The sequence below is a fragment of the Venturia canescens genome, chromosome 3 (genome assembly GCF_019457755.1).
Source record: "Venturia canescens isolate UGA chromosome 3, ASM1945775v1, whole genome shotgun sequence".
NCBI lineage: Eukaryota > Metazoa > Arthropoda > Insecta > Hymenoptera > Ichneumonidae > Venturia > Venturia canescens.
This window is the reverse complement of record NC_057423.1, coordinates 17,120,314-17,192,402: the sequence shown is the minus strand read 5'-3', so window position 1 is coordinate 17,192,402 and position 72,089 is coordinate 17,120,314. Positions and strand designations below refer to the sequence as shown.

Genomic DNA, 72,089 nt, shown 5'->3' with positions numbered 1-72,089 from the left:
GAAAATTCTGTGTATTAACATATGCGTCAGATATTATCGCTTCGCATTTTTGATTATGGAATATGAACATAAATAAATAATAAAAATTACAGAAGAAATATAAAATATGGATATATATAAATAATAAGTAAATAAACATAATAAAAAAATAATCATAAATGTTACAAAAAGTCAGCGGTGGCTCATTTAAGAATGGCATAACATTTTATGGTTTCAGAATGCCATGCATACATAAAAAAATAAGCAATTCTGTTGGTCTAGACACACTATATTGTTTCTTGCTCCTATTGAAACTCGGTGGGTACATGCAGAATTTGAAAATTTTGTGCATCGACATGTGTGCATTCACTTTGCATCTCTGGCTATAGTGATATGAATAAAAGTGAATTCATCAAAAAGTCATTAGAAAGCTCATTTTAAATGCAATAAAAATTTCTATCTTCAGAATGCAATATATATAATATCTCAAAACTGCCAATTCTGTTGGATTTTTTTTGAATTTTAGCTATCTCTCACTTGAATTTTGGAGAAAAAGGATCGAAAAAATCTGTTCTATGAAAGAAGTCTTCACATCCCTTCATTCCTGGTATGAAGACTTGGGAAAAATCGCCAAAGTCTAGGGATAGATCTGTGCCGATAATTTTTTACATCAAATTTTACGAAAAATAAGCCCTTTTTCATGGAAACCAAAGTGACAAACCGAAAATAATATCTCGGCCTCCAATGCGCATTCCTCGGTGCTCTTGGATTCCCAATGAGCATAACATATTATAGTACAAGGGAAAAAATCACCAAAGTCCAAGGACAAATATGTAACAAAATATTTTCAGTACATCTTTGACAAAAAGTTGGTCTTTGTTCGTGGAAACCAAAGTTACAAGCTGAAAATCATATCTCGGCCTCCAACGCGCATTCCTCCGTGCTCTTGGGCTCCTAATAAGCATAACATATTTGAGTAAAAGGGAAAAATCGACAAAGTCCAAGAACAGACCTGTGATAAAATATTTTTAGTTCAATTGTGACGAAAAGATTGTCTTTTTTCGCGGAAACCAAAGTTACAAGACGAAAATCATATCTCGGCCTCCAACGCGCATTCCTCCGTGCTCTTGGGTTCCCAGTGGGCATAACATATTATAGTACAAGGAAAAAAATCGCCTAAGTCCAAGGACAGACTTAAGACGATATTTTTTCTGTACAATTTTGACGAAAATTTGGTCTTTTTTCGTGGAAAACAAAATTTTTAACCGAAAATCATACCTCGGCACCCATCCCGGATTTCTCCATGCTCTTGGGTTTCTAATGGCCATAATATATTAGAGTAAAGGGAAAAAATCGCTAAAGGCCAAGGACAGACCTGTGACGAAATATTTTCAATACAATTTTGACGAAAAATCGGTCATTTTTCTCGGAATCCGACGTTAAGAGCCGAAAATCATATTCCTGCCACCAACATGAACTTCCTCATGTTCTTGGGTTCCTAATGGACATAACGTGACGTAAAAAAAAACGCGCCTGGAACTCTACCCCTACGGTGGTGCGGAAAAGAGATCACAGTATCATATCATCATCGTGCGTGTTTAAAATCTTTGAAAATGCACTAACGAAATAATATTCTTAAAAAACATACTAACAAAATAACACATGAAAACTGAAATTTAAATTCTATAGCCATCAAAATGAAATCGAGAAAAAAAACGTGATATCAAACCCCAAAATTCCCCTAGGGAAAAAAGGTTGGGACAAGTATATTGATGGTCCCTTGTTTCAGGATGACATAGAAAAAATATTCAAAACCAGGAAAAAAATTCTATAGATGTAAAAAAAGAAAAATTTAAAAGTTCAAAAAAATTCAACAGAAATAAGAAACAATTGAAAAAAATTCTATAAAGGAAAATGAAAAATTTTCAAAAAAATTCGTAAATATTGAGCAAATTGAAAAAATCCAAGTTTCATGCAGTATAAAAATGTATTATATCAATTGGAGGCCAAGTTTTTATTGATAATTTGGAATATTTATCGAACAAATTGGAAACTTTCATTGAAAAATTGACGTTTTATGCATAGGAGCTACTAATCATTCATAATAATTATTTTCAAGAATAAAGAAGTGCGTGAAAAAAAAAGTCATAACGGAAGTTACGTGCAGTACTAAAATTGATTATATCTATTCGAGGCCAAGTATTTATCAATAATTTGAAATATAATCTCCGGCGACAAATGATTGTTGAGAATCCTCGTCGGGCTCAGAAAGTTTCATCGAAATTACTAAAAAATTAATGGAAATAAAAAATCGTAGAACCTTTCTTTCGAATAATAAGAACGATATCAACCCATTTTTTTTAACCTGAACATATAAAAATCGTTAAAAATTCACATGAAAGTCATTCGTTACTTCAAGAAGGTACAGACTTTAAAAAATCGATTCCCCTGCGATTTTCAGGATCCCCCGGTATTATTCACAACATTCAACTTCGATTGGATCGGTACAAATTATGTTCAAATACGTCTTAAACGTACTTGTCCGGCCCATCACTTTTTATTCAAATGCCGGTTTTATGACGTCACAGAATTTTCAAACGGCTCTCACAAACCATTTCATGAAAAAACCTGAAAATTGGTAACGATTTTTTTCCGATTTTTCCCTTTTCATTGGGCTTTGTTGCAAGTAAATCCGTACAGTCGATCCTGAGATATGTTAGGTTAGTGATTTAAAATTCATCGTTTCGAGAACTTTAATTTCTTAGAGACAGACGGGCGTAAGTTCAGCATGTTTACATTTGGTCTTACGTCCTTTGCGGGACTGGTATACATTTCTCGGCTCTCTTTTTACGCACGACGGTGAACGCGGCTACCCCCCCCTTCTTGTGCGTCACCGAGCGAGAGAGACAGAGAGTATGCGCACAGCGAGGGCAATACCAGCTCCTGGTTTACGCATAACATATGTATATATTGTAACGGTACGGTTTAGATTAGAGCACGCCGTTACGCGTGAGTTCGAGCTTTTTATATGAATAAAGAGCGGGCATGAAAGAAAAACAAAAGTAAAATAAAATTAAATTGAAGTGACAAATGTTTTATTCAATTTTGAATGTTTTTCTTGATCAAATTACAAAAATAAATGAATTTTGTTTTGAAATCGTGGTTTATTTGATTTTATTTCGCGTGCATAATTTTATTTCCGGTATTTTTTTTCGTATTGGAATTTTGCAATAATTTACGGAATTGTAATAACTATTATCTCGCAAGACGGAATTTGATTTTAATGTCGAATTTCTGATATTTCTCGCAATTATAACAATAATAATTTCGCAATAATTTATTTTTTTTTTTAAGTAATGACTATTATCTCGCCAACGCTTGTTTGATCGATTTTCGATCTTTAATAATTGTTTCTATTGAGTTTGATTTTTATGAACTCACTTTTTGGCTCGATATAATAAAAAATAATTTGACCAGTAAATTTTATTAACTTTTTCACTCTCAAAGGCTCGATACAATCCAAATAAATTGTTTTCAGTGAGTAAATTCGCTTTTTATAAATTCTTATTAGCTCAAATTGAAGAATAATAATTCGAGAATAAATGAAAAATGATATGCGAAATTGTCTCGTCTTGAGAATAAAGAAACTTGCGTAGTTTTAATAATTTTTAATGATTTTGATCACCACTCAGAAAACAATAACTTAATGATGGAACAGAATCCACCCAGAGATCTTGAGACAGAACGAACCCGAACTGTCCCGGCCCTTCTGACGTGGAAAGGTAGGAGTCCTACCCAAGAATGTTGTGGCCGAACGAAATCGAACAGCCACGGCTCTCATGGATAGAAAAAAAAGGATTGAAAATCTACCAGGAATCTTGAGACAGAACGAAATCGGCCCTCCTGGATAGATCGGAAACTCACCTAAGAATCTTGAGTTCAAACGAAATCGAATGAAACCGGCCCTCTTAGCGTGAGGAGGAAATGTGTTATTTTATTTGAATTCTGAGTGGGATTATAGCGATGTTATTTTGCTCTTTGTTTTTAGAGCTGTTCTGAAATGAGCCAAAATTTTTATGTTTCTTTATTCTCGCTTCTATTGGCGAGTTTACGTGGCAAAATCCTGAGGCAAGACTGGCGTTCGATATTTGCGAACGCGAGTCAAGCTCTCCAAGATTCGAGACGAAACTGGCTCTTTGTTTGCTCAGAGAGCGTTATTTCTTGAACGAGTCTAGCGTGGCGAGATTCGAGACGAGACTGGCTTCCGGTGCTTCTGCGCTCGGGTTTTTATACTCTCTCGAAAAAAGGAAACAATAATAATAATTCTTTTAGACTTTGTCCCTCTGCGTGATTCGCTGCGCGACTTAATCTCGAACCGGCGACTCCCACTCTAAATTCTCTTATTGGTGCGCTACACCTCCGCGTGGGTCCTGATTGGCCGAGTCGAGCTGCAGTCACAGTGCGTATGTGCAAGAATTTAATGAAATTTAATAAACCCAATTTTTATTGCTTTTATGCATAATTCGTATCTTTTTTAAATATTTTGTTTTATTTTCCATTCATTTTCTTAATAATAATACTTTAACTTTATTTTATTCAATTGTTTGCTCAAGACTGCGTTCCTCGCACGTGCTTGTGGAAAGTAGCTCATCGCGCATGCGCACTGTGCACGCTCGATCTTTTATAGAAAAGTTTTCTTAAATTTTTAAATGATTTTACTCTTTTGTTCGAAACACGTTTTTCTAACAGTCCGCATCATCATTTTTAATAAGAAAGAGTTTATTTAATTGGAATTTAATCAAAACAAGAATTTTGAGAATCTAGGGAATTTTGGTGAAGCGAAATTGAGTTGGCTGCACTGAAGTGAGGCCATGTCGTCGAAATAAAGTGTTTGAGAGTGTGTTTCGCTTCAATATTTATATAACATATATTTTATTTATTAATATTAATTAATAACAAAACATTATGAATATTATAATAATAGTAGTAGGTGGCAAACTATGGCGACCCCCACTCCTATCCCCACTCCTTTCCCCCACTAGGCCGAGTGGCCGGCGTTGTGGGCGAGAGGTTTGCGGGTGTGCAGAGGGGGGTGAGCGTGTCGTCATAGTGTGCCACCTTTTTTTTTTCTCCGTATATATATATTTCAGCTCTTATTAATTTTTACAATGTTGGTTATAATATGGTACATAATTCACAATACATATAGTAGTAGGGGGGGGGGGGGGGTATTTTTTTGTGGATATTTTTTGGTGGATATTTTTGGTTTTTCCGGTCGTTTTCACGACGGCGTCGATGACCATGGTGTGGTGGTTTACGAGGTGTGTTGCTTAGATGGTCAGACGATGCTGTAACTGGGGCGATAGAGATACCGTAATGTGAGAGAGGCTCGTGTACATTTGGGAGTGTGCAGATGGTTGATAAATGAGTTTTTACCCCATACCTGTTTATGATCATTCTTCAGCAGGTTTGAACTCCAGTCTGTTGAGTTTCGTGCCGTGGTACAGCATGATTAATTTTTTGTTTGAGGCTACTTCGCACATCTGCTGGAATAAACCGCTCGCATCTTCGAAAACTTTGACGAATCTCGACGGTAGGAAGCATGTAAATGTGCTGTCCACGTCCATGGCAATTCGCTTGCCCCATTTTGTTTCGACGATTCGAATACAGGTGATGCGGTAATCTTTGCCGAGTTCAAGCTCGGCCAGTTTTTTGACGGGGCGGATGGACTCTAAAAGGCCTGTTTGATTGACAAGCGTGAAATCCATTGTTCAGATCGAGTTTTTTTATGGCCACTGTTAAAGCGCGGAGTTCTGATATGTCGCGTATTCTTGCTTTAAACGTTGCAATATCGTGCAAAAAGATATCTAAGCGTACTTTCAATTCACGTCGTTTACTTATGCGGCGGCTTGGGAGCACTGTCTGATCATTAGAGAGCTCAAATGATTTAAACCTCCTGTTTGGTAGATCCATATCCCTACCTCGAATGCAGAAAAGAACTGACAACAATCTTTTGACGCAGCATCTCCCACCATTGCCACAGGGTGGCAATGGTGGGAGAAATCCGCTAATACCTTGGCGGAGGTATTAGTTTACCATGACCCCGACCGTCGCTAGCATAAGTCAGCATTTATAAGATAACGAAATGTGAGGATGAGATCAGCGGCAATGCGCGTCTTTACGAGGATGATTTTTTGATACCGGCTGCTTTTCCCTCTTCCCGTTGCTCCACCGTTAATAAACCAGCCGTCCAGGACGTGGTGGTTCTGTTCTCCCACAAGGCGCTGGAACGATCGTTATGAGAAAGCCATTTTTTTAATCTCACAGCGCTATTGAGAGCACAATTGAACGAGGTATTTTTGTGTAGTAAGCCGTGAAATATGCAAAAAGTACTGCTCTCGGGGAGGTTACGAGACGGTGGTTCTTCGTCCTCCTCTAGATTTATAACGAAGCAGTCTGTTGGCTGTGTCAAATATGCGGCTGCATTAGACCCTCTTGTAAACAGGCGATCGGATTGTACCGCGATTTGCTTTAAAGTAGCTTCGACCGCATGTAAAGGTGTTTCACCCTCGGACCAGTCTATACCGTGATGATTGCACTTTAGCCACGTGTTTTGTCGTTTCACACTAGGAGGCAGTATGCTATAAGCTTGAGGCGGTGATATGACCCAGTGTGCTAAGTAAGATGTTTTCACAGAGACCACGGCAATTTCTTTAGGCACGAAGCTATTATATTTATCCTTCAGGCCTTGTATATCAACGTTGATGTTCATGATGCCTCCCGACCGATGTAAAGTCTCAAGCCTTGAGCGCCGACTGACGATGAGGGTTGAACGCTCTACAGCTGCATTAGAGACAACAGCGCTGATCGTCAGCGAAATCTGATATCCGGCCCCCGTCACCACTCGTACAACTTTCGCCGAAAGAAACGGGATAGGAGACAGACACAGGATTTTAAAACGGCGCGTGTGATTCTTGTTGAAAGCAACGAGACAGTTGTTAGAAGTAGCATTTAAAATTTTATTACCATGTAATTACCGAGAACGAGAGCAACAGTGCTGTATACAATGTAAATGCTTAATCCTATAACCCCTGCCGATACAGTCATCTGTATCGGAAACCACACCCTTAGATTTACCACCCTTGCTGCTATACGCATTATAATACTCATGAATTATTTTATCGTTTCGCTGCAAATCATGCGAAAAAACATCTCTAAATCGTTGAATACCGAGACCAGTAGCCATATAATGAAGAAACATAACACAATACTGTTCACAACACTGCGAATTAGGGCCTTGGAGCTGAACCGTGTTGCAACGGAAGAGTCGACAGTTTCTTCGGAGACGCGCGAGATGCTGTGGGATGATTGGAGGTAGGCCGTAACTGTCGAAGAACCATCCGTGTCCATTTCGATCGACGTACATGGCGACCCAGTGGGCCCCTGGGCGTTTGTATCCATCGGTGTTAACCACGAATGCCGTCGGTTTCGTCCACACCTTCGGGATACGATCGGCCGGGTAGACGTCTATAGCATGCTCCTTTATGTTTTTGAGAGATTGTAAGATCTGAAGACTGTTCATGATTCGAGGGTTCTTTTTCCTCTTCGGTCCTGGCCTCAGACATACCAATGCTCCACGAAGTGGTAGTCCTATACTCCGATAAGGAGGTAATCCGTTCGCTTTGACAGAGCCAGGCTTTGATTCTCATAGCGTTGTTCAGGGCGCATCTGTAGGCCTGTCTGTGATTTGCGACGCGGTGGTGCATACAGCATGCGTCACTTCGAGGTAGCTGACGTAATGAAGGAGCCTCTTCATCATCTTCTAAATTTATAATAAAATAGCCCATGAGCTGCGCCAGATACGATGATTTGTCAGAGCCACGCGTGAAAATCCGTGTCGCCTGACCCGCAATCCTTTTCAGATTTGTCTCCAACGCTTGTAGCGATGTATAGCCTTTAGACCATTCTATACCATGGACATTATCGCGTAGCCACATATTTTGACGCTTTACAAAGACTGGTAAGTTATCGTCCGTATAGGGCGGCTTTACAATCCAGTGACCATAGTCTTCAGTTTTTACCGATACGACGGCTACTTCTTTAGGTATAAATTGGTTATCTCTACCTCTCACGCCCTGCACATCAATAACAATATACATGATGAAGTCTTTTTATTTGACCGTCACTCTTTGAATGCTCAGTGAAAACTGAGGGTGCTTCTCTCTCTCGCTCATCAACCGCTGAAATCTACGATGACCTGTCTGGATGAGTCAATTTCAAGCACATTATCATATTCAGCGTACACAATACAGTTAATCGTTGTAGGTAAAGACCCCGCGAAGCGTACTTCTATCCTCACGCTGCCATGCCTCACCAGATTCCAGTGAGTGCTGCTATTAGCAGAGAGATCGGGTGTCAGATCAAACGCGAAAAGGCAATGGCCGTATGGGTAGTTCAAATGCGAAATACAATTGCCGTCGTTGAGAAAGTGAATACCCGAGCCAGAAAATAACGTGTGATATGCATCCACATACATATTACTATCTGTGAAGTCTGTCTGCAGAGGTTTTGACGGTATCTGTTGGCCGTCTACATATACAGAAAGATAATTGATCGAGTAGTGGTGAAAATTGAACGGATTTTTGCCATAATCACCGTTGAAAGCCTTATTATCGACAAAACCAATTATTATACGTTTTGGTAGTTGGCCCAGTATGACGTTATCAAGAGTATCGCCGTGTATTCCGGCGTTCATTGATATAGCTTTAACCTCGACACGCGTCAGCGGATATTTTGCTGTAGATTTAGACAGAGCTATCGCATGAGACAGGAGTATACCGGGCGCTATCTTAACGCGTCGCACGATTAGCGATGCTTCTGTAATGCGGATTTTACAGTTTTTCAAATCAGTCATGAGACAGACAGCGCTATTGTTCTGCACAAGTCGCAAACGCATCTCAACACCGTTCAGCAAAAACCTTTCCTGATTGAAAATATCGCAATGCAGATGTCCAAGAAGATCGAACGTTCTATCCTTGCCTAATGCATCCCGTCTCTCTACAAGTCCTTTGTTACCATCGCCCTTATCATCCATTGCTCCCTCTGTATCGCTATACCATAAAGCGCTCGTAAGATGCGAGGTCTTCGCGGCGTACGCGTAGTTCAATAGAGTTTCAATATAAGCTCTATAAGCATAAGCATTGTTAGGAGGAGACACAAGTTTTTGATTAAAAAATACATCGATCTGGCTGAACATTGAGTGTAGGAGATTATTGACAGGTCCTACATCGGGTGATACGCCCTCTAACCCCCCTGTAATTTTATAATCTGGAGCATCTATCTTAACGCGTATACTTAGCATTGTATGCGCGAGATCAATGTACTCATCCCCCTGGCCTGGGACGACAAATTCTATCGGTGAATCATCCGTCAGCGATGAGATTGGTTTGTAGTATACAGAGTGTGTCCCCTCGATCGTTGTCTGGGTTGGCGGTAATGAAAATAATTCAAGCTCCGACTTAAGACACTCGCACGAGTGCGCGTGTAGGAACGCCATTTTTCAGAGCGCAGTTTAAGCAAAAATATCCGTCACTGTTCTTGGCTTCTTGTTACGTCTCGTGACGCGTGGTTTAGCCGATGATCTTCTACCTCTCACAGCCTTCTTCCTCTTCTTAAAGCACTTCGTTCTCGCGCCACCGCCGCTTGAACGTTTTTGCGATTTCACTGCCTTTCTTTTCACAGAGTTGCGCCGTGATACGCTCCCCGCAGCAGAATGCACCAGTTTATTAATTTTGCTGCCTTTATAGCCGGAGCCCTTCATGAGCGATGTAATTTTTTCCTCAGCTTTACGCCTCAGGTTTTGTTCTGATTCGCGCAGGCGCGTTTGAAACGTTTCTCTCGGTTGTATGCCGGAGTTAACGACATCAGAGGCCATGTTAATCCCCGAGCGAAGCGCCTCTCTACCAACAGTCCGAGCCCCCTGTTTCAAGAGAGGTATGATACGTCGAAAGAGACCCCCTAAAAAACTTCCAATACCATGACCTCGCTGGTTTGGTGAGCCGATATACACATGGCTGATACCGCCATAGCCTGTTCGAGCTCCACTCCCCGTTTGCATGTCGAAGTACTCATCATAGTAATCCATTGTAGATACACCCAGGTCAGTCTATACGTCTGAACTGTAGCGTCACCGTCAGCGTCCCGTGCTCGAATGGTATTGGCTCGCCAAACTCATCCCTTATATCAATGGTTATTGTTTGAAAACTAGTATGTAGTAAGGGAATATAACGCGGTGGCGAGAAGCTTCTTATCCTCACAGATCCGTAATTATGGGCATCGGCGATAGCAACAGGCACAACACGTAGCAATGGTGTGCGAACATCACCGGTAATATAGGGCTCACAGATATCGGTATAAACGTACATCATGTTGGGGGTCCCGTTGGCTAAATTGGCAGGCCTCTGAGCAGTGTATCCTCCACGGGATACTACTACGCCTCCTGTTTCGGTGAACCCTAAAACCTTGCTCAGTACGTCGGAGAAAAAAAAGGTATGCTCCAGGTTTTTACAGGATTCGCAGACGCGCTTCACCGTCACATACCCGTTGCGGGCGGACTTGAATTTCAAATGGCCCGTGACATAAGGTATTTCGTTAATAGCCTCGAGCAATGTCCCTATGCTATGGTATACACCGGGTGGCACACAGGCGTTATCTTCCTTAAAAGCAAACGCCGTTGAAACACCGGTCGCCAACTCGCGCTCGATAGGCACGTACTTCACCGGGGTACCAGCCGGCTGCCTCGTTGTCACACTCAGGAGGTTTCGCGCGCCATCGGTAGGCACGTGTAAAATGGTTGCGGGTATATGGATCTCAGCTAATGAAACAGCCCAACTACCATGAAGAGACATACGCTGCGGTAGATGTGTGGTATACCGTGTTGTTACATTATCGGGATAATAATCCATACTACTATTGCTAGGCAAAACCATGTAAAACTCGTCTTTCATTTTAACGCCCGCTGTTTAGCCTGCTTTGTTTGCACTCTCGATAGCTCGGGCTCATAAAATATACCATCAATATCTTCGTCGTGGAGATCGTGCAGGAAGTATACCGCAGGGCAAATACCGAACTACACACGGTGAATCTTGAATAGCTCGCTACTCCAGCCACCTTTGTAACCTTTTGCAAAGGCCGCCTTCGCGCTACTGATACGCACAATGTCACCCACCTTATATTTAGGGAGACAATGCTCTGGTCTTTTGTATCGCTGTATCAGGTTATTCCGAGCCTTAGCGGCTGTAGCAAACGTCTCTGAGACGGGCTTCATTTTTATAGCGCTATGCGTAGAGTTGTTGTATGCTGAAACGATGCTCTGTAGAACGTCGAGGTAGCGTTTTTGCCGGGAATACGTGAAATAGCGCCACATTCTCTCCTTCAGCGTTCTATTGAATCTCTCGACAATAGCCGCTTTGATATCGGGGTTTCTCGCAATGCGAAACTGTATGTCTTTTTTCTTTAAGAAATCCTGAAACGCAGCACCTACGAATTCTTTACCTCTATCCGTCTGCAGATAAACGGGTGATCGACCGGTGCTATTTTTCTTAGACAAGAGATGAGATTAAACGCTTTAGCCATAGATGCGGCAGATTTGTCGCGTAGAGGTTGAACCCATGCGAATTTACTGAGAGTGTCTATCACAACGAGTAGATAAACATAACCATCGTTATAATCTTTAATTGAGCGAAGATCTACCAGATCAGCTTCCCAAAAGTCATCAATGTTCCGTACGTTATAAAAACGTCGCGGAAAGTGCTGTCGCACGGGTCTGTGTTTCATGTAAGCATCCTGTCCCTCAAGCCACTGCAGAGTCTTCGTTCTGGATACTTTTTTCTGACGTGCCAAACGTAGCAGTTTAGTAGAACCTGAAAACGATGCTTCATGGGATGGATTAAAATACACTTCTTCCAACGTTTTCGTATATATAATTTGAGGTTAGCCCGGGTTACATGTCTTTTCTTATGATATTTATTAGGATAACCGTTGCCGCTCTGCCCTGCGTTATCTGATTTGCTATCGCGGCCGCTGAAGAACGGTGACTGACTCGTCGCACCTGTACTGTCGCTGTTTGTACTGCTGTTGCTGCTCTCCTCGATCTGCGACGGTCGTAGCGTTGAATTGGCCCTTGTCTCTTGTCACAACGCGTCATTGCCGATGAACTCCCGCGGTGTCTGTATTGCTCTCAAAAATTTAGCGAAAGCACCACGCCCCGCCGGTTTAGATATTTTTCTAGCTCTCATGGCGTCGTTCACAAGATCAACAATATTCGAGCCCTGAATCGGGCTACCCCCAATCGATACGACTCCTCCGGAATCTCAAGAAAAATTGCTGCGTGGCGTGTCATGTGAACGGCGGAGCAGCAACTTCGCGTTAGTGCGATATTTGACTGGTATGCTTTCAATTATGACAGAATCGTTCATGCCGTTACGGGTTTCTACTTTTTCACTTTTATCATAATTAGACGTCGTTGTATGGTCGTTCTCCATAAGATCGCTGTGTTGTCGAGCTCTCGCGTCATCAGAAAAATGGAGATAACGCTGTAGCACAACCAGGTATGCTGTCCATTTTTCCCTCTCATTCTTGTAGGTATTAGAGTTCAAAATTTCATTCATCTCCGCGTCCAGTGTGGATTACGGTATCAGGCCGTTGGCTGTCACTGATTTTGCATGCCCAGCTGTGCCACATGCTCTTCAGGGATAAGAACCATTTTTCTCGTGTGCTCCATCATCCCCGTCCGCCAATCAGGCTCGAAAGAACAGTGCCTAGTATCGGTGCTAGTAGGAGCGGTAGAAACCCGCCACTCTGGATAACAAAGCGTTTTTTACTTTTCCAGCAGCCTTTTTTCGCGGCTAAACGACGGAGAGCGGGAGCGCGTCGTCGTAGCTTTTTTCGCTGATCAGCCTTCAAAGGAACGTTACCGCAAAGAACGTTCAAGGCACACTCGCAGATACAACGGACGATGCTTGGGTCCGCTTTACGCAGGACAGCCTCGCGTTGCTCTTTATTGAGATACTGAAGAGCCCGTAGTATCGCCACGTGCTTTTTACAGAGCGGTGCACCGTTTCGCGCCATTACGCGTGTCAAACTGTCTAATCTCTCGACGTATCGCCCCTTTTAGCCGATTTTTTCGACCTATATGGATGGGGAGTAGCGGTGCCTTTATGAATTATACCACGCGCATAGACCAATATAATAATAAGGGTGGGAGGTGTTTCCACAGGTGCTGGGTCCTTGCGTTATCTTGTTAGCTCGCTGAAGAGCGCTCAAAACGATTATGCATTTATCACAGTACGATAACCCTTTGGGCGCCATTACATGCGCTGAACTGGTAATTCACCAGCACTGCATCCGCTTTTAAACTTTTTCCGCGGTCCCTAGACAAAATGATGGGGGTCGTCGGGAAAAATACAGGCACGGAATCTACAGTTGTTAGGCGTCGATTGTTTCAGGTCGAGTAGCAAATAACCGTGCGGCTTGGATGTTGCGTCGTGGTACGCCTCTTGTAGAAAACGCGGGTTTTCAGGATACACCTGCCGCGCGAGATGCTGAATTTGAGCACGATCACGGGGATTTTTGAAAATCACTATATAGTTGGCATTCAGCGAGATATCTCGCTGGCCGTGTCCTTGATGGAATAAGTTCTGGGTAATAAAAATAACGCTCAGATTTTTATGATGACTGCCTTTGGTGAAAAGGTCTACAACATTGTTGTTAAATGCCTCGTGCATCAAATCATCGATTATGAGAAGTTTTGCGCGAGGGTCGTTAGCATAATCAGTACTCTGAGGTAGACCCTCATGGAACTCTACTGATTCACCATACTCCGTGTACGCTGACTGCCACTCGGAGTAATAGAAAATGACTCTCTCAAATGGCTCACTGTTCATCCGTGAAATAAACTTTAAAAACTTTTTTACAAAGTACGTTTTACCGCAGCCTGTGGGACCACAGATCATTGAGGTCCAGGGATGCTTCCACCGTGCATCCATCTGCACGAATGACCACGTTTTCTGCGGGGCTGTATAATATAAAGAATTCGAGCAGTTGAAACATGTATAGAGATTTTATTTTCCTGTAACAGTATAAATATTTTACAGCAATAACATAGGTATTTTAAAACGCTGCTTAACAATGTTTAAAGCGAGAGTTTCTATAAACTGTTATCTGTAGCCGTAAGGGAGCGAACCGTATTCGCCATCACGTCTTCGCTTGACGCTCAGAGGCATGCACGATTTCGTTTCGGGTCGTGTAACAACCTGGTGGAACGGCGTACGACGTATTGAATCAAACTGTAGTATAACAGGATTTTCTCTCTCACCTATTATAAATGACCGTATTGATTCGTATTTTATCAGCGAGCTGTTTGCGTAATTTAGCGTTATGCCTTTAACCTTACAAACCTCGCTTTTCACACCGCTCGGTGTATTAACTATGAAAGAATAAAATTTAGGACCGCCTGAGATGAAAGACTTAATGTAACTGCCCTCGCCGTAAGAGCTTAGCTCGTCGGTTGAATCTCCTAGCAATTGACCCGTTGGGGGTTCATACTCTCCAGGCTCTTTTCTCGTGACATAAATAACGGAATCGGTGTCGCAGTACAGAGCACGCTCACCTAGCGGTTCGAGATAGGTGTAAAGTTTTAAACGGGCTTGAGCTGTGGTGTATGCAGCTATGACAGTATTTGCTGTATTAGACGGTATTACAGCATCATCGGTTTTCGTATAATTAACATACAGCACTTGGTTGTTAACAGGTAGCATACCAGTGATCTCGTGCTCGGGGCTGCTTAGCAACTCCATAAGTTTTTCGCGTGTCGACACTATTTCGGTTTGAGGTAAATTTTCATGTTGTCCAAATTTACCCCAAAAGGAGTTAAGACAAAGTTTGGCTACCGAGCGCAGCCTGGGGCTTTTCGCTAGCGCACTACGTTCCAGCTGAACCCCTTCGGCTGTCTTAAAAGAAGTTATATAACGGTCTTGGGCAGCCTCATCACCTGTATAACCCTCGGGCCAACCGCTAGTCTCTTGTTTGATTTTAAGAAAAGTGTTTATGTACCCGGTGAAACGCCCCCCCCCCCCCCCCCTCCTGTGTATCACGGTTGTACTGCGTTTTCTCATACTGCCAAATCTCGCTCACGGTTAATATTTTATACCCGCACGCAATAGCTTTTCGCAATTCATCCACCACCCAAGTACCGCTAAATACACGCTCCGCGGGGTCTTCATGAGGACACGCGTCCTGGTTCATTGTTTCGCAGCAGCTACGACATAACAAGGCCCTTGACGCGGGAAAGACTGATATTATTTTCGGGACCTGTCAACGCCCTGCATTCGTCACCGACGTATACCGTTGGATGTCCCACCGGATATTTACCGTACTTGCAAATGTATGGATACAACGAGCAAACGTCAACATATCGTATCTGCTCCCCGTCTTTTACATCATACAGAGTGACCATGTTTTCCGTGCGACCACCGAAAAAAGTATCGCGCGGATTGAGAGGTTCCGCTCGAACTAGAGCGTGATCACTCACAAAAGCGCTCATCTCTAAATCTGCTTTTACCATCCGGTCATACGCGCACTCCCAAATCTCGGTTAACGTGTAGCCGCTTGAGCGGGTTCTCTGCGATATAGCGTTTGTTCTCTCGAGACGCTCGTTCAATGTATCACCGTCGCTTTGTTTACGGTCTCTGTTTACAGTGACAAGCACCCGTGCCAATAGCAACCGTGAAACTGTAACACGTGGGTTGAATCAGGTGTTTCGTAGTAGCCGTCTACTAATAAATTTTGAGGCAGTTTAAACTCGCGCGAGCGTCCTGCGTGAATGATACGACGATTTAAAGAATGCTCCATCCACACGAGCCAAGAGATCGCTTTTTTTGACTGATTGTGAGCCCATCTGTAACCACCCGTAGGTATAATACCGATCGTGTTAGGTTTTAAAAAATTTTTTCGAAAGATTTGAAAGCAGGCGGACGCGATTGTTGTGTTTTCGCTAAACGGGCAAACGCGTACGCTGTCCATGAGCATTGTCCGGAAAACCACACAGGCTTGTCTCAATATCGTAACATCGTTTTTACAATAGGTTATGAGCTCGTTTGAAAAGTTAAATACATAAGAGGCATTCTTTAACGCGTTATACCATGCAAAAAAACGCTCGCGTTCCTCCGGGCGCATAGTGTCGGGAGAATAATTGACTGCGGGCGGCATCGGCCTAATATAATTTTGATTCTCTGGTCTATTGAACAGATGCGGAAAAGATCCTTTGGCGAGAGCAGTTTTTAGACCGAAAGATTTATTCAGTGCGCTCAGAGGCATGTGAAAGTAGTACAAGCTGTCGAGAAACACGAGTTTGCCAACGCGCATTGTGATGATTTTAGTGCCGTTCATTATTAAAGACGGGAGCTGTGTTTTTTTCTCCTCGATGAAGTGGCGCAGGATAAACTGGGCGTCGAAGCCACCGGCGTTATGGGCTATTAAAAATATGCGTAAGAAGCCCGGGATACTCTGCATGGCTAACTCCACAAGTTGACACACAGGGTTCGTCCTAAATTTAAACTCGTGATCCCCGCAATGCTCGCACGGCTCGTCTATAGAAACGTTATCGCAGCACCTGGTGCAGACACGTTGAGCTACGCAAAGATTCGGTTCGTGAACACGCGTTGCAGGATCACCTTTTATAGGCGTACACTGCTGCGTTTCAAAATCATAGAATATGAATATGTTCTCTTTTGACTTCTCATCGACGCGAATAGGCCTCATATAGCACAGGTGATTATAGGGCTGCTGCGATTTACACGTTTTACAAAAACCCACCCCGCACACACGCTTCTTTTTCTCTAAAGGTCTTATCGAGCGAAAGCAGTTACGGCACCGTTGAAGAGACTCGCAAACAGTGTTTACCCTGCGTTTACGACGGATGGTAATAGAACTGTGATTTTCTAAACATTGTTCCCCGAAAAAATCGCGGTTACATGTCTCGCATCTGATCGCGGCAGTTGCGCCCAGCGCGCAGGGCGGTGCTTGAAGGCAGCGAGGGCATTTCTTTTTCAAACATCTATGCTCCCGACGAGAACGGGTGTTACAGATAGCGCAGAAGTTTAAGCTGCCTACAACGCCACGCAGATTCAAGATAGGTTGGAAATGATGCGACCGCTCATAATACAGAATGTATAACGTGTGCCGGACTGAGCCTACTGTATCCATAACCGTCTGTGTACCGTCAAACACCGGTCTTTCGCGTCGCCCCAAAGTCAAAAACTCGAAAACCACGATAGCTAACCCCTCGCGAGCCAAATAATTCTGGTATATGAAGAGACTCGGTAGAGTCTCGGGACAAGTACATTGACAGCCCTGTCGTCTGCTGGCCCGAGGCTCTCGCCGAGTATACTTTCTCTGAATAAAACGATTCGCCGTGGTGGGGGTAAAATTGGCAAGTGATTTTTTTGAATTACCGAAGTTATGAATCATCTGAGGCTTTGAAAATTGAACTTTCAGCTAATTAAGAAATTCTCTTTCGATTGCGCCCAAAATCGACACGATCGGTGGCGTAATTGCTGAGAAAAAACTTTGCACGGACTCAAGATTATGCAAAAGTTACTGACACATCACGAGTTCGACGTATACGTATACGCGTTTTGACGTAATTAGTGATAGTAGAGTTGTTGCCTCTACGCATTCTGATTGGCTCAACGATGTCGGCTCCTCCAGCTGCTAGGCCGACCGCGGGTGAGGCTCAAGTGTTAGAAGGCCTAAAATAGCAAACAGGCATTCTGTATATCTATATCAAGAGACGCGGTAGCGGCTCGACGCCAAGTATTAAAAGGAAAAACTGCAGCGCAAAAGAAAAGCCAGCGCGAGCCCTGCCGCTACTCTTATATACGTGAATATGCCGGTTTTATGACGTCACAGAATTTTCAAATGGCTCTCACAAATAAACGATTTCATAAAAGAACTTGAAAATTTGTGACGATTTTTTGTCGATTTTTCTCGTTCCATTGGTCTTTGTTGCAAGTAAATCCGTCCAGTAGATCCTGAGATATGTAACGTTAGTGATTTAAAATCCATCATTTTGGGATTTTCATTTTCTTAGAGACAGAGGGGCGAAAGTTACGCTTGTTTACATTTGGACTTACGTCCTTTGCACGATTTCTTACTTTTGTCACACTCTACGTCACGCACTACGCTGAACGCGGCTACCCCCTCTCCTTCTGCGTCGCCGAGCGAGAGAGACAGAGAATGGGCGCACAGCGGGGGCAATACCAGCTCCTGGTTTGCGCATAAAATATGTATATAATTATATAATATATATTTTATTTATTAATATTAATTAATAATAAAATATTATTATAATAAATATTTTATTATAATTAATATATAATATAATATATATATTATATTATACAATATATAATATAAAATGATAATAATATAATAAAATAAAAAAATGGAATAATACGAATAACATTAAATAATAAATAATAAAAATAAAAAAATATAAAATTCTGGTCGACGCCGCTGGATTTTTCGAGGATGTCTAGGGCGATAGCTCATGGGTTTTGGAGGACTAGGTTTAGGTATATTCTATCGCGATTTTCGATTTCTAGGTGGACGACCCCATAATTTTTTATGTCCAGATATATTCCTCCATGGCTTTCGTCGTCTAGGTATGTTTTTTCATGGTTTTCGTGGTCTAGGATAATTTCTCCATGGGTTTTGATGTCTAGGTATATTCCTTCATGGTTTTCAATGTCTAGACGTGTTCCTTCATGGTTTTCGTGGTCTAGGATAATTCCTCCATGGGTTTTGATGTCTAGGTATATTCCTTCATGGTTTTCGTGGTCTAGGATAATTCCTCCATGGGTTTTGATGTCTAGGTATATTCCTTCATGGTTTTCGATGTCTGGGTATGTGTCTACATATTTTTCAATGTCTAGGTATATTCCTCCATGGTTTTGGATGTCCAGGTATATTTCTTCATAGTTTTAAATGTCTACGTATGTTCCTTCATGGTTTTCGTGGTCCAGGTATATTCCGTCATGGCTTTTGATGCTAGGTCAACAATTCCATTGTTTTCGATGTTTGGTTATGGTTCTTCATGGTTTTCATGGTCTAGGTCGACGGTTCTATTGTTTTCGATGTCTACGTCGACAGCTCCATGGTTTTCGATGGCTAGGTATATTTCTCCATGGCTTTCGTCGTCCTGGTATGTTTTTTCAAGCTTTTCGAGGTCTAGATCAACGGCTCCGTAGTTTTCAATGTCCAGGTATGTTTTCTCATTGTTTTCGTGGACTAGGTTGAAGACTTCATAGTTTTCACTATCCCGGTCGATAGCTCCATAGTTTCCGATGTTAACGTGAATTTGTCCATGGTTCCCGATATGAAAGTCAACGGCTCCATAGTTTCCGATAGTGTGGTGAGTTTTTCTAAGGTTTTCGATATCTAGGTCGTCGGCTCTATAGTTTTCGATGTCTAGTTTGGCGACTATAAGGTTTTCGATGTCTAGGTGGATGCCTTCGTATTTTTCAATATATATTCGACAATTTTATATTTCCCGATATTTAGGTAAACGGTGCAATGGTTTACGATATATTTCCTCATAGTTATCGATATCTAGATCTGCGATTTAATAGTTTACATTGACGAGACAGGTTCAGACGTTACAGAAGACCATGAAAAAATATCACTGGACACCAATAACCATAAAGCCGTGGTCTTAGACATTGAATACCATGGAAACATCTCCTTGGACATTGCAAACCATTGACAGTATCCATGTCAACATGGAATCCATGAATGAGAAGAAGATAGTTTCAAAAATCATTTTTCCAAGTAAACAAGTGGAGCTTTTCAAAAAAAGGAATAGAAAATGAAAATATCATCCCATTGCATAGGAATTTCCCAATCTTTCATTGGAAAATTCGATTTGCTGAATGGATAATCAAAATCGTCACCATTATAGCTTGTAAAAGGTTTCAACTCACATGAACATAACCACACAGTTTTCGTCCGTCTACATAGAAAAATTGGCTGTGTCGATTGCTTTTGGCACATAGAGAAAAGCACTCAACTTGAAACAAATCGTTTTAAAAATTTTCGTCGAAGACGATGAATGTATTTTTTTTCTTAAGTAAATATTGTCACGCCTCTAAAAAATAAGCTAAATTAGAAAAAAAATAATTGTCAAAGTAAAAAAAGAACGCCAGTTATTAAAAGGTCGCGACCGTAGTTTCCAATAATTTTCTATATTTGCATTATATATAAAAAACTTCAAAATATAAAAAAAAAATGAGATCGTTTTCTGAAGTTGACAAATATAGTGAATGAAATACGATTCCTATATAGTTGTCACGTCTCGCAAAAAGAAGTGAAATCAGTAAATATTAAAACTTCAAAAAGTAAAAAAGGCACGCTTTTTGGTAAAAAAAAAGAGTGTACGGACAAACGAGTGAAAGTGACGCGTGGATAAATTAAAATGCGTATGGGCATGAAAGAATGGCCGTATCTATCCGTACAAGATAAAGGCATATAAAGGGATTGATTGATTTCATTTCTTTATCCGTTCGTTTAATTGTTCTATTTTATCCACAAATTTCACCCATCTGTATTGTTTACCAAATCATTATATAACAGGGCCCCTGTTATTTTATTGGGGGATCGGTTTTTTTCACACTCGTTCATACAATTCTAATTAATTATTGTTTTCATAGTAAATTTGAACAATTGTCTCTTCCCGAGCTTCCGATTGAAAACCATGCACGCCAAGCTTGTGTGTAATGTTGAAAATGAATTTGTGCAGTTCATCGTATAGATACAATGCATGCACTTGTACGCGTAAACTGTTTTAAGTTTATAACCCGAGCTAGCATAAAAACAGATGATAATTTCTTAATAATTGCAGAATCATTCGAGAAACCTTTGTTGCTCTGTGACGTTTGCTGGAAAATTTTTCTGAATAAGTGAGGGATTAGGGCTAAAAGTGTACATGAATGAATTCCACAAGAACCTTAATTCATTCACTGTACTTGGCTACGTTAGAAAATGATCTCATTTTTTTTTATTTCCAAAATTCAGAATTCTTACAGGAAACGTAATTCATTCACTGTATATGTTACAATAGATGTCATATTTTTTCACAGTTAAACATTTTTTTAAATTTTATGCGTTATACAGAATGCCTGTTCGCCATTTTAGGCCTTCTAACTTTTGAGTCGTACCCCGACCGCGCTCAGACTCCATGGATATTATATTATATATATAAAGATATGAAAATTCGCTTGGTGCATGTCTTTGCGAGTTGGCTGCCGACACACAAAAATGATGATAAAAATTGAAAAAATCATTTGCCGCGGTTGAAATTTTAGGTGTGACCTTGTTTTAACCTCTTTTTCATGTGTGCAAAAGTTGGCTGTTCAAATCGAAGTGTCCCTTTCGGAACTATATCCGAGGGATGTTATGCCCGTACATCGCACTCCTAAAATAAAGAGTATATAAATTAAGCGTTCTCAGCATAAATGCATCGACGGCGAAATATCGACGTTCCCGAACGAGCGCATCGACCCTCGATGTCATCACCGAAACTTCGAGAAAGAATATCACGCCATATTGTCGCGAGAGGGGGAAAAACCCCCAAGTCTATAAATTTACCAACTAACCAAAATTCGACAGTCTTTGACGAGAATTGTAACGATCGGTCTCGAGGCAATAAAACCTCGAATTTGTAACTTCTTAAATAAACTTATTGTTAACTTGTTGTTAACAATAAGTTAACAATGCGACGCGGCGCGATGTTTTGACCGAGCGCGTACAACGACCGGGGAGCCGCGTCACTGCTGGCCGGCGGCGGCCGTACTGGAGGGCAATACAAAGGCCCGATACAAGCGGCGGAGCGCGACACTAGCGGCGCCGCGTATTAAAAACTTGAACTATTATATTTTTTTGTTTTGTTAATTAAAATTCAACGCGATTTCATAAAATATTGTAACTAGACTCAAATGAAGCGGAAAATTATAACGGATCGAAGGAAAATAATAAAAAGATAATTTCTTTTAAAAAATTGGTATCAATTCAAATAAAACAAGACGCGTGTTTATGACGCATGCGCGGGTGGAGCGTTGATGGGCTATAGGACGCGTACGTGACTTTTAGCAATTGTAATTATTCGAATCATATTAAAACAACTAACAATGTTAAAAAATGAAGAAAATTAAATAATAACGGATCAAATTGAAGTTTTTGTTGTTGAAAATCGCAATAAGCTGAAATTCATAAAAAGCGGTAGTCCGCGCATCGTATGTTAGCCCGCTCGACCAACGGGCGAGCGTGAATCATGGCAACGGGCCAATCAGAGAAGGCGTTAGAAATGGATGCGCAGAACCGATCCGAAAACCGAAAATTCGGCGTTTGATAATTTTATGGTGGGGACACGGGTATAAGAAGCGCTGCGCGACTCATTCGGGGGGCAGTCCTTCCTCAAAATTCTGACTCGGAACAAAAAGGCTGACCTCAAACATTCTGATTTTGGCAAGCAACCTAACCTATTATCCTAAATTTTTCCTGGATGCCTGGAATCTCGGAGCGATTCGGCGACGTTTCAATCCCAGAGCCCGTGGACGGTAAATAACCTAACCTTGCAGATGCTCAGGATCTCGGAGCGATTCGGTGACGTTTCAATCCCAGAGCCTGGGGTTTGTTCCTTAACTTAACCAATTTTTATTTCTTTTTGCTTGCTATAATCAGGGATGATTTTTCTTGTAAATTTGTAAATTCTGTAAAATTCTCTTTTTAAATTCAAGGTTGAAATAAATCGAGTCCGAGTCAAACAAACCCGAAATTTCTGTAAAGTTTGTAAATCTTGTAATTTTTAAATAATTAAAAAGGCCGCGGTACGAATTAGAGGTTATATCGCGTCAAACCTATCAAGAGACTCGGTAGAGTCTCGGGACAAGTACATTGACAGCCCTGTCGTCTGCTGGCCCGAGGCTCTCGCCGAGACTATACTTTCTCTGAATAAAACGATTCGCGGTGGTGGGGGTAAAATTGGCATGTGATTTTCTTTAATAGCCAAGCTCATGAGTTATGTACGGCTTTGAAAATTGAACTTTAAGCTAATTAAGAAGTTCTCTGTCGAACGAGCCCAAAATCAGCATTCTCGGTGGCGTATTTGCTGAGAAAAAACTTTGCACGGGCTCAAGATTATGCAAAAAGTACCAACACATTTACGCAGCTGATGTATCCGTATATGGGTTCAGACCGATACATACAAGGGCTTCTTGATGCCCATCATAACCAATCACCGGTGAGAATCTATCCGTCTCGACCAATCGCCGATGAGAAAGTTTCTGATAGTCCTCAATGTTTTCTTGTATACCGTCTGTTATCGTCTGTTATGTTATTATAAAGTGATTGGGATCGTAGCCCCGTCGATCAACGGTGCAAGATTTACAAATTTCGTTTAAATAAATAAACCATTATTGGAAATAGCAGTGGATATAATCAATTTTATTTTTTTCATAAAAGAAGTTTCAATAAGTTTCGAGCCCAATTCACGACAATAATATCTATAATAAATAAAACCTCAAAAGTGGTTTAATTGATCTCATACAGTGTACTGAGAGTGAGTAAAATGTTGAGAAGTGAAAACGTGAATAATGTGTGTCGTGAAAATTAAGAATTATCTGTTCTACTTCGATACATAGATAGCAAATTTGCGAGATTTCGCGTCATGTTGACGTTTGAGGTTATGACCGCCGGAGTGCTGTAGCGTGCAGAGTGTAGAAAAATAAAAGTGTTTATTGAAAAGTGGAAGGAATCGATATTATTAATGACGTGACTAATTAGTGTTGAATAATAATAATAATAACAATGAGAAAAAAAACGTTCGTTCATTATAACCTCTAAAGCGTTCTTTCCAAACAGAAATTCTATGTTGTGTAATTACATTAAAGAAAGAGGTGGATGGTTGTGTGTAAACGAATTCAAATAAATTTTAAAAAACTTTGGTCAAGTAATTCAATGTATTGTTGTCATAATTTCTTTCATTTAGTTTGGCTGTGTTCACCGGTCCCTTTTTTCCACCTCCTTAGCTTACAGTGTATTGTCATACCAATTTCTATTTGTTCTCCAGACAATACGAGAGATATTCATATTTCTATTTTTTTTATATTAATTTCAACAAGATAATTTGAAATATTTATAACAAAAAGCCTTCATAATTGCTTGTTCATACACCCAAGTTTTGAAAAATCTTTGAGCCATGTAATAATGTATAGATATATTCACTTGAGTTGTTACATGATAAATTTGGAAATTTATTTCAATAAGTCATTGGGTGCTTAATTTTCATGTTATCAAAATTTGTATCTTCGAAATGCAATGAACACCTCTAAAGTTCGACAAAGTGATGAAGCGACATGTATATTGAATATTTCCAGACCATGTTTGCGATTGGCATTGTGGGTTGAAAAATTCATGTCTGTAAGTCTACACCTGATCATTTTTGGATGTGATCAAATATTTTGTCTGCGGATAACCATGGAGACATACAAAATTACAGCATTTTACTTGCTTCAACATGCATCGTATCTGTCACTTTTTTTTTGAATGTGTCATAATAAGTTTCAAAAATGTGGTTCATGTAATTTTGAAGTGTTTTTCCCTATAGCACCAAAGTCTGTATAATAGAGTGTCTCAAAAAAATCGAAGGTTTTTTTTTTTTTAAAGAACATTGAAAAATCGTCAAAGTACCTCTAGAAAAAGAGCCTCTGTAAATATGAGCCCTTAATATTAATATTTAGAGGTGGCGCTTTGTAATTTTCTATTTCCCATTTAAATAACATGGGAAAACTTTTTTTCAAACTTTGGAATTTTGTAACCTGATAACGAGCTACTTTATAAGTAAGACAAAATCAGTCCTTATAGGAAATCGAATGCTCTACAAAAAAGGTCTAATTGACATTTTTCGTAAGTCAAGCCGTTTCAACGATATCGAGCCTCAAACTTCACATTGTATAAATTTATGCTTTGTTTTTTACTTAAACACAAAAAAAGTCAATTTTTATGTATTAAAAGCCCAATATTATTAACTTGACAGTAAAAATGTGCATATATTTGATAAAATGCAGATCCAAAATTCTTAATAATTTGACAAATGATCATTTTTATAGATTTTTAGCAAAAAATATTTACTTACCTAAAAAATATGACAGAGATTTATTAGAAATTTATCCATATTATGTATCAATAACGCATTTTAATTAATAATAATAGATTTATTGCCTTTTTAATAGATTAAATAATAATAACAATACAAAATAAAAATACAAGATCTGTTGAAACATTTTTGGTTAACTTCTTCGCAGTACGATTTACAATAAATTTTTTTTCTTACAGTTTGGATAATCTTGTCGATGTTTTTTCACAGTTTGTAACAAACTTTGGAACTGTTCCTCATCTTTAGTAAAACGTTGGTTGTATTGGGAAATTAACGCAATATTTCTTTCAGCAACGTCATTTACAACTTTTAATGAATTGAAAAATTGAAGATTATTTTGAAAGCTTTCGTGAGTAGGCCATGAAGTTATTTCTACATCAAGAAAATCGGTACACAAACCAAACCTTTCAAATAAAACCAAAGATTTTTTAGATACAAAGTTGCTTAAATCTTTTTTTAATAATGTTTTTAAGTTTTTGTCTTGTATTTGAAAACGCTTTTTATTCATAATTATGCCTTCATTAGATTTTAAAGCTGTAACCATTTTTTTTTTAATTGCTGGCGAGACACTCGTGTCAAATAATGACAGAGCAGCTAATTCCTCTGAGAGGTACCACAAATGCTTAGCCATTTTGACAGATGCATTTTTTGAAACTACTGGGTTTTTTTTATTATAGGAAAGCAAATCTTGTATCAGCGTTAAATCATTGTTTGGTGCTGCGATCGCCGATGTTGCCGAAAACCATACTTTTAAATAAAATTTTATCACAAAAACGCAGACCTGACGCACTCCTCTTATTTCGGTATTCGAAAGTTTAAATTGATTTCTGAATAGAAATATCTTTAAACTATAGATCGCCTTTGCCATCCACCTTGCGTGATGTACCGCTCCAGGTTGTTTAAACATTATTCCGTTAGGTGGTATAGCTCCCAAAAAAATAAAAGCCAATTCCAAGAGCTCTTTGTAATCACCTCTTGGTTGTGATATCTATTTAACATGAATTATTATTATTATCATTATTATTATTAAATTGCAATCGACGTTAGTTATGAAATCTATTTATTTTTACTTGTGAATAATTCGTAAGAAGAATCAGTATTTGTTCTTTGGTATCATCTATGACTCCAAATACTCCCTGGTCTGAAATTCCCGTAACAAACTTTTGTTGATCTATTTTGCTCCAATTGTCTTTGAATCTGATGAAAATTGGGACATTAGGTCCGGATGACATAGGCCAATACGACTCAAATACAGATCTTAAAACCAGTTCAAGAATGTGGTGACGACACGGTAAATAAATAAGCTCTCTTTCTAATGCTCGTTCTATTAAAACGCATGCACCGTTGTGTACTCCTATTAAATAATGAATTTTAAATTAATTTTTATAATAATTTTATAAATATCGCAAATTGAACAATCAAAACATGGTTATCAGAAATCGAAGACATCTCAAAAAGTAGGAACAACCCTTAAAATAAATTTTTTTTAAAGAACTGGCATAAATTAAGTAAATAATACCTGTATTTGTCGCTGTAGTATCAAAGCATAAGGCTTTAACATTGTCAGTGACAGACCAATCCCGCATTTTTGAAACAATTACTGAAGCCTGATATCCACCAGTTCCAGAAGCGATTTTGGGAGCTCCCAGAAATGTTTCTTCTCCCGAAGCTGTTAACGCAATTGCCACTCTATCGACATTTCCAGGTTCTTCATTGTCAAGCATTTTTTTTCCATCCCAGTGTAGAACGCAGTTATCAATTGTCAGATTGTCTCGTAAATTCTTCACTACATTTTCCCTCATGGATTCACGCTTTCGATGAACCGTCATATGACTTATATTGTAGTTGTTTATGTCAAGTCCTGCACTAATCAAAGTAGCAGCTATGATGTAAGTAGCATTTCTGTCAGTTACATTGGCACGATCAAGTGCACTAGCAAGTAGAGGTGTCATTATGTCCTTTTTTTTTGGCTGTTGCGATAACTTAACATTTTCTTCATAATCAGAAATTGAGTATGAAGTTCGACTAAGACTGGAATCCGTTTTTTGACTTAAGAAGCCGGTATCGTTGAAAGTAGACTGATTTTTTTCTGTAAAATATTTAAAATTTCAATTCAATTCTCAAAATAATCCGAAATTTTAAGCGCGAAAGAAAATAAAAACTAAAACTTTATAAATGATATATAAAAACTTGGCTTTGATATTTCAAGATTCGTTAAAACATTTTAGCAATTTTTTGGACACAAATTAAAAATGTTAATGAACTTAAACTTTTATATTCTTTGTTAATCTTCAAGGGTACTAAAAAACTTTTGAAATAGCTAGAATCACAAATGAATAAGAAAAGTCTATTTATAAAGAGAAAATTCAAAAAAATCATTTCTTATTATCTTAGAAATAATGAAGTTAAATATTTTGAAGTTTTTGAGAAATGAAGAAAATGCATGATTTAAAAGTGAACGATTTTCTATATAATTTGTATGTAAAAGTTACCCAAGATTGCGAAAAAGAATAACAACACTTACCAGTTTCATTTGGTTGATTTACATCACTATCTGATATCACATCAACTTCCATATCATTTTGAGGATTAACATTAATAAAACCTCGTCGATTCGATTGCCGTTGGCCTTGTAAAAATAACTTTTTATCTTCATCAATAAGTTTCGTTGCATTACGATGGGCAACGTCAAACAACTTTTCAATTATTACACGAAAATGTGTTTTTTTGCGAGACTGCTTCTTATTTTTATTTTTTACCAAACATTTCCACAAAGTATGATAGCGAATAAGCTTTCTTATCGCAGAACTTTTGGTGTACGTCGGAATTCCAGCTTGAGCCCATAACTCAAAAACTTTTTCGATCGTCAATAATGCACTTTTGTTAATTGGCAATCTCTGAGAGCTATGATAATGGAAAAAAAGAGACATAACCTCTTTTAAACACGGTAGGTTATGTCCCACAAATTTTGTTATTTGGCAGCCAATTAAATAAATTTCTTTTTCCATATTTAATACTTGATTAATAAACTTAATTCTTTGAAAATTAATAAATAATCAGTTAACTGAAACAATTATCGAAATAAAACGTAATCAGCAACGTAATGATACGAGAAGAAACGTATTGGGAACTCAAGAACGGAGCCATGACATCTGGTGGGGAAATTTGATATCAACGGACTAATACTCGTGCGATGTCAGCACTTGAGTTCACAAAATAGTACAAAGGCTTGGAAGGAACTCATGTGCAATAACAGGTAGAGGGCGCAAATAACAATTGTATGATCAATCCTACAGAAATTGGAACTACCGATTCACTTAAATCAGTAGATAACAGAAAAAATTGATATACAGTGAAATGGACTATTAACACAATAGTATACCAGGAAAAAAATTCTATACAAATAATAAACGAAAAATTGAAAACTTCAAAAAAATTCAACAAAAATAAAAAACAATCGAAAAAATTCTGTAAAGAAAAATAAAAAATTTTCAAAAAAATTCATAAATATTGGACAAATTGAAAAATAAACTATCCAAGTTACATGCAGTATAAAAATGTATGATATCAATTGTTGGCCAAGTTTTTATTGATAATTTGAAATATTTATCGAACAAATCGGAAACTTTAATTGAAATTCATGATAATTATTTTCAAGAAAAAAGTTAATGAAAAAAAGCCATAACGGAAGTTACGTGCAGTACTGAAATGAATTATATCAATTCGAGGTCAAGTATTTATCAGTTATTTGAAATATAATCTCCGGCGACAAATAAGCGTTGAGAATCCTTGTCGGGCTCACAACGTTTTATCAAAATTACTAAAAAATTAATGGAAATAAAATCATTAAAAATTCACATGAAAGTCATTCGTTACTTCAACAAGGTACACACTTTAAAGAATCGATTCCCCTCCGACTTTCAGGATCCCCTGGTATTATTCACAACATTCAACTTCGATTGGATCGGTACAAATTATGTTCAAATACGTCTTAAACGTACTTGTCCGGCCCATCACTTTTTATTCAAATTGCTCATTCGAATACAAATCAAAAACAAAGTTAATGCATGTGTTAATATTAAGGAACAGTAATTCCCGAGAAAATAATTTTCCTTCGAATCGCTCTTGTCAAAATGAAACGAAAATGAAAGATGAAGTTGATTAATCTATTTATATTATATGGAGTCATAATTCACAACAAAATCATTTTTCTTCAAATTCCAGGAATCCACGTGTCGTACTCGACTAGTGATATTTATCAAAATGTGTACGTGACTATAGAAAAAAAAACATTGCATGGCTGAGTAGGTTCAAAAATTTCTAGTAATGCGCCTGATTATTTCTCATTTTCATTGGTTCTTACCGAATGGTATGTGTTCACTGAAGAAAATGAGAAGTGGATATTGCTATACGAACTTGCGAACAATCAAGTTCAAATTACTTGGAGATATTATTTTTATTTCTATCCATTTTATTATATTTGTCATTAAAGAACAGCCCTGATTTGTTTTCGAATGAGCAATTTGAATAAAAAGTGATGGGCCGGACAAGTACGTTTAAGACGTATTTGAACATAATTTGTACCGATCCAATCGAAGTTGAATGTTGTGAATAATACCAGGGGATCCTGAAAGTCGGAGGGGAATCGATTCTTTAAAGTGTGTACCTTGTTGAAGTAACGAATGACTTTCATGTGAATTTTTAATGATTTTATTTCCATTAATTTTTTAGTAATTTTGATAAAACGTTGTGAGCCCGACAAGGATTCTCAACGCTTATTTGTCGCCGGAGATTATATTTCAAATAACTGATAAATACTTGACCTCGAATTGATATAATTCATTTCAGTACTGCACGTAACTTCCGTTATGGCTTTTTTTCATTAACTTTTTTCTTGAAAATAATTATCATGAATTTCAATTAAAGTTTCCGATTTGTTCGATAAATATTTCAAATTATCAATAAAAACTTGGCCAACAATTGATATCATACATTTTTATACTGCATGTAACTTGGATAGTTTATTTTTCAATTTGTCCAATATTTATGAATTTTTTTGAAAATTTTTTATTTTTCTTTACAGAATTTTTTCGATTGTTTTTTATTTTTGTTGAATTTTTTTGAAGTTTTCAATTTTTCGTTTATTATTTGTATAGAATTTTTTTCCTGGTTTTGAATCTTTTTTCTATGTAATAATTTCTTTTATTGTATAAAATCAAAACACTTTTGAATTTTCGAAACTTTCTTCTTTTTTATAAGCGAAAATTGCGTAAATTAAAAATTGTTCAAATTCGAAACGGCGAGTGAAACAAAATTTCTCCCAATCAGCGAGCGCGATCGCGAATATTTGACGACAACAAATCAAAAACGAATTTATCCTGTGAAATCAATCAAAATTGAATAAATCGGAATTGTTAAATTTTTCAAAATCAAAATTCCGCGTTCTCACGTTTCTTTCATACCTGCTCCTTTTAAAATTAAGGTAGCTCGAACCGACGCGTGGCGGCGTTCAGGCCAGGTCGGCAAGAGCGTTACGTTACAATATATGAAGTAAAAAATTGATTATAAAAGTCTTCAGTTGCTCATTTATGGATAGATTTGAAATTGCTGTCTTCCAAACTCATTGCACAGATACATTGAATCGCAGCAGATACCTGCGAACTTTGAAATTTCTGTGGATAAATATGTGCTAAGTATCACTCCCTATCTTTGATTATGGTAATATGTAATGGAACTTGGTTGAGCAAGTTTTAAAGTGTTTCTTTTCAAATAGTATTGAAGTTTGTATTACTGCGGTATGGAGCGAATACCTTCAAACTTTCATATTTTTGTGTCGCAGCATTTGTGCCAAACATTCAAATTATTTACTCCAATCGTAGCATGTAATCTGGAAAATTCATCACAAAGGTCTTCAATTTTTCTGAATTTCTTAATTTTCATTTTTCTATTCTATTCTGAATTTTTACATTTCTGAATTCAATTCTAAATTCTCCTGAAATTGTTTTTCTCCAAAACCAATGAAGGTACCTTAAACGTTTTTGAATTCTGTTGCTCTGTTGAATTAAGTACGCTCAATTTTTTTTGCTTCTGACATAATAAATGTTTCCGGGTGCCTTTTTTCAGCCACTGGCATACTTTGGAAATATATTTCATCGGGGGCACATTTTGGATGACACGAAAATATCTAGATTCAGAATGCAAAAGCGACATTTAAAAATGGACAATTCTGTTGGATGTGTTGTGTCTTGAATTTGATCAATCTTTCCTCTTTTCCTTTCTTTTTTCTAACTTTCTAACGTTATAAGCCGAAAATCATATCTCAGCCCGCAACACGTATTTCGGCATGCTCTTGGGTTGCCAATAAGCATAACATATTAAAGTATAAGGAAAGAAATCGCCAAAGTCCCAGGATAGACCTGTGACGAAATATTTCCAGTACAATTTTGACGAAAAATAGGTCTTTTTTCGTGAAAACCAACGGTATAAGCCGAAAATCATAAATAATTTATAGAAATTGAAACCAAAATCCTATAGTCATCTGAACATAAATAAGGAACTTTCGAGAAAAAAGACGTGATATCAAACCATAAACTTCCCCTAGGAAAAAAAAGGTTGGGACAAGTACATTGAAGGTCCCTCGTTTGCTGATAATTCCATGAATAAAAAAAACTTGAAAAAAAAAACATTTTTTTTAATTGTAAAAAAAATTATTTTACAAAAAAAAATACAGAACAATTCGAAAAAAAATTTTTAAATCTTGAAAAAACATTATCTTTGAAAATTACCAATCTATATTGAAGCGAAACACTGACTCGAGAACTTTATTTTATTTTTATTTGACGCCATGGTACGCACGAGTGTTTACACCGGCGGCCATGTTGAAAAACTGTCACTTCACAAAGCGGCGCTCGGGAAGTGAGGCGCTCAGCGCTGCCAACTCAATTTCATTTTACCAAAACTCCCTAGATTCTCAAAGTTCTTGATTTTATTCAATTTCAATTAAATAAACTCTTTCTTATTGAAAATAATGATGCGGATTGTTAAAGAAACGTATTGTGGACAATTTGGTGAAAATTTCAGATTAAAATTATTTAAAAACTTAAGAAAACTTTTCTTTTATAGATCGAGCGTGCACAGTGCGCATGCGCGATGACCTACTTTCAGCAGGCACGTACAAGAACGTGGCTTTCGGCAAATTAATGAATAAAATCAAATAAAAATAATCTTGTGAACAGAATCAATAGAAAACAAAATCGAATAATAGAAGAAGACTTAAAAGGGATAAAAATCGATCCAAAATTCATTTTATTGAATTCTTGCACATGCGCAGTGTGACTGCAGCTGGACTCGGCCAATTGGGACCCACGCGGGGGAGTTAGCGCACCAATCAGAGAATTTAGAGTGGGAGTCCCTGGTTCAAGATTAAGTCGCGCAGCGAATTGGAGTGAGGGACAAAGTCCAAGCGCATTATTATTATTATTTCCTTTGTTCGGGAGAGTATAAAAACCCGAGCGCAGAAGCTCCAGGAGGGCTAGTCTCATATCGAATCTCGCCACGCTAGGAGCTTGTCTCGTCTCGAATCTCGCCACACTAGGAGCCAGTCACGTCTCGAATCCCTGAGAGCTGGACTCGCATGCCGATAACTAAAAGCCAGTCTTGCCTCCGGATTTCGCCGCGTGTACTCGCCAATAAAACGAGAATAAAGAAACATCAAATTTTTCACTCATTTTAAAAATCGCTCTAAAATCAAAGAGCAAAATAACATCGCTATTATCCCACTCAGAATTCAAACAGAATAACACCTTTCCTCCTCACGCTAGGAGGGCCGGGTTCATTCGATTTCGTTTGAATTCAAGATTCCTAGGTGAGTTTCCGATCTATCCAGGAGGGCCGGGACAGTTCGATTCCGTTCTGTCTCAAGAATCCTGGTAGATTTCCAATCCTTTTTCTATCCAAGAGGGCCGTGGCCGTTCGATTTCGTTCGGTCACAAGATTCTTGGGTAGGACTCCTACCTTTCCACGCCAGAGGGGCCGGGACAGTTCGGTTTCGTTCTGTCTCAAGATCTCTGGGTGGATTCTTTTCCATCTACAAACCATTGCTTTCTGAGTGGCGATTAAATTCATTAAAAATTATTAAAACCAAGCAAGTTTCTTTATTCTCAAGCGGGACAGTTTCAAATCAGCTATTATTTTTCAAATTGAACTAACAAAATTATTCAAAACGAAACAATTTCGAGTCATTTATTATTCTGAGCTAATTAAATCATTCCAAAAGCGAAATCTCTCACTAAAAAAATCATAATTTGAATTATATCGAGTCAAAAGAGTGAGATCAACCACAAAAATCCACTCGAACAATTAATTTGTATTGTATAGAGTCAAAAAGTGAGAATTAGAGCTCAATTATCAAAATATCAAATAAGTTAATTGAAAATTTATCAAGCAAGCGTTGGCGAGAGAATGATTGTTACATTGAAAAATTATAATTGCAAGCGAAACTATTAATTGTTATTATTCTAATAAAAGCGAGCGTAAATTCATGCGAAGTTTATGATAATTAATTCTGCGAAAATTATTCTTTTTACAAAGAAAAATACCGGAAATAAAGTTTTTCATGCAATTAAAATAAAGCGGAAAAACTCGATTTCAAATAAGAAGCCTTTATTTTTGTAATTTGGTTTAAAACAATTAAAAATTGAATAAAACATTTGTCATTTCAATCTAATTTCATTTTACTTTTGTTTTTCCTTCATGCCCGCTCTTCTTTATTATTGAATTGCTCGAATCCTGGCGTGACGGTGTGCACAAGCGCAAACGAACCGTTACAATATCTATTATTTAAAGTGTCAAAAGAATCAAATAACAAGTAAAAAATAAAAAACCAAAAAATCATGCTTGAAATCATTTTGGAAACCGATGCCTCATTCTTCGTATTTGATTCGAACAACTAAATCAATTGAAAAAATTCCATCTAATTTACGTGCAGCATTAAAATTTATGATATCAATCGGTGGACAAGTATTTTATTAGTAACTCCAAATTTTGACATTATTAAATTGTTCTAAGAAGCTTTTAAATCCAAAAAAAATCACATGAAAGCTAGTCATTTGTTACTCTATGGTGGCAGAGACTTATAAGAAAATCGATTCTTTTCAGACTTTCAGGATCCTCTGGTATTATTCACAAAATTCGACGTCGATTGGATCGATACAAATTATGTTTAAATATGTGTTAAAAGTACTTGTCCGGTCCATCACTTTCCGTTTAAATTGTATATCCAAATAAAAATCAGGGCTTGTCTAGAACTGATGGATCAGAAGTATTCATGCAGAGGGAATTGAGAGAATTATCTTCAAGTAATTTTTACTTAATTGCACTAATTTAATAAAAAACGGAAACAAATTGTTCCGCAATATACAAGGGATATTATTGTGCATCGATAAATAAAAAAAATTATACATAATATATATGTTCAAGCTTCCAAAATAACTCTATAGTTTATATTCAATGATGGCAAATTTTACTTCCCACTTATTCTTCCAGCGAACGAATTCCATTCGGAATAAGAACTAACCTATACTATAATTAAGAACATTAAACTAATAATGAATCGCATTTCAACAAATTTTGGACCAGATTCTGCCGTACAATTTCGTTTTTTATGATTGATTTTTTATTGAATGAGTAGCGATGGGCTGGATAAGTACTTTTAACACATATTTAAACATAATTGGTATCGATCCAATCGACGTTGAATTTTGTGAGTAATACCAAAGGATCCTGAAAGTCTGAGAAAAATCGATTTTCTTATAAGTCTCTGCCACCATAGAGTAACAAATGACTAGCTTTCATGTCATTTTTTTCGATTTAAAAGCTTCTTAGAACAATTTAATAATGTCAAAATTTGGAGTTACTAATAAAATACTTGTCCACCGATTGATATCATAAATTTTAATGCTGCACGTAAATTAGATGGAATTTTTTCAATTGATTTAGTTGTTCGAATCAAATAAGAAGAATGAGGCATCGGTTTCCAAAATGATTTCAAGCATGATTTTTCGGTTTTTTATTTTTTACTTGTTATTTGATTCTTTTGACACTTTAAATAATAGATATAGATTAGTTATTTTCAAAGATAATGTTTTTTCAAGATTTGAAAATTTTTTTTCGAATTGTTCTGTATTTTTTTTTGTAAAATAATTTTTTTTACAATTAAAAAAAAATTTTTTTTCAAGTTTTTTTTATGGTTGTATTAATAATATTGAAACTTTTTGTCACGGTCATCGTGACAATCGGAAAATTGATTTTCAATTTTTTTCTTTACATACAAAAATGGGTTTTGCAATAAAATTAATTCAGAAAAGTTGTTGCAAATTGACTGAAAATAACGTACTCCGAATTCGAGATCATTTAAGGTCATACGTACTTGCTGTATAATTACGAAAAAAAATGTTTTCTTAATATTTTTGTTGAAAAAAGTAGAGAAAGCTGCTTTGATGTTACAAAAAAATCTTAAGGAAACGATAGAACTTTTGTAGTATTTTCTGTCATTTTTTACCTTATACATTCTGCGATATGGATACTGGTATGGACCACCTGTCCCTTTGAGGATCAATGAAAACCTCCGTCTCAACATCGTCGATCTCTAAGCTGACCATCTCATCGTCCCTCGCTTGAATGAAAGTTGTCACTGCCCAAATCACAGTATCTTTTATTGTAGCTTCATCGTATACCCTCAGCCAGTGTCTGGGTTAGCCAGCACGGATCAATGACAGGAAATTTTCCATTTTTCAAATCTGAAAATAAAAAAGACTGTTAAATAAAATGCTACAATTTATACATTTGGTAATTGCAAAAATACACAAATATTTTTTTCATTCACAATACATGCCTCTTTCGAAGGTCCAGCTTGTTGGTCGTCGTGACAAATTTTGAGCGAGTTCTGTTGGAGCCAGCTTTTATAAGGTTTCATTTGTTTATATTTGTGCGCAGAGTGAGAAAAGAATAAATTTTCAAATGCGCACATCATATACAAAGGAAGATCGGTGAAAAAAATATGATTAATGCGTACCGCTCCATAGCATCTACCGAGATCGCGTTACCGAAATCGAAATAATTCTAACGTCGTCCACATATGATACAGCATTAATGGCTTTATTTTGATCCATACGATAGAGACGAACATATAAATGCTCACACGCATCGATGGGACATTCGGGGATATTACGATATCTGTGGCCCCAAGTTTTAGCCATGTAGTCTTCATATTTGGCCCGAAATAAGACTTTTTTCAAGAGTAAAAAAAATCGAAATTCGGCTTTTACGGGGGTGAAACAGAGATTTTAAATTTTTTCTAAGAGAAAGTATTTTTTGGCAGATTTCCTTGAAATTCGACGTTTATATTCTAGAATATGAGTAATTTAAAAAGTGTTCGGCAGTTATTTGGAACTTATCGAAGGTGTTGAAGACCCACCCAACGATTCCGCATACAAATCGAAGGTGCTTCAGACCCACCCAACAATTCCGCACACACATCGAAGGTGCTCCAAACCCACCCAAAGATTCCGCACACATATCGAAGGTGCTTCAGACCCACCCAACGATTCCGCACACACATCAAAGGTGCTTCAAACCCACCCAACAATTCCGTACACACATCGAAGGTGCTGCAGACCCACCTAACGATTCCGCACACACATCGAAGGTGCTCTGTGCGCGTCTTCGCGAGTTGGCTACCGCCACACAAAAATAGTGATAAAAATTTTAAAAAACATTTGCCGCGGTTGCAATTTTAGGTGTGATCTTGTTTTAACCTCCTTCTTATGTGTGCAAATCGAAGTATCCCTTTCGGAACTATATCCGCGATCGCAACCATCAACGGGAGGGGGTCGAGGGAGCGAAACCCCCCGCGGGGCAGAGCCCCCGAGAGAACACATTTAATTTCCAAATTTTTTTAACACAATTTCGGTACCCCAAATAATATAATACGCGAACTTCATGTCTCTCATTTTCCCCCCTCAAAGGCCGAGTCCCGATTATTTTTGTTTAAAAAAGTTTGCATGGTCATAATTAGCAACCACAAATAATATACATTATAAAAACGCTGCAACTTTGAAACCACTCTATCACCCCCTTAATGATCGAACTTGGATCTTGAGTATATTAAAAAAAAAGTCTGATTTTTGATGGAATATAGACACTGTATCGTCAGAATTAAGGACCACAAACATTATAATGCTTCAACTTTCAACCCCCTGTTTCACCCCCTTAAAGGCCGAATTTCGATTTTTGTCACGCTTGAAAAAAGTCTTATTTTGGGCCAAATATAAAGACTACCTAGTCAAAACTTGGGGCCACCGATATCGTAATACTGCCGGACATTCTTTTTATTTTGACGCAGCTAAAAAATAATGCGTCACATTTTTTGCCATCTCATATTAGATGAAACAAAAATCTTCTTGTTACACGCACGAATAAATGATATCGAGCGCTATTAGCACCGCGATCATTGCCAGGAAATTATCAGGGTGCTGCGCTGGGTGCGACTTTGACCCATATTTTGCATCTTCAATATGAGCGTGAAACGATAAAAATAATTGATTCTCTCATGAAAATCCTCATTCATGAAGCGACAGAATACTCACAATCAAAAATTGTTTTTAAATGGAAACAATGATTTTTTTATAATAGAACATTTTCTTAACGATAGATGGTTCTAGAAGTTTCTACAAAAGTATCTATCAGTAAGAATATTCAATAAATAATCATTCAAAATTCAAATGCATTTCTATAGATTTTTTTCAATATCATTTTTATTTACAAATGATATATGCAAAACATTTGTTATAAAAGGTACTTTGCAAAAAACATTATAATCAACAATTAGTATTAATAATAATGTAATGCGTATGTCGTGAGTCTCGTGTCACTGGACCACGCAAAAGAAGATCGGGTTACAGGAGATAAGACGTTCCACTACGAATAGTATATTACGTAGTAGTGATGTTCCACTACGAATAGTAAAGCCTCAGACCACATGTTTGTCAGCCTCGGCTTCGCCTCGGCCGACAATTACATGTGATCTGAGACTTTCCTTATTTTCCTGCCCGAGGTGTGTATACGATTTTTCTGTCCGACGCAGGCGGAATGCGGCAACTTCGGCCCGCGCAGCGGGCCGAAAGTTGTCACTTTCCGCCCGGAGGGCAGAAAAAATGTTTATTCAGTCTATAGATAAACTTGAATAAGCAGGTAATAATTCAAATTTTTTTCTTGAATCATAGAGCAAAATGGATTATACGTATTGCTACGTATTCACGTCACTCGGTCACCCAGAAAAATATAAATAATTATTTTTTCTCCACGTGGCTCGCTCCGCAGGGCATCATGTTACAAGCATGCTCGAACTATCACGGATTTGTTGTTCTATCGCGCGGCTCATGACTGATGTCATATTTGAAAGATGAAAATGAGTCATTTTCTTTCTTAATCAGAGATTGATATTTCTTTCTATTTACAAGCAGTATTGTGAGATTTTAAAAACTTGGAAACATTTATATATATTTTATTTATCATACAAATTTTCAGAAAAAAAATTGACATTTGAGACAATTTATGATTAACGGTATAGGTCCATTGAATTCGTCAGTATCCGTTTTTTGATAGTGTTATCGACATCGACGATAACTCATGAAGTTATCATCGATGCACCATTCTTTAAGAAGTCTGCCCCATACGTCGTCAATGTCCTTCCATGCGTACGGTAGAATAAATTCTTGAGGAAGACATGCGACACCCTTCGTCTTCATTGCTCTCAGACTTCCCAATGTAGTGAAGATTCTTAACGATCATGGAAACGATGAATTTTCAACACCATGCTTCAAATACCATTCCTTCAAACGGTGAACGTTTTCAAAGGCACAATTGTATTCGCGTACCCCATTATGGTACTTGTAATGTTGATATATTGGCGCGGGTAATTTTCGCAATGCGAGGCAACCCAAATCCTCCATATTAATGATCAACTTTGAATCTCCTATAATATCGGTGATCCATTGCTTTGTTTCCAACCCTTTCACATAAACAAAACTCACATTTTTTAAAATAATGACAAATACGTTTTTCACTTCATTATAAGGAATATCACCGGTATTCCATGGGATACCATGATGGTTGCGTTCACACCACTTATTCTGACTTATACTTGGCTGGTAAACTATCCCATTCACATGGAGGCTTAACTAAAAGGCATCCAAACTCCTCATAAGCTTCCGCACTGGGATAAATTTTAATAACTGCCAGCTCTTTCAATACGAATTTATTGATAGGCATCTTAAAACCTTGCAAATCCAAAATGGCTTCCATTGCTCAGCTTGTTTTTCACGGTACCGAAATGGTCAAGTGTTCAGCATAAAGTGACGACAAGGGAAAAAATCTCCTTTTATAGAATACATCCCCACTCTGACACACATTTTTCCAGAATTTTAGAATCGGAACTCTTGAGATGAAATCGAGATGACGTCATCAATCAGATTTCACGCAAGATCACTACGCAGTTATGACGTCACCGGAATTCCCCGACGCAACAAGGTCACTGCGCAGTTATGACGTCACCGTAATTCCCCGACGCAAACAAGGTCACTGCGCAGTTATGACGTCACTGATCCCCCCCCCCCTCCTCCCGTGGAACCTTCTAGAACATGCGCAGTACCCTCCCCTCCTCCCATGGAACCTTCTAGAATATGCGCAGTAGCACCTGCGCAATGGAATTTTCTTCGCATGCGCATTAGAGAAAAAGTGGTCCAGAATCGGCCTAGTATATCTACTAATAGTTATATTCGTTTTTGATTCAATATAAATTCTAACGCTATCTATCACCTCTTGGATTATAATTTTTCTAAATTGGATTAGATCTCCCTGCCTGGACCACTTCGGACAATATTTTTCAAATGAGAATTTAATTTTTAATAATTGGATAAATTTTAATCCTCCTCAAACAATAAGAAAGGAAAAAAAATGAAAATGGCAGGATGTAGACCGCGGGCTATGGGATCCAAACGTCGCCGAATCTTTCCGAAAGTCCGAGCATCCACAGGGTAGAGGTAACCTCCCGTTCACGTGTTATGGGATCGAGGCGTCACCGAATCGATCCGAGAACTCCGTGCAACGAAAGCCGAAAATTTTTAAGGTTCGGTGCGGACCCTGGATTATGGGATCGAGACGTCGCCGAATCGCTCTGAGAATCCAGGCATCCAAGGAAATAGGCAATTCACCGCCCATGAGCTATGGGATCGAGACGTCGCCGAATCAATCCGAGAGTCCGCGCAACGGGAACCCCAGAAAATTTCTAGGATAAGTTTATTATCGTCGAGGCCGAAATAGAGATGTACTGAAAGAGGTCCGAGTTGATCCTTTAGACAGGGAGAACTGTCTCCCGAATGAGTCGCGCAGCGCTTCTTATATCCAGTTCCCCACCATAAAATTCTCGAGCGCCGACAATCTCTGTTTTAGATCAGTTCTGCGCATCTATTTCTAACGCTTTCTCTGATTGACCCGTTGCCATGATTCGCGCTCGCCCGTTGGTGGAGCGGGCTAACATACGATGCGCGGACTACCGCTTTTTAATGTTTTCAGCTTTGTGTGTGCTTATTAACAATAAAAGCTTCAATTTAAACAGTTATTATTAAATTTCTCCTTTAATTTGGCATTCGTTTAATATGATCGTTTAATATGATTCGAGTAATTTCAATCGCTAAAAGTCACGTACGCGTCCTATAGCCCATTAACGCTCTGCTCGTGCATGCGTCGCAGTCGATTTTTACATTTTTCATTTGTAATTAGATTCTATATTCGCATTGTCAATAAATAAACTTAAAAAAATGTTTAACTGTGAAAAAATATGAGATCTATTGTAACATATACAGTGAATGGATTACGTTTCCTGTAGGAATTCTGAATTTTGGAAATAAAAAAAAATGAGATCATTTTCTAAAGTAGCCAAGTACAGTGAATGAATTAAGGTTCTTGTGGAATTCATTCGTGTACACTTTTAGCCCTAATCCCTCACTTATTCAGAAAAATTTTCCAGCAAACGTCACAGAGCAACAAAGGTTTCTCGAATGATTCTGCAATTATTAAGAGATTATCATCTGTTTTTATGCTAGCTCGGGTTATAAACTTAAAACAGTTTACGCGTACAAGTGCATGCATTGTATCTATACGATGTACTGCACAAATTCATTTTCAATATTACACACAAGCTTGGCGTGCATGGTTTTCAATCGGAAGCTCGGCGAAGGAATGCCTCATCCGTCCATATATTTGAAGAAAACTTGATGATCCTCTCATGTAATTGTTTTTTAATTTGCCATCCCTTTTCCATCCAACTATTTTATTAAGTAGTTCGACGTGAGATCCCGCGCTGTGTACACAAAGAAAAATATCTATTCTTGACTAGTTCGACTGATAAATTCATTACTCCAAATGTTTCATATTCAACGCGTTTTCTTTTCTCAAATCAATGTTTACACAGCTTACTTCTTTGTTCATCCATTTCAGTACTTGTGTAATTCATCCAATCATCTGCCCGTTTGGTAAAAAAATGAGTGTACGGACAAACGAGTGAAAGCGACGCGTGGATAAATTAAAATGCGTATGGGCATGAAAGAATGGCCGTATCTATCCGTACAAGATAAAGGCATATAAAGGGATTGATTGATTTCATTTCTTTATCCGTTCGTTTAATTGTTCAATTTTATCCACAAATTTCACCCATCTGTAGTATTGTTTACCAAATCATTATATAACAGGGCCTCTCTTATTTTATTGGGGAATCGGTTTTTTTCATAATCGTTCATACAATTCTAATTAATTATTGTTTTCATAGTAAATTTGAACAATTGTCTCTTCCCGAGCTTCCGATTGAAAACCATGCACGCCAAGCTTGTGTGTAATGTTGAAAATGAATTTGTGCAGTACATCGTATAGATACAATGCATGCACTTGTACGCGTAAACTGTTTTAAGTTTATAACCCGAGCTAGCATAAAAACAGATGATAATCTCTTAATAATTGCAGAATCATTCGAGAAACCTTTGTTGCTCTGTGACGTGTGCTGGAAAATTTTTCTGAATAAGTGAGGGATTAGGGCTAAAAGTGTACACGAATGAATTCCAAAAGAACCTTAATTCATTCACTGTACTTGGCTACGTTAGAAAATGATCTCATCTTTTTTTATTTCCAAAATTCAGAATTCCTACAGGAAACGTAATCCATTCACTGTATATGTTACAATAGATCTCATATTTTTTCACAGTTAAACATTTTTTTAAATTTATTTATTGACAATGCAAATATAGAAAATCATTTAAAACGACGGTCACGACCTTTTAATACTTGGCGTGCCTTTTTTACTTTTTGAAGTTTTAATATTTACTGATTTCACTTCGTTTTGCGAGGCGTGACAACTATACAGGAATCGTATTTCATTCACTGTATTTGTCAACTTCAGGAAACGATATCATTTTTTTTTATATTTTGAAGTTTTTTATTGATAATGCAAATATAGAAAATTATTGGAAACTACGGTCGCGACCTTTTAATAATTGGCGTTCTTTTTTTACTTGGTCAATTATTTTTTTTTCTGATTTAGCTTATTTTTTAGAGGCATGATAATATTTACTTAAGAAAAAAAATACATTCCTCGTCTTCGACGAAAATTTTTAAAACGATTTGTTTCAAGTTGAGTGCTTTTCTCTATGTGGCAAAAGCAATCGACGCAGCCAATTTTTCTATGTAAACGGACGAAAACTGTGCGGTTATGTTCATGCGAGTTGAAACCTTTTACAAGCAATAATGGTGTCGATTTTGATTATACATTCAGCAAATCGAACTTTCCATTGAAAGATTGGAAAATTCCTATGCAATGGGATGATATTTTCATTTTCTATTCCTTTTTTTGAAAAGCTCCACTTGTTTACTTGGAATAATGATTTTTGAAACTAACTTCTTCTTCTCATTCATGGATTCCATGTTGATGTCGATACTGTCAATGGTTTGCAATGTCCAAGGAGATGTTTCCATGGTATTCCATGTCTAAGGCCACAGCTTTATGGTTATTGGTGTCCAGTGATATTTTTTCATGGTCTTTTGTAACGTCTGAACCTGCCTCGTCAATGTAAACTATTAAATCACAGATCTAGATATCGATAACTATGAGGAAATATATCGTAAACCATTGCACCGTTTACCTAAATATCGGGAAAAATAAAATTGTCGAATATATATTGAAAAATACGAAGGCATCCACCTAGACATCGAAAACCCTATAGTCGCTAAACTAGACATCGAAAACTATAGAGCCGACGACCTAGATATCGAAAACCTTAGAAAAACTCACCACACTATCGGAAACTATGGAGCCGTTGACTTTCATATCGGGAACCATGGACAAATTCACCTCAACATCGGAAACTATGGAGCTATCGACCGGGATAGTGAAAACTATGAAGTCGTCAACCTAGTCCACGAAAACAATGGGAAAACATACCTGGACATTGAAAACTACGGAGCCGTTGATCTAGACCTCGAAAAGCATGAAAAAACATACCAGGACGACGAAAGCCATAGAAAATATACCTAGCCATTGAAAACCATGGAGCTGTCGACGTAGACATCGAAAACAATGGAGCCGTCGACCTAGACCATGAAAACCATGGAGAACCATAACCAAACATCGAAAACTATGGAATTGTTGACCTAGCATCAAAAGCCATGACGGAATATACCTGGACCACGAAAACCATGAAGGAACATACCTAGAAGAAAACTATGAAGAAATATACCTGGACATCCGAAACCATGGAGGAATATACCTAGACATTGAGAAATATGGAGACACATACCTAGACATCGAAAAGTATGGAGTCATCGACCTAGATCACGGAAATGATGAAGAAATATACCTAGAGAACAAAAACTATGTAAACTCAGACCTAGCCATCGAAAACTGTGGAACCATCAACTTAGACCACGAAAACCATGGAGAAACATACCCAGACATCGATAACTATGGAGCCGTCGACCTCGCCCACGAAAACCATGAAAAAAAACGAAAACCATGGAGGGACATATCTAGACATTAAAAATCATGGAATAATACACCTGGACATAGAAAACTATGTAGAAACATACTTAGACGACGAAAGCCAAGGAGAAGTATACCCAGCAAATGAAAAGTATGGAGCTGTCCACGTAGACATCGAAAACCATGGAGGAATCTACCTAGACCACGAAAACCATGGAGAAACATATCCAGCCATCGAAAACCATGGAGGAATATACCTGAACCACGAAAACCATGATGAAACATGCCTAGACATTGAAAACCATGGAGGAATATACCTGGACGACGAAAAACATGGAGGAATATACCTGGACCACGAAAACCATGTAGGAACATATCCAGACATCGAAAACCATGAAGGAATTATCCTAGACCACGAAAACCATGAAGAAACATGCCTAGACATTGAAAAACATGGAGGAATATACCTAGACATCGAAACCCATGGAGGAATTATACTAGACCACGAAAACCCGAGAAAAACATACCTGGACATCGAAAACTGTGGAGCCGTCGACCTCGACTGCGAAAGCCATGAAGAAACATACCTAGACCACGAAAACCATGGAGGAATCTACCTAGACCACGAAAACCATGGAGGAATGTACCTAGACCACGAAAACCATGGGAAACATATCCATACATCGAAAACCATGGAGGAATATACCTGGACCACGAAAACCATGAAGGAACACGTCTAGACCTTGAAAACCATGAAGGAATATACCTAGACATCAAAACCCATGGAGAAATTATCCTAGACCACGAAAATCATGGAGAAACATACCTAGACATTGAAGACTGTGGAACCGTCGACCTCGACCGTGAAAACCATGAAGAGACATACTTAGACCACGAAAACCATGGAGAAACATACCTGGACATCGAATCCTGTGGAGCCGTCAACCTCGATCGCAAAAACCATGGAGGAATATACCTAGACATCAAGAACTATAGAGAAATACACGTGGGCATGAAAAACTATGGAGAAATACACTCGCACATCAGAAACCATGGAGGAATATACCTAGACATCGAAATCCATGGAGGAATTATCCGAAACCATGAAAACCATGAAGAAACATACTTGGACATCGAAAACTAAGGAGCCGTCGACCTAGACCTCGAAAACCATGAAAAAACATACCTAGACGACGAAAGCCATGGAGGAATATATCTGGACATAAAAAACTATGGGGTCGTTCACCTAGAAATCGAAAATCGCGATAGAATGTACCTAAACCTAGTCCTCCAAAACCCATGAGCTATCGCCCTAGACATCCTCGAAAAATCCAGCGGCGTCGACCAGAATTTTATATTTTTTTTCATTTTTATTATTTATTATTAAATGTTATTCGTATTATTTAATTTTTTTATTTTATTATATTATTATCATTTTATATTATATATTGTATAATATAATATATATATTATATTATATATTAATTATAATAAAATATTTATTATAATAATATTTTATTATTAATTAATATTAATAAATAAAATATATATTATATAATTATATACATATTTTATGCGCAAACCAGGAGCTGGTATTGCCCCCGCTGTGCGCCCATTCTCTGTCTCTCTCGCTCGGCGACGCAGAAGGAGAGGGGGTAGCCGCGTTCAGCGTAGTGCGTGACGTAGAGTGTGACAAAACGTAAGAAATCGTGCAAAGGACGTAAGTCCAAACGTAAACATGCTTAACTTACGCCCGTCTGTCTCTAAGAATTCAAAGTTCCCGAAATGATGGATTTTAAATCACTAACGTTACATATCTCAGGATCGACTGGACGGATTTACTTGCAACAAAGACCAATGGAAAGGGAAAAATCGAAAAAAAATCAACACCAATTTTCATGTTCTTTCATAAAATGGTTTGTTTATGAGAGCCATTTGAAAATTCTGTGACGTCATAAAACCGGCATATTCGCGTATATAAGAGTAGCGGCAGGGCTCGCGCTGGCTTTTCTTTTTTGCGCTGCAGTTTTTCCTTTTAATACTTGGCGTCGAGCCGCTACCGCGTCTCTTTATTTATATTATCAATTTGATTATCATTTTATATTATATATTGTATAATATAATATATATATTATATTATATATTAATTATAATAAAATATTTATTATAATAATATTTTATTATTAATTAATATTAATAAATAAAATATATATTATATAATTATATACATATTTTATGCGCAAACCAGGAGCTGGTATTGCCCCCGCTGTGCGCCCATTCTCTGTCTCTCTCGCTCGGCGACGCAGAAGGAGAGGGGGTAGCCGCGTTCAGCGTAGTGCGTGACGTAGAGTGTGACAAAACGTAAGAAATCGTGCAAAGGACGTAAGTCCAAACGTAAACATGCTTAACTTACGCCCGTCTGTCTCTAAGAATTCAAAGTTCCCGAAATGATGGATTTTAAATCACTAACGTTACATATCTCAGGATCGACTGGACGGATTTACTTGCAACAAAGACCAATGGAAAGGGAAAAATCGAAAAAAAATCAACACCAATTTATATTATCAATTTGACTCGTGATCATTTTTCTTAACTTCGTGTTATTTTTCTGATAATTTTAATCGTAATTACGCGCTTAGGCGACCTAAAATAACAAAATGCAAAAAGAATTAATTTCAGAAAAATATAGCGCGGCGAAGTTCAGAGCGGTGCCGGTTGCCCCACTCGGGCCCAAGCATACCGGCCTAAGATGGCCGCCACCTGCCAACAACGATGAGCGTGTTTGCCGCGATGTTTTGTCCGCGACCTTTAGATCACAGAGTTTCGTTTCAATTCATTAGAAAATACTTGGCCTCGAATTAATATAATAAATTTCAATGCCACACGTAAATTAGATGGAATTTTTTTTAGTTGATTTAGCTGTTCGAATCTAATAAAAAGAATGAGGCATCGGTTTCCAAAATGATTTCAAGCGCGATTTTTCGGTTTTTTTTTTTTTACTTGTTATTTGATTCTTTTGACACTTTAAAAAATAGATACAGATTAGTTTTTGTTTTAATATAATGTTTTTTCAAGATTTGTGAAATTTTTTTCGAATTGTTCTGTATTTTTTTTTATAAAATAATTTTTTTTACAATTTAAAAAAAAATTTTTTTAAAGTTTTTTTTATGGATAGAATTATCAGCAAACGAGGGACCATCAATGTACTTGTCCCAACCTTTTTTTTCGTACGGGAAGTTTATGGTTTGATATCACGTCTTTTTTCTCAAAAGTTCCTTATTTATTTTCAGTTGACTATAGGATTTTAGTTTGAATTTCTATGGATTATTTATGATTTTCGTCTTATAACGTTGGTTTTCACGAAAAAAGACCTATTTTTCGTCAAAATAGTACTGAAAATATTTCGTCACAGGTCTGTCCTTGGACTTTGGCAATTTTTTTCTTTGTACTTTGATATGTTTTGTCAATAAGAAACCCAAGCGCACGGTCGCAAGCGGGTTGGAGGCCGGGATATGATTTTCGGCTTATAACGCTGGTTTTCACGAAAAAGGGCCTATTTTGCGTCAAAATTTTACTGGAAATATTTCGTCACAGGTCTGTTCTTAGACTTTGGCGCTTTTTCTCCTTGTCTTCTAATATGTTTTGTCCATTGGAAACTCAAGAGCATGTAGCAATGCGTGTTGCGGGCTGAGATGTGATTTCCGGCTTATAACGTTAGAAAAAAGAAAGGAGAAAAGGAAAGACAGATCAAATTCAAGACACAACAAATCCAACAGAATTGGCCATTTTTAAATGTCGCTTTTGCATTCTGAATCTAGACGTTTTTGTGTCATCCAAAACATGCCCCCGATGAAATATATTTCCAAAGTTTGCAAGTGGCCGCTGCGATCCAATTATCTACAGTTTGATAGTTGCCGAAAAAAGACACCTGAAAACATATATTATGTTAGAACTCAAAGAAGCAAAAAAAACTGAGCGTACTTAATTCAACAGAGCAACGGAATTCAAAGACGTTTAAGGTACCTGCATTGGTTGTGGAGGTAAACAATTTAATTTCAGGATAATTTAGAAATAAATTTAGAAATTCAGAAATTCAGCATAGAATTTAGAAAAAGGAAAATTAAGTTAATTAGTAAAGCTGAAGACTTTTGGGATGAATTTTTGAAATTATATGTTACGGTTGGAGTAAAAAATTTAAATGATGGGCACACATGCTGCGACACAAACATATGAAAGTTTGCAGGTATTCGCTCCATACCACAGTATTGGCACACATGCTGCGCCACAAAAATATGAAAGTTTGAAGGTTTTCGCTCCATACCACAGTAATACATTTTCAATACTACACTCAGCAAAAAAATTAAAGGAACAGTAGGATTTCTAACTTTTTTGAGTGATTTTTGAAGAGCTGTAACTTGGTGAAAAATAGTCGAATCGTAAAAAACCAAGAAGCATTTCAAAGCTTGTAACGTCTAGTTTGAAATTCTTATCAGTTATTTTTTTCTCAAATATCACGCTAAGTGTGACCCTCAGAAATAGCCCAAGGCGAAATTCCTCAAAATTTTTGCCTTTTTCAAAAGCGTGCACGAGCTCAAGAAATTTTTTCGCTGCTTTGTCAATATTGGATTTATCTAGCCTGATTCTTCAGCTTCAAAACGATCGGTTTTGAACCTCTGTACGACCATTTGTCGTTGAGATATTGGCGTTTGAAAAAAAAAGGAGCTCTTTTCGTTGATCATCAATATCTCATGAACTAATGATCCCACAGCAAGCTGAACCTGAGTTCCGTGAACGGTAGGAAACGCTCTCGAAGAACGTTCAATAACTTAGTGGAAGATAATTTTTTTTCTAATCGCATTGTTCATCTGAAAAAGTACAAAAAAACCGCTTTTTTCTTTAGTTTGGGAAATCCACGTCAACTTTGGAAATATTGCGAAAATGACTCATGTTTCGAGGTTTTTTTTTAGTTCAATACATGCCTAAAAACCCCTCAAAATTTAAAATTGATCGGTTGAACCGTAATTGTTGACCGAAGCATCAAAGTTTTATTGAAAATTAAAGGAACACTTTTGTTGTTCCTTAAATGGCAAATAATGATGATTAAAGTGGAAAAATGACTATTCCGTTATTTTTCTACACAATTTCGCAACAAGTACGCTTTAAATCCTGGAAAAAGAGAAAAATTTGAAATTTTATTTTTCTTCTGTTTTTCAAAATTCTAAATCTTTTTTTTTCAGATTTCAACAAAAATTGCGTTCTTTTGCTTCCACTTATTCATGAACGATGTTTCAAATTCTTGAATTTTTTTTTAATTGTCAAAAAAATCGTTTTCACGCAATTTTTCACCGCCAGCACTAGCATTACCCAAAGCGTACCCCGTGGAGGTTGCATGGTCGGATTTACGCTTCTCGTCTGTCTGTCTGTACGTCTGTACGTCTGTACGTCTGTATGATTTTATACCTGTCCACCTGTCCATCTGTCCATCTATCCGTCTATCCGCCTGTCCGTCTTTCTGTAAGATCTGTGCGTGCGTGTGTTAGTGTGCGTTCAAAAACGCGTATGTCCACCACGGCCCTGGATTACGGCGTTCAATCTGTCCGTCATATTGATGCATCTTCTTATCACCGCTTGAGGAATAGTCCTCCAAATTCGCACAAGAGCTTGCTCTAACTCAGCTAAGTTCAGCAAATTGGGGTACTCCCGTCGCAAACGACGACCCATGATATCCCAGACATGTTCAATCGGATTCAAATCGGGGCTCACTGCTGGATGCCTCAAAACAGTGATGTCATGACCCTCAAGAAAACGTCTTGTGACAATCGCTGTGTGAGGACGAGCATTATCCTGCATCAAAATGAATCTTCGTGAACGTAGTCTGAGGGGCAATACAATGGGTCGCAGAATCTGATCAATATAGCGTCTGGCGTTCAGATTTTCGCGGACGATTATGAGAGGAGTTCGCGAATACCGAGATATTCCTGCCCATACCATTACCGATCCTCCGTTGAACGCAACAATCGGGCGAACGTAGTTTCGCAAAAAGCGTTCTGCTTGACGCCGATAAACTCGTGGCCGTCTGTCGTCACCGTATAGACAAAACCGAGACTCGTCTGTGAATAAAACATGGTTCCATTGTCTCATGCCCCAGTGGAGATGTTGTTGGGCATACTCGAGACGAGCTCGACGATGTCTGGCGGTCAACATCGGCACACGAACAGGACGCCTGGCTCTTATTCCGGCTTCCCGAAGACGATTTCTAATCGTTTGGGCCGAGATGTGCCGTTGCTGTTGTCGTCGTCGTCCTTCTTGTTGTTGCTGTTGTTGTTGTTGTTGTTGTTGTTGTTGTTGGTTGGGATAGTCACGAGCAATGACGTTAGGAACGATAAACGGTTCTTGCCGAACACGCCGAATTATTGCTCGATCGTTCCGAGGAGTGGTTATACGGTGCCGACCTTGTCCTGGTCGCCGACTGTGCAAGGCGGTTTCCTGATACCGATTGTAGGCACGAAACACGACAGAAGCCGAAACGCCCATCATGTCACCCACCACTCGGTATGAGTGACCCTCCTCAATAAGAGTGACCAGCCGAGCAACTTCAACCTCCGACAAATGCCGTCTCGGCATGATTGAGTAAGAAAAAAAATTCGAAAAATCAGGGCAGCCCTTTTTCAACCGAAAAATGCGAGGTCTTTAAACGAATCTGGTTCTTAAATTGCTGAGGAGCGTAAAAAATGTGAGTGATAAATCCAATGACGATGCGTGTAAAAAAATGCATGAACGTGGGGTGGTCAATCTTATTTAATGCAATCACTTTCAACTCCATCAATTATGGTATTCAAACGAAGAAGTGACGACAACACTAAAGAAATACTGATTTCGAAAAAAAATTTACACGTTTTGAAAGTAAAAGGTGAAAAAAAAAATGTTTTTGACACTTAGAATTTTTTTTCTAACATTCAAATGAAGAAGAAGAGAAGAAGACGAAAAATAACTCAAGTTTTGTTCAAATCTGAAAAAAATCGAATTTTGACAAAAAGAAAAATAAAATTTCAAATTTTTCTCTTTTTCCAGGATTTAAAGCGTACTTGTTGCGAAATTGTGTAGAAAAATAACGGAATAGTCATTTTTCGACTTTAATCAGCATTATTTGCCATTTAAGGAACAACAAAAGTGTTCCTTTAATTTTCAATAAAACTTTGATGCTTCGGTCAACAATTACGGTTCAACCGATCAATTTTAAATTTTGAGGGGTTTTTAGGCATGTATTGAACTAAAAAAAAACCTGGAAACATGAGTCATTTTCGCAATATTTCCAAAGTTGACGTGGATTTCCCAAACTAAAGAAAAAAGCGGTTTTTTTGTACTTTTTCAGATGAACAATGCGATTAGAAAAAAAATTATCTTCCACTAAGTTATTGAACGTTCTTCGAGAGCGTTTCCTACCGTTTACGGAACTCAGGTTCAGCTTGCTGTGGGATCATTAGTTCATGAGATATTGATGATCAACGAAAAGAGCTCCTTTTTTTTTCAAACGCCAATATCTCAACGACAAATGGTCGTACAGAGGTTCAAAACCGATCGTTTTGAAGCTGAAGAATCAGGCTAGATGAATCCAATATTGACAAAGCAGCGAAAAAATTTCTTGAGCTCGTGCACGCTTTTGAAAAAGGCAAAAATTTTGAGGAATTTCGCCTTGGGCTATTTCTGAGGGTCACACTTAGCGTGATGTTTGAGAAAAAAATAACTGATAAGAATTTCAAACTAGACGTTACAAGCTTCGAAATGCTTCTTGGTTTTTTACGATTCGACTATTTTTCACCAAGTTACAGCTCTTCAAAAATCACTCAAAAAAGTTAGAAATCCTACTGTTCCTTTAATTTTTTTGCTGAGTGTATTTGAAAAGAAACACCTTAAAACTTGCTGAACCAAGTTCCATTACATATTACCATAATCAAAGATAAGGGGTGATCCGTAGCATATATATTTATCCACAGAAATTTCAGAGTTCGCAGGTATCTGCTGTGGTTCAATGTATCTGCGCAATGAGCTTCGAAGACAGCAATTTCAAATCTATCGATGAATGAGCAACTGAAGACTTTTATAATCAATTTTTTACTTCATATATATGTTACGGTTAGAGTCAAAATGTAAAATGAATGGCACAGTATATAAATTGTATAGTTTGCAGATTTTCGCTGTATTTCAATGATCCGAATCTACAGCATTATAATGAAAAGTTGTCAAAAGTCATGATGTTGCATTAAAATGACATAGCGCACATTGCATTCAGAAATTCTGTATATTTCCATAGATGTTGGCAGGCATGATATTTGATCGTATCCAAAACTGAGCAACTGCAGACTTATCATAATGAATCTTTTCACTATTAATTCCACATTTGCAGTTTGCAAAGTGGGAATACTCAACACACATGTCATTTCATAAGTTCTATTGTCAAAATTTGTGTTTACCCACTGCATTCCGAAGATACGACTTTTCATATCATCAGAAAAAAAGTCTCCAAAGGCTTTCTGGAACAAGTTTCCAAATTTATCACTCGACAGACCAAGTAGAAAAAGAATAACTATACTTATACCAAGACCAGAAATTTTTTTGAAAATCTGATTTACAAAATGTGCAATTCAAGATTATGGTTAGAAACCTCTCGAATCATGTTACCACAATCATCATGAAGAAGGAGTAGAAAATCATAGGACACATATTAGGGAACGAATTAATAATATGTATCGATCCTCTGCAAACTGATGGGGTGAAAACAAGGATCGGAGAGGGCAGAGCCAAACTGAATATCAGGCAAAATATGAAGATGTTTAAAAGTAATGATGACACAAGAAATAAATTAGAAAACATTTATTCAAGTAAAGTTTCTAATATCTTTCTAACAGTTCCGTGTGTTTTTGTTCTATTTATTCGTATGTATAACCTATTTACACATGATATATAACCACGCCATCGACGATATATGCGCACTGGACAATATTTCTCGCAATCTGGTTTAATTGAAGGATTATTTCAGTCAACACTTATTTCCAATCGAACGAAATAATGAAATCTTGAAAAGTTTCGTTGACATATGCATGGCGCATTTTTTATATTCTTTTTCACACACACATCACAGACTACATTTACGCGGCCGCTTTGATACCGGTTTAATATATCACAAATTTTAACAAAATAAATAGTAATATGCACTTCTTTAGATGACGAAAATTATTTTTTTATTTATCCCGCACGCACTTCGTAATGTCGAAACTCTGTTCATGCGATCAAAAACTGACACATGGTTTGTACATATATATATATATATATATATCGATCGAATTTATGACTGCTGTTACCAGCTGTGCTGCGCCGTGTGCTACGTTATGAAGTTGACGTCAGATTTCCAATCATCAACAACTAATTTCAACAACCAATCACAACGTCTAAAAATGGATGTCGTCAGATCCAACCAATCAGAAACTCGATAGCATCAAAGTGCCTTTGATGGTGTTATACTATAATATACAGACACATAAATTTTTGAATGTGTTGGTAACTTTTGCATAATCTTGAGCCCGTGCAAAGTTTTTTCTCAGCAATTACGCCACCAATAATGCTGTTTTTGGGCTCATTCGATAGAGAATTTCTCAATTAGCTGAAAGTTCAATTTTCAAAGTCGTAAATAACTCATAGGCTTCGCAATTAAAGAAAATCACATGCCAATTTTACCCCCACCACCGCGAATCGTTTTATTCAGAGAAAGTATAGTCTCGGCGAGAGCCTCGGGCCAGCAGACGACAGGGCTGTCAATGTACTTGTCCCGAGACTCTACCGAGTCTCTTGATAATATTCACGGAGTCTGAGGGGTAAGACTCAAAAGTTAGAAGGCCTAAAATGGCGAACAGCCATTCTGTATAACGTATATATAGATATACAGAATGCCTGTTCGCTATTTTAGGCCTTTCTAACTCTTGAGCTCCACCCGCGGTCGGCCTAGCAGCTGGAGGAGCCGACATCGTTGAGCCAATCAGAATGCGTAGAAGCACAACTCTACTACCACTAACTACGTCAAAACGCGTATACGTATACGTCGAACTCGTGATGTGTCAGTAACTTTTGCATAAACTTGAGCCCGTGCAAAGTTTTTTCTCAGCAAATACGCCACCGAGAATGCTGATTTTGGGCTCATTCGACAGAGAACTTCTTAATTAGCTTAAAGTTCAATTTTCAAAGCCGTACATAACTCATGAGCTTCGCTATTAAAGAAAATCACATGCCAATTTTACCCCCACCACCGCGAATCGTTTTATTCAGAGAAAGTATAGTCTCGGCGAGTGCCTCGGGCCAGCAGACGACAGGGCTGTCAATGTACTTGTCCCGAGACTCTACCGAGTCTCTTGATAATTACGCTCAAAACAATGTATTCTATCCAAAGAAACTTTTATTTCCTCAAAATTATCGGTAAAAACAAGAAAAAACGAAGTTTATTTCGTCTGGTTAAAATATCACAAAATGTAGTTCCCATGTTCACCACTGTCGCTAGTATTGGCTAGCGATCTCCGTATTTACATACAAGTTCACCCATCTAGGAAAAATTTTTATACTTGTGGACGAAAAATTTCGAACGACGCGTCTTTTCAAACGGGAGCGATTTTTCGGACGGAAAAAACGGAAAATAAACGAAAAAAGGTAATAATTTGCCGTAAAAAGATATAGAAAACATTAAATTAAGTAATTGGTAACGATTTGAACAAAAATTACATTATTTAATAGTGAAATATGGATGCGTCGACTCAAACGATTGATCCCCATGCCAAAGTGCATTTCTGTATGCAAACCGGCGAAAATGGCATTTGGGAAGAATTACAAAAATTCGAATGCATAAAGGAGGTGGAAAAATTTGATATCCAAGAAAAATTGCCAAAAAAGGGCAAAAGCCTGAAGCAATCTATGGGAACGCAAACCCTGACATCTTAAGAGTAAAGGCACACAGGTTTTTAAGTGGCGGCTGATTCCCATCGATGTTCCCGAAAGCCGACGATCAAATCGGCAGCGAATTGAACAATTAGTTCATAAATTTAGAAAAATTGACCAAATTATTGAAGAATTTATTCCACCCAAATTACTTTCGCCGATCAAAGAGGGAGAAGATTTTAAAAAGCCGGTGTCGACGGTGAAATGGAGACGAAAGAAGAGAGAAACCGATAAATTGGAGAGGCAAAGATACAAAGAGGAAATTGCAAGAAATGGAAAACAATGGATAGAGTAGGCAATTGGAGAGTTTCATTGGAAAGACAAAGAAAATGAAAAACAAGATGAACACGAACAACGGAAAAGGAAAAGAAAGGATGAGAACATCGAGACGAAGGAAAAAAAATAATACAGAGAAAAAGCAAGAAGAAAACATCAAGAAAAAGAGAAAAAACGATGACAACGAAATCAAAGGGACGGAAGAGAATATTGAAATTAAGAAAAAAACGAATATTAAAACAAGAAAGAAATACGAAAACATCGAAGAAAAGGGGAAAGAGGAGAGTATCGAAAAAGGAAAACAAGAGGACGAATCAAATAAAAAGCCAGGAAGAATGAAAAGGGCATAAAATCGCAGAAAAAGATTTAATGACGTTAAACGGAAAAAGATGGCTTAACGATGAGGTGATCAATATATTTCTAGAGCTCATCGTAGAAAAACATACGAAAACGTTCGCTTTCGGCACATTTTTTTTTTCAAGGCTCTTGTCAGGGGATTTTTCGACGGTTCAACGATGGACCAGAAAGTTTAACATTTTCCATTTTGATCTTGTGCTAATTCCTCTACATCTAGGGGCCCACTGGAGCCTTGCTTCGATCGATTTGAAGGACAAACAAATCAAATATTTTGATTGTTTGATGGGCGATAACCGAGAATATGCCACAATTATTTTCGAATATCTCATAATGGAGGCAGCCAAGAAGAAACAGAGTTCGTTCAATCCAAACCAGTGGTCCATTCTGGTAAAAAAAGATATCCTGAAGCAATCAAACAATTATGATTGTGGGGTTTTTGTTAGCTCCTTCGCCGAATATGAGGCTGCGGGGCGTAAAATTGATTTTAGTCAACAAGACAGGGCGGCAAAACGTCAAATGATAAAACATTGCCTAGTACAAGAAAAAAAAGAATAAGGATTTCGGATAACATTCTTCAACAAAATCATTTATTTTTGTTTTGATAACTGAGTTTATTATTGTTATTATTTTTAATAAATCGAATAAAATCATTGTCTTACTACAAGACAAACAAACAAATATTGTTGAAAGAGAACAAACTACTGAATAAATACTGTTATTTCTATCTTTGTTACACACGAAATTTGCGGTGTTTTTCTTTTCGCTGCCCAACCTGAAAATGAAAAAAAGATTATTATTATTATTTTTATAAATAAGTGATAAAAATGAAACTTAAAAAGCGATACTAACCTGAAATTTTCACCTGAACCTAAAAAAAAAAAAAATATTATTTAACTAAGAAATTTATTTTTTACTTACCTCGAGAATTAAGGGGGGGAAACAGCAAACAAGGGGAAATCATTTAAGGGGGAAAGATGAAAAAATTAGAAAAATGGCAAAATGAAGAGGACAGCATTTGTAAAAAGTAGTGGGAGGGATAGAAAAATGTAATTTCCCTTGTCCCCAAACCAACGACTCGACTCATCACGGGCCACCAGATGGCAGCACCACCGAGCGAGGAGTGGGGGAAGCCGGAGCGGTATACAAGCAGCCGAGCGGAGCAGCGATTTTGCAGTCCAGATGGAGACGAGCTACGAGCAACACCTAAAGCCAAAACTTGCTATCAGCTCTCACCATCTTCTATCTATTATCAACTTGAACATCGTAAAAATGAGAATCGATCCAGTCATCCCGGGAGTTCCAACACCTTCTCCATGGCCAGCGACTTGGGAGGGCGTTCATGACATCAAAATTTTGGAATTTCTTAATCCAACCAACTTTTTGTATACGACTCCTTCAAAATTTGAAGAGCTGCGTATTTTCGAAGAAAAATTATTCATCGACCTCGCCAACGGACGTTACGATCAAAGGGTGTCTCTAAACACAGATCGAATGTACGCTGTTATAAATGGTGACCGTGCCTGTCGTGGGAGATTGACCAACGTCGAGGATGAAGAAGCTACCTTGATGCTCATTGACAGAGGGATGACGCTCATGCATCCGATTTATGAATTTCATAATTTACCACATCAATATGCTAGTGTGCCACCTTTCTGTACAAAGGCATACATCACCAACATTAAACCGTACATTGGGGATCGATGGGATATCAACGAAGGCTAGTTAATCAAAGGGCAATTATCAACATCCTCAGGGATCTTCCAACCCTAGATGGACATGAGGTCGATCTTTTTATCACCCCATATTACGTCAACCTGCGGGAAAGCCTCATTAAACGTGAATACGCTACAGAAGGGGAATATGCATTCTCGCTTTGAGATAACATCAAGTGCGCCACACCGCAAGAAATTCAAAATCTGATTAATGGAGAAAAACTCCAAGAACCTTTTGATCCAATCGAGGCTGAGCTGAAACACTTGCAATTCCTGGACTTGGAGGAAGAACAAATAAACGTGGTTGATCAACTCCGCTGAAAATACAACGCCGCTGTCATCAAGAGCCAAGCTGAAAAACATTGAGATCATCGAGTCTGCCAAACCTGCAAATCATCATCATCTTCAAAAGATCATCGCCTTATCGTCCCTATATCCCCAAATCAAATTTCATTTTTATTTAGTATTTTTTGTTGGGAACAAAAATCAATTTCGAGTCTCAAAATTTCTTTTTATTCTGGGGGGCGTTGAAGCGAAATACACATTGACTCGAACACCTTATTTTGTTTTATCATGTGACATGGCACGCACGAGTGTTTACATCGGCGGCCATGTTGGAAACCTGTCACTTCGCGGAGCGGCGCTCGGGAAGCGAGGTGCTCATTGCTGCCAACCCAATTTCGTTTCACCAAAATTCCCTAGATTCGTAAAATTCTTTATTTTATTGAATATCAATTAATTAAACTTTTTCTTGTTCAGAAAATTAATGCGGATCATTGGAGAAACGTATTTTGAACAATTGGGTGAAAACTTCAGATCAAAATTAATTAAGTTTTTAAGAAATCTTTTCATTAAGAGATTGAGCGTGCACAGTGCGCATGCGTGATGACCTACATTCAACAGGCACATGCAAGAACGTGACTTTCGGTAAATTAGTGAATAAAATCAAATAAAAATAATCTTATGGACAGAATTAATAGAAAATAAAACAAAATAATGGAAAAAGTCATAAAATGAGTTAAAATCGATCCAAAATTCATTTTATTAAATTATATTAAATTTTGGCACATGCGCAGTGGCACTACAGCTCGACTCGGCCAATTGGGACTCACGCGGGGAAGTTAGCGCACCAATCAGAGAATTTAGAGTGGGAGTCCCTGGTTCGAAATTAAGTCGCGCAGCGAATTAGCGAAAGGGACAAAGTCCAAGTGAATTATTTTTTTTTTTTTTTTTTTTTTTTTTTTTTTACCAAGGAGTTGCGGAAATCCTTTTTACGGATTCCATGTAGTCTTACGGACTACATGGGTATGTGGGACTCCCAAAAAAATAGGCCTACCCACTAAAACCGCCACCTCCTTGTTGTCCTTCCCCCCAGCCAGGGACTATGTTGATATTACTTCTGACTGGGGGTTCTGTCTGTGTTCGTTCGTCCGTTCTGTCCCACCGTTATCGTCACGTCGCGTCACTCCGTCTGCTCAGTCATCCGTCAAGCAGCCGTCCGCGTTCTTACGTCGCAGTATCGTTTCCGTGTAGGTGGCGACTAAGCACCACCACTCAGGTTTGTGCAGCATTACCCCGACGATATTCTCCGGGGTAATACTGCCAACTGTTATTTCCAGTTCTTGTCTCTGTCTCGTCCAGCGGTCACACACGAAAAACGTGTGTTCCGCGTCGTCTCGTTCATGTCCACAGTACTTACAGTCAGGTGTCCGTACTCTGTTCATTCTGTGGAGGTACCGTCGGAAGTAACCGTGCCCCGTCAAGAGCTGGGTAACGTAAAAATTCACGTCCCCGAACTTCCTTCCGAGCCACGGCCTCAGGTCCCGTATAAGTCGTCTCGTCCAGTTGCCATCGTTCCCGTTTGTCCACCGTCCTTGCCAAGTGTCTATCGTCCTTTCGCGCTCGGCAATTGCCGCGTTCTTCCGTCCTATGTCCGCGCTGCTCCCGTAGACCCTCTTACGCTCAAACGCAAGGAGATCCACGGGAATTACGCCCGCCACCACCAGAACAGCTTGTGCAGAGACTGTCCGGTAGGAGCAAGCGATTCGCAGCGCTCCTTGTCGCTGTACCATCGTCATCGTCTTGCAGTACTTCTTTGTCTGCAGGGAGTCTGCCCAGATCTCCGCACCGTACAGGAGGATCGAGTGAGCTGTCGCCATTAACAGTCGCCGTTTCCCCGGTCTCGGTCCCGTCGTGTTGGCCATCAGGCGGCTCAAGGATGCTATCCTCTCTGCCGCCCTTTGGGCCGTCTTCTGTATGTGAGGCCAGAAGGTCATCTTCGTATCAAGGGTTACCCCAAGGTACTTGACTTCCCCCTTGGTCTCCGTCTCGTGTGCTCCCACTCTCATGGGCAGTATCGTCTGTATGCGTCTTCTCGTAAGGAGCGTCAGTTCCGTCTTTTCCGTTGCGAGTTGCAGTCCGTGGTCTGTCATCCAACGTCCAACTCGTCTCATGGTCTGGTTCAACTTCAACTGTGCTAGTTCCGGAGATCGCTCTGTAATCACCGCCGCTACGTCATCAGCGTAGGCGACGAGGATCACTCCGAGCGGCATCTCCAGCCGAAGCAAGCTGTCGTATAAGCCATTCCAGAAGTCAGGTCCCAGTATCGACCCCTGGGCAACCCCAGCGGTGACCTGTCTCGTTACCTGTCCTTCTATCGTCTCGTACGTTATACGTCTGTTTTTCAGGTAATCCTCCACAACCCGAGCCAAGTAAGGTGGGATCCCGAAGTTGCTTTTCAGCGCCTCCAAGATATCCACCCACCTGGCCGAGTTGAAAGCATTCCTGATGTCCAGTGTCGCTAGCAGCACGATAGGTCGGGCTGCGTGGCAGTGTCTGTCCAGTTCCAGGAAAGAGTCAACCACCTTTTGGATTGCTCCAATCGTCGATCGACCCCTCCTGAAACCGAACTGCAGGTCGGAGAGACCCCCTCCGGCCTGCATCGCGTCCGTCAGTCTCGGTCTCAGTAGTTGTTCGTAGAGTTTACCTGTCGTGTCAAGTAAACTCAACGGTCGGTAGGCCGAGGGCGTGTTAGGGTCGCCCCTACCTTTCGGGATAAGGACGAGCCTCGCCTCTTTCCACCGACCGCTGAACGTTCCTGTCGTCAAGCACGTGTTGTACAGGTCGAGAAGTATCTCCGGCCGTAGGCGAGCCACGAGCCGGAGGATCTCAGCCGGTACTCCGTCTGGTCCCGGCGCCTTACCACTCTTCATCGCCTTCGTTGCTCTGGTGAGCTCCTCAGCGACAAAGACGGGGGGCGCCGGCACGTCAGCGTCGTCCGTCGCGTTCGTCCGTATCGGGTGCGTCGGAAACAATCCGTCAACAATCCGTCCTGCTGTTTCGGCGTCTTTGAGTTCTGGTGGAACTCGGGCCCCTAGTTTGCCGGTCACAATCTTGTAACCGGTTCCCCAGGGATCCTCGTTCACCTCCTCGCAAAGCTTCCTCCAGCATCGCGTCTTGCTGTCCCGTATTGCCTTCGTCAGCGTCTTCCGTGCTGTTTTGTATATGGCCTGGAGGTTTTCCCTTTCGGGTCCGCCCCCAGCCCTCGTCACTCGTCGCCGATTTGCCAGGCAAATCCTGCGCAATTCGGCGATCTCGTCCGTCCACCAGTATTGTGGTCGTCTTTTCTGTGTCTGTCGTCGTTTCGGCATTGTGCTGTTGCACAAGCCGCCTATTAGTTTGGCCGTCTCGTCTGTCAGTCTCTCCGCCCTTTGCCGGCCAGTTAGCTCGGGGGGAATTTTCGTCATCGGAGCTGGTGCTGCCATCAACTCCTCAGAAAATTTTCGTCCGTCCAGTCTGTCAAGGTTCCACCGCGGGGGCTGGTGGGCTCTCGTTCGTCTCGTTTCTGTCCGTCCTGCCACTTCGAAGGTGATGTACTGGTGATCGCTGGCTGTATAGTCCTCGATCACCCGCCACCCCCTCAGCCGTGACAGGATACCGTCCGACGTCAGCGTCACGTCCGGGATGGAGTCTCCAAATCCTGGTCGTCTGTACGTCGGCGTATGTCCCGTATTGACCACTGCTAGGTCCAGCCTTGCGGCCATCTCCAGCAGCAGTCGTCCACGTCTGTTCGTTTCCGTCATTCCCCACTCGATCGCCCTCGCGTTGAGGTCCCCCGCAACGACGACGTCCCCGGGCAGGTCCCTGATACCGTCTTCTAGTAGTGCCACCTTCCTCTCGAACTCGGCCGCGGTGCAGTTGGGTGTCAAGTAGACGCTGACGTAAGTGACAGCGCCGACTTTAGCCCAGACGTAATCGTCCCCGACACCGCGGTTAGAGACTCGGGATTGGGTGGCACCCCTTACCCAGATAGCTGTGGTCTCTGTCTCGTTCGTAATGTACGTCTGAGTCGTCCTTCTCCTGTATGGTTCACACAGGATCAGGATGTCCGCGTCGTGTTCGTCTGCTATCTGTGGTAGGAGCATGTCTGCGGTCCTACTTCGGTTCAGGTTTCCCTGAATCACTCTGTCCGTCTTCCGGCCTGCTTCCTGCACTCCTCCAGCGCGGCCCGAAACACGGCACACCTGCCGGTTCCGGCGAGGTGCGCCACGTCCCTGTGCCCGGCCTCGGAGCACAGTGGACAGACCGGTTTGTTCTTGCAGTCCGTCGCGAGGTGTCCGGATGCACCGCACTTGCGGCAGCATTTCGTCCTGTCTTTGCCTTTGCATTCGGCCTTAACGTGGCCGAAGCCCAGGCACCTGTAACATTTCGTCACCGTCAGTCGTTTCCGAACGCGGCAATGTACCCAGCCAATTCCGATCCGGCCGCGCCGAAGCAGCGCATCGGCTTCCCGCGAATCGAGTTCGCAGACCGCCATGTACTGCTCAGCGCGGTTCGGACCGAAAATGTGGACCCGAAAGTCCGCGTCTCGTCCGGTCTCTCGTCTGAGCGCGTCCGTCACGTCGTCCGGGGTCGCCACACAGTCCAGGTCCATGATCTCCAGTTGAACCTTGGAGGTCATAGCCCTGACATTGCCCGCTTCCCCGATCGCGTCTTGAATTTGTCGTCCAAATTCGTCGCGTCCGTCAGGCTTGTCTGCGTCAACTTGAAGTTTCAGCAGGCACAATCCATTCTTCGTCTTCCTCAGGGTCGTCACCTGCACGTGACTCTCCTTCGGGTCGATCGTCGTCCGTATCTTGCGTACTATGTCGGAGTACGTCGTGTTCGTGCCCGGTTTGACCAGAACAGCCAGTCCCCTTTTCCGGGGGGCCGGTCCGCTCCGGTCAGCTCGGGTCTTTGCGTCCGTTTTCTTTTTTGTTTTGTCCTTGTTTTTCTTCGTAACGGTCTGCCAGTCTGTGGGCGGTCCCATCGTCGGAGGCCTCTTTTGGGAGGACTCCGGCGTGGATCCGTTCGACGAACGTTTCCGTTTCGTGCGTGGCGTCTCTTCGCTGTTGTTTGTACCCGTCACTGTCTTGTTAGTGTCTACAAGACGTCCCTTGGAGGCCGTTTCGGACTGCATGTGCAGTGCAATGTCCGCGGTCTCGAGGATCGTCTTGATTCCCGTCTTGACAGTCATGTTCATGTTTTTCTGAACGTTTGCTGCTTCGGCCATTTTCGTCGCCGTCTCGTGGATAAGCCGAAGCAGTTCTGTCAAGTCTCGTTTGTTGCTTGTCGTTGTGGCTGTTTGTTTCGTCGTCAGTAGCGCGTTCTCTACGGCGGAAGCATAGCTTGCCGCGCTGCTCCCGCTAGATACGCTGTCCGTCCTGTTTCGTCTCGGTAAGTTAAGTAACGTCTTGTTCGTGTCGTTGTTTCGTCTCGTCCTCCTCGTCTCCGTGCACAAGTTGCGGCCCTCAGAATCCATGCCGCTGCCCGTGGCCACCGGGGCTTTCACCCGATCGGAACCCGGGGTGGATTCCCCCTGAGAAGGGGTTACCACCTGAGGTAAGTCATTGTTTTTATTGTGCATGTCCATGTTTGTTTGTCCCATCGTGCTACGGGTCCCTCGTGGTCGCGACTCCACGAACCGCGCTGGGACAAGGCACGGCCCCTGAGGTCCCCCCCCCTCTCCCTGTGGGTTCTGTGTTCCCCCCTGTCGAGTGTGCGTGGGTGTGAGTGCCCGTGATAACAAACCGGGCTCCATTCGCGGGGAGAGCCCGTTTATAGGGATCCCCTTCATTCGCTTTCGGGCGACTCCGTTTATAGGAGTCCCCGGACATTCGCTTTTCGGTAGGACCCGTTTATAGGGTCCCCGAGCATTCACGTCCCCGGTTTGTCGAAAGGCGTGTACGTGTGAATGTTTGTGTAGTGTGTGAGTGTGGGTGTGTGTGTGTGACCAGAGCCCTGTTAGCCGTGTGCAAAAGCACACGTTGCCCGCCCTGCACGTGAGAAATCTCGGACGTAGGGTTGGATTTTGCAGAGCCCAAGTGAATTATTATTATTATTATTATTATTATTATTATTATTATTATTATTATTATTATTATTATTATTATTATTATTATTATTATTATTATTATTATTATTATTATTATTATTATTATTATTATTATTATTATTATTATTATTATTATTTCCTTTCTCCCCTAATTTCTGCCGCCTTGACGTGGTGGGGGGGCTTACGTGTCCCTCACTATTCTGAGCTCAGCCCAGAGAGGGGCACAACTAAATGGCAGGACCCGGGTGAAGAATCGGACTTCACTGCGGCACGTCCCCTGGCTGGTCAACAGGGGATGCCCTTTTACTCAGTAGAGTTTAAGGGTAAGAGGAAATAGCTCCCTTACGCATCGGACGACCGAGTTTTGGCTCTCCGGTGGGTATGTCCCCGAAACGGGAACGCCCTCTAGATATAGAGGGTAGGAGTGAAATAACTCTCGTGGACCAAAGCAAACCGATACCTTCCATGTGCTGCCTGCTACAGGTGGGAGGGGCCGAGCTCCGATGAACCCCTGAGCTATGCCGGCGGGGCCTTCGGGTACCCATAGGTCCTACCATGCCGGACAGGTCGGAGGCGAGGAGCCAGAGACTTAAAAGTAGCACTCGGGGAGACAACCCTTAAACAAAAACATTTTGAAGAACGATGCAATGAGTAAGAACTTAAATTCTTTACCTCAAGCGAGCAGCCTCAAAGAGGTGAATCTCGCCGTCGATTCCGATCGGGTGCAAGCCCCGGTGGTCGGCGTAAATGGTCCCACGGATTTTGGGGGGGACCAATTATCCATTGCAGGCGAGGGGAGGATGGGAGGCAAAGAGGCGTTGCGGAGCTACGCGTCGGCTGCGAAGTCGAATACGGACTCGGGCGCACTCGATTTGACGTCCCCCGAGAACGGGCGAGACACAGAAAGGCGTAAGGGGAAAGAGGGCTCCAGCTACAGCATGGTAGCCAATAACGAAGGCCGCTCGGCAGAACAACGCCGAGGGAACCTCCTAGACACGAAGGCAGCGGCTCAGAAGCCGAATGGCGCGAGGAAGAAGCGGCAGCGTTTGCAGCGCACGAAAGAGGAGCTCGTCGAGTTAAGAGAGCTTCTTATCGTTAGCGAAGAGCGAACGCAAGCCGGTCTCGCTGAAATGAGGAACCTGGTCCGGAAGATGTTGGATGCGATTAAAAAACAGCCTAACGTCAACCGGACCGTGAAGGACGGCATCCCTGCTCTGGTGGAGCAACTAGAGCAGTTGGAAGAATCCAGGCGTCCATTACAGCGGCTGAAAAGCTTGCTGGACAGCCCGGACCCTCCAGAGCGGGATGAAACAAGCCCCGAAGCAAGCCCCGGTTTAACCACGACAGAGCCCACCCCATCAACATCACGGGGAGGGCAAAAACGCTCGGCAACGAGCTCTCCCGTGGCCCCAACACCACTGGCCGTGAAGAAAAAGCGGGAGGGTGGCTCCCCAAAAAACAACGAGGGGGAAGGCTGGACCGAGGTTGCGGGGAAAAAGAAAAAGAAAAAGAAAAAGAAGAAGAAGAAGAAGAAAGAAGGAAGCCCAAAGGAAGGGACTGCAGTAGTAGCAAAAGAACTGCACACTACAGTACCCCCAGAAGGCACAACGCGGCGAAAGAAAGCGGCTCGACCAAAACCGGACGCTATCCTGCTTAGGCCAGCCCCGGGGAAGTCTTATAAAGACGTCTTGGGCTCAATTCGTAAATCGATTGAGCCCGAGACATGCGGGGTCGACATAAGGGAGATTCGGCGAACGGTTGCAGGTGACGTCCTGGTTGAGCTGCAGAAAACCACGGCGGAGGCTAGGGCCTCCTTCTTCGAAACCGTCAGAAAAACGGTGGTAGGTGCAAGCTATGCCAGGGAACTGGTCCCCAGGACAAAACTGGAGATCGACGACCTGGACTGCTGCACCACGAGGGAGGAGGTCGAAGAGGCGGTGCGAAGGGTCCTGCCGGAATACGCTGGGGTCCTGCAGATTAAACTGACCCGGCCCAATTCGCGCGAGCAAGTGGCTGCAATTGTGACCGTTGACGAAGAAAGCGCCAAGGTACTTTTGCAGTCCGCCCGCGTAAAGATCGGGTGGGTCAGCTGCAGGATTCGGCGGCGGGTGGACGTACCGAGGTGCTTTAAGTGTCTCGGCTATGGCCACCACGGCCATCGGTGTACCGGTGTGGACCGCAGCAAGGCCTGCTACCGGTGCGGCGCAGGGGATCACACAGCATCGGGCTGTAAGGAAAGCCCGAAGTGCTTCCTCTGCGCTGAGGTTGAGAACGACCCTGAGGTCTGTCGTCACATTGCGGGGTCGGGCCGATGCGGAGTATTCCGTAAGGCCCTTGCAAAGGCCAAGCAGTGATGGCGGTAGTCCTCCAGGGGAACCTCCACCGGAGCAGGGTGGCCGATGACCTCCTGGTGCAGATCTGTCTCGAGAAAGCTGCTGATATTATACTCATCAGCGAGCAGTATCGGGACAGGGAAGGCCCAGGATGGTACTCGGACACCCTCGGCACGGCGGCTATATGGGTCCCGGATCGACGACGTCTCCAAGTCGTCGACCATGGTTCGGGCTCCGGCTTCGTTTGGGTGAGAGGCGGCGATGTTACTTACGTCAGCTGCTACTTCACTCCGAACGAGCCGATCGCGGATTTCCAGGCCAAACTCGATGGCCTGGAGGACGCAGCCCGGACCATGGAGGGCGAGCTGGTAGTGGCCGGAGACTTCAACGCCAAGGCGTTGGAGTGGGGGGAACCCTGGCAAGACTCTCGGGGTGGTCGAATCCTGGACACGACGTCCAGGCTCGGGCTGGTGGTCCTTAACACCGGCTCGACGTCCACCTTCCGAAGGCCAGGGTTCAGGGAGACGATCCCTGACGTCTCCCTAGCGACGGAAAACCTGACATCACGAGTCGAGGACTGGAGGGTGATCGAGGACTATACAGCCAGCGATCACCAGTACATCACGTTTCGTATACGTGATGTAGCTCCAGTCCGGGCCCGACAACATCAGGGCCCTGTCAGGTGGAACGTCGCAAAGATGAACCCCGGAAAGTTGTCTCCGGCCCTCATACGTGGCCAGCGAGCTCTATCCGGGACCCGACAAGGAGGAATCCCGCCCATGCAGGCCGAGGAGACGGTGGAGGTGGTTATGAGCCACCTTCACCGGGCCTGTAGGGACGCCGTGCCGCGGGTGAAAGCCCGGGGTGGACGACGTCCCGTATATTGGTGGACGGACGAAATCGCGGAGCTGAGGCGGGAGTGTCTCCGAACGAGGAGACTCGCCCAGCGAGCACGGCGCCGCGATCCCGACGCAGCCTCGAGCACTGCCGCCTACAAGGCGGCGAGAAAAGTGCTCCGCCGGACCATCGCGCAGAGTAAGCACCGCTGCTGGAAACAGCTTGGAGAGGATCTCAACAACGATCCTTGGGGATTAGGGTACAAATTGGTCCTCCGAAAACTGGGAGCCTTTTCCGAAAGCGCTCCCATGGACGCGAGGATCATCGGCAATATCGTCGACATCCTTTTCCCCGATCATCCCAAGCTGCCGCGCCGCCCTCGAACACCGGAGGACGCACCACTCCCCTTCTTTACAGAAGAGGAGTTAAAGTGCGCGGCGCGGACCTTCAAAAACAAGAAGGCACCAGGCCCAGATGGCCTGCCAGCAGAGGTGCTGAAAGCCGCAGTTGAAGGACATCCGAGGCTCTTCCTGACGATGTACAACGCTTGCCTGGCTGCGGGGGTTTTCCCTCGCCGCTGGAAACGGGCAAGATTGGTACTAATCGGGAAGGGCAAAGGCGGACCAGTGGACAGTCCATCGTCCTACAGACCCCTGTGCATGCTAGACACAGCCGGCAAGCTCCTGGAAAAGCTTCTTCGACCTCGCCTCCACGCGGCCCTCCAAGCCGCTGGAGACCTTTCCGCAAGGCAATACGGCTTTCGGAAAGGGAGGTCGACGATCAACGCTATCCAGGAGGTTGTCGAGGCAGCCAGGGGCACGGAGCGGGGGAATCACTTCTCCCGCCCCGTCTGTTTACTGGTCACGCTGGATGTGAAGAACGCGTTCAACTCGGTGCGGTGGAGCGACGCCTTGAGCGCGCTGGAGCGGGATTTCAGGGTCCCCGGGTACCTTCTCAGGATGCTCGAGGATTACCTGAAGGACCGCTCCTTGGAGTACACCACCGCGGATGGTCCGGTGAGCCGGGAGGTAACGGCTGGGGCAGCCCAGGGCTCCATACTGGGTCCCGACATATGGAACGTAACGTATGACGGGATCCTCCGTATGGAGATGCCTGAGGGCACTTTTCTGGTTGGGTATGCGGACGACATTGCCGCCGTCATCATCGCGAGAAGCGTTGGGGCGGCACAGATGCTGCTCAACCAGGTAATGCGTCGGGTCCGCTCTTGGATGGATGACCACGGCTTGGAGCTAGCGCTGGCTAAAACCGAGATCGTCCTCCTCACCAAGAAGCATATTCCGCTACAGCGGGATATGCAGGTGGGAGAGGCGACGGTACAGACGACGGCGTCGGTTAAGTACCTGGGGGTGAGTCTCGATTCGAGACTCACCTTCGGGGAAGAAATAAGGAGGAGAGCAGACAAGGCGGCTGCGATAACGACGTCTCTTAGCAGGGTCATGGCCAATATTGGCGGTCCCCGACCTTGCAAGAGGCGTCTCCTCTTACGCACCGCCGAGTCAATAATGCTCTACGGCGCCGAAGTCTGGGCCGATGCGCTTCGGTACGACATATACCGCAAGCGCATGGCCGGAGTACAGCGGAGAGGGGCCCTCCGCATCGCGTGCTCCTACCGTACGGTCTCGGAGCCAGCCGTGCTCGTTATAGCCGGGGTCATCCCAATTGACCTCCTCGCCCAAGAGCGGAAGTCCGTCCACCAGGGCAACCCGGAGGACCGGGCTCGGGGGAGAGAGCTTGCCAGGGCCGTGAGTATGCGGACCTGGCAAGAAAGATGGGAGGGGGATCCGCGGGCCAGGTGGACAGCGAGGCTCATACCTCAGCTGGACGCCTGGGTCAACCGTCGGCACGGGGAAGTAAATTATTACCTCACCCAGATGCTGACGGGGCACGGACGGTTTCGGGCCTATCTCCACAAAATGGGGAAGGTTCCGGATCCGTCCTGCCGATGCTGCGGATCTCCGCGGGACGATGCCCTCCACACGTTCTTCGAATGCGAGGAATGGAGAGTGTGGAGGGCCCCACTGGAGGAAAGGTACGGGAGCATAACTCCGGATAATATTGTCCGGGTTATGCTCCTGGGCGAAGAGCCTTGGGCGGAGGTCGACCTCTTTGTTGAGGTCGTCCTCCGCCGCAAGCGGGCCTTCGTGGAGGATGGGACGCCTTGAGGGGCGTCCAGGGAGATAGAGCGCCACCCCGAAGTAATGCGAAAGCGGTTCCGGGGTGGTTTGCTAGGAGACCGGGGATGGGGTTTTTAGCCGGTAGTTCCGCTAATGGAGAGTCCGGCACACAGGGGGCCTTAGAGGCCCCCCCAGTGCGTAAATGCATTTTCCCCAGCCCCGGTATATAAATAAAAAAAAAAAAAAAAAAAAAAAATTATTATTATTATTTCCTTTGTTCGAGAGAGTATAAAAACGCGAGCACAGAAGCTCCGGTAGCCAGTCTCGTTTTAAATCTCGCCACGTAGACTCGCTCACGCAATAACGCTCTCTGAGCTAACAAAGAGCCAGTTTCGTCTCGAATCTTGGAGAGCTCGACTCGCATTCGCAAATATCAAACGCCAGTCTTGCCTCAGGATCTCACCACGTAAACTCGCCAATAGAAACGAGAATAAAGAAACATAAAATTCTTCGCTCATTATAAAAAATAGCTCTAAAACCAAAGAGCAAAATAACATCGCTATTATCCCAATCAGAATTAAAAAATAACACCTTTCCTCTCTCACGCTAAGAGGGCCGGGTTCATTCGATTTTGTTCGAAATCAAGATTCTTAGGTGAGATTTTCCGATCTATCCAGGAGGGCCGGGACAGTTCGAATCCGTTGTGTCTCAAGATTCCCGGTCGATTTCCAATCCTTTTTACTATCCAAGAGGGCCGTGGCCGTTCGATTTCGTTCGGACACAAGATTCTTGGGTAGGTTTCCTACCTTTCCATTTCAGAAGGGCCGGGACAGTTCGGGTTCGTTCTGTCTCAAAATCTCTGGGTGGATTCTTTTCCAACGAATCATTATTTTTTGAGTGGTAATTCAATTAATTAAATTAATTTTCTAAAACCTGAGCCGTTTCTTTATTCTCTGACGAAACAATTTCGAGTCATGTATCATTTTGAGCTAACAAAATTATTCAAAACAAAAATTACTCACCAAAAATCATTAATTTGAATTATATCGAGTCAAAAGAAAGAGATCAACAAGAAAAATCCACTCGAACAATTAATTTGTATTGTATAGACTCAAGAAGTGAGTATAAAATTAAAGCTCATTAAAAATAATTATTTAATCGATCAAACAAGCGTTGGCGAGATAATAGTCATTACAATTTTGAAAAATTAAATTATTGCAAAATTTCAATAAAAATCAAGTATTATCAAGAAAAATACCGGAAACAAAATTTTCATGCAAAACAAAATTCATTTATTTTTGTAATTTGATCCGTGAATATTCAAAATTCAATAAATCATTTGTTATTTTCAATTTAATTTCATCGCACTTTTGTTTTTCTTTCATGCCCGCTCTTCTTTAACATATAATTGCTCGAATCCACGCGTGACGGTGTGCACAAGCACAAACGTACCGTTACAATATACCCTCCTTTCATTTGGCATTACTCATATCACGGGAAACTTTTCTCCCTAATACTGGAAACAATCGCCATCTTTGTCCAGAGCTTTGACATACTGCTTTATAAGACCAAGCTTAATGTGGAGTGGTGGTAGCAGATATTTCAAAGGATCGATCAATGATGTTCGTATTATGTTGTTATAGCCTAGATCGAAGTTTGTTCTTGTTGGCCACCCTTTCTGAACATAGTATTATTTTCAGTTTCTACTGTCCCATAAACATAAAAAGCAGGGATTTTTTGTGAACCCCGATTGTTGACTTAAAAGCAGCGTTGCAATTTTGAGATCACCACAAATTTGCCATTGATATTCCGAATACTTTATTTTCTCCAATACCAATTGTAAATTTTCGTAATTTTCTTGTAGCTTGGTCGAGTGAGCTATTGGAATAGGAGCATATGTGTTTCCGTTGTGGAGTAGAACGGCTTTGAGACCTCTTTTTGACGAATCAATGAAGAGTCTCCACTCGACGTTTTTGTATATGTTGGGTTTGAATTTATCCATCAAGCCTTTCACATCTGCACAGAACACCAATGAATTCTCTTCGTCGTTTGTGAAGAATTGCCGAAACTCCTTCTCCCTGTCACGATAAAAATAAGCCGATGTTCCTTTTGATAGCAAGTTTCTCTTTTTCAATGCTGCCGCCAAGTATCCAGCTCCGTCCTTCTGCAGTTCGTGGGCCTAGGGGTGGGGATGGCGCCGAATAGTGAGGACCACTCGTTCGCAAAAGGAGTCTTGTTCCGATCACCTCACCGGCGAGTCAGAAGTCCGAGCCTATAGTCATCCAGGTTCTTTTGTCTTTCTTCGTGTGCGACGAGTGATCTCCTCGGTAAGCCCGCTATTCTTTCTCCTCGTGTTCTTTGGGGGAATTGAGCGTATTATTTCGGAATTTAGTTCCGGTTTCTTTTGAGTTTTATTGCCTGGTGGCATTTTCGTTGAGGGAGACATGTATGGCGAAGTAGCGAGCGAGATTGCGGCCGCTACTCCCCTTGTCCCGATCTTTTGTGTAATTTATTTAGACGCTCAACTCTACCAGAGAATTCGCTCTTGATTTGGTCTCATAGAGTATTGTCGATCTTGTAAAAATTATGTGACTGATTAGTCTTTCGAGTTTTGATAAAGCGCTGAATATATCGCGCAGCAACGCTCATTTTCTCTTTTGTTTCTCTCTCCATGCACGTGTCGAGAACTCTAGTGAGCGCGCTAGCCGCGCGATGTTTTCGTTGGGTCTCTCTCGATCTCATTGTCGCGTTCGGAAGGTACG

General features: G+C 40.8%; 1 protein-coding gene across 1 annotated transcript; it reads right to left on the bottom strand.

Moving 5' to 3' along the window:
* Window positions 1-49,874: 49,874 nt before the first annotated feature.
* On the bottom strand, window positions 49,875-62,073 carry LOC122408071 (uncharacterized). The gene is made up of 4 exons (XM_043414617.1): window positions 61,587-62,073; window positions 59,944-61,004; window positions 50,322-50,437; window positions 49,875-50,202 (listed from the first exon to the last, which is right to left on the bottom strand). The coding sequence occupies exons 1-4, from the start codon at window positions 62,071-62,073 to the stop codon at window positions 49,875-49,877; spliced, it is 1,992 nt and encodes a 663-aa protein (XP_043270552.1).
* Window positions 62,074-72,089: the final 10,016 nt, after the last annotated feature.

Bases quoted from the DNA above. Each gene is read 5' to 3' on its own strand.
- LOC122408071 (XM_043414617.1), bottom strand. From the start codon at position 62,073: ATGCTCCTACCACAGATAGCAGACGAACACGACGCGGACATCCTGATC. The intron at 61,005-61,586 runs GTATCCTGTCAC...GAGTTCCACCAG, and splicing joins CGTGACGCTGACGTCGGACG to AACTCAAAGACGCCGAAACA. The intron at 50,203-50,321 runs GTAATGGTATGG...ATTGCCCCTCAG, and splicing joins TTGCGTTCAACGGAGGATCG to ACTACGTTCACGAAGATTCA.